The 70,056-nt window shown below is 40.2% G+C and overlaps 7 protein-coding genes and 1 long non-coding RNA gene across 13 annotated transcripts in view; 6 read left to right on the forward strand and 2 right to left on the reverse strand.

Annotated features, from left to right (window-relative positions):
- LOC145462699 (uncharacterized) overlaps positions 1-2,349 on the forward strand; it is a 15,633-nt gene extending 13,284 nt beyond the window's left edge. The window contains exon 6 of the mRNA XM_081446275.1: positions 1-2,349. This exon is cut by the window's left edge and continues 921 nt beyond it. The gene's annotated coding sequence lies outside the window, so the exon portion shown is untranslated.
- A 4,180-nt stretch (positions 2,350-6,529) lies between these two features.
- Positions 6,530-12,269, forward strand: LOC145462299 (CDP-diacylglycerol--inositol 3-phosphatidyltransferase-like; the record flags this gene model as incomplete). Its single annotated transcript, XM_081445798.1, has 6 exons — positions 6,530-6,689; positions 7,531-7,570; positions 8,537-8,650; positions 8,847-8,934; positions 9,540-9,621; positions 10,340-12,269. Coding segments are annotated over 6 exons (654 nt in total), but the record flags the coding sequence as incomplete, so codon positions are not given.
- A 909-nt stretch (positions 12,270-13,178) lies between these two features.
- On the forward strand, positions 13,179-27,661 carry LOC145462754 (CDP-diacylglycerol--inositol 3-phosphatidyltransferase-like). 4 transcript variants are annotated; one of them, XM_081446347.1, is made up of 7 exons: positions 13,179-13,539; positions 20,114-20,251; positions 21,901-21,940; positions 22,663-22,776; positions 24,109-24,202; positions 26,313-26,394; positions 26,902-27,661. In XM_081446347.1, exons 1-7 carry the CDS (start codon positions 13,503-13,505, stop codon positions 27,063-27,065), a joined length of 669 nt encoding a protein of 222 aa, XP_081302473.1. In that variant the 5' UTR covers positions 13,179-13,502; the 3' UTR covers positions 27,066-27,661. The 4 variants fall into 4 exon arrangements, 2 of the variants coding, with proteins under 2 accessions (XP_081302473.1, XP_081302472.1); XM_081446346.1 differs by lacking the exon at positions 13,179-13,539 and having other exon boundaries at positions 19,632-20,251; XR_014041252.1 differs by lacking the exons at positions 13,179-13,539; positions 24,109-24,202 and having other exon boundaries at positions 19,632-20,251; positions 26,902-26,914.
- On the reverse strand, positions 16,640-19,623 carry LOC145462763 (uncharacterized). Its single transcript, XR_014041257.1, has 2 exons — positions 18,236-19,623; positions 16,640-17,797 (listed from the first exon to the last, which is right to left on the reverse strand). It is a non-coding gene; the product is annotated as an uncharacterized LOC145462763 (long non-coding RNA).
- A 2,457-nt stretch (positions 27,662-30,118) lies between the features above and the next one.
- On the forward strand, positions 30,119-34,792 carry LOC145462300 (CDP-diacylglycerol--inositol 3-phosphatidyltransferase-like). The gene is made up of 6 exons (XM_081445799.1): positions 30,119-30,125; positions 31,014-31,151; positions 31,709-31,789; positions 32,390-32,436; positions 34,223-34,304; positions 34,608-34,792. The coding sequence occupies exons 1-6, from the start codon at positions 30,119-30,121 to the stop codon at positions 34,790-34,792; spliced, it is 540 nt and encodes a 179-aa protein (XP_081301925.1).
- Positions 34,793-35,907: 1,115 nt separating this feature from the next.
- Positions 35,908-44,129, forward strand: LOC145464486 (tRNA selenocysteine 1-associated protein 1-like). The gene is made up of 12 exons (XM_081448398.1): positions 35,908-36,966; positions 37,088-37,185; positions 38,145-38,244; positions 39,367-39,419; positions 39,515-39,578; positions 40,114-40,156; positions 40,320-40,347; positions 40,694-40,813; positions 41,142-41,361; positions 42,340-42,379; positions 43,097-43,155; positions 43,647-44,129. The coding sequence occupies exons 1-12, from the start codon at positions 36,943-36,945 to the stop codon at positions 43,725-43,727; spliced, it is 930 nt and encodes a 309-aa protein (XP_081304524.1). The 5' UTR covers positions 35,908-36,942; the 3' UTR covers positions 43,728-44,129.
- A 731-nt stretch (positions 44,130-44,860) lies between these two features.
- Positions 44,861-58,397, reverse strand: LOC145464485 (uncharacterized). Of its 2 annotated transcripts, XM_081448396.1 has the most exons (3): positions 57,833-58,397; positions 54,424-54,576; positions 44,861-53,970 (listed from the first exon to the last, which is right to left on the reverse strand). In XM_081448396.1, exons 2-3 carry the CDS (start codon positions 54,556-54,558, stop codon positions 45,616-45,618), a joined length of 8,490 nt encoding a protein of 2,829 aa, XP_081304522.1. In that variant the 5' UTR covers positions 54,559-54,576; positions 57,833-58,397; the 3' UTR covers positions 44,861-45,615. The 2 variants fall into 2 exon arrangements, with proteins under 2 accessions (XP_081304522.1, XP_081304523.1); XM_081448397.1 differs by lacking the exon at positions 57,833-58,397 and having other exon boundaries at positions 54,424-57,826.
- Positions 58,398-65,039: 6,642 nt separating this feature from the next.
- The window catches only part of LOC145462357 (GREB1-like protein), a 28,430-nt gene continuing 23,413 nt past the window's right edge, over positions 65,040-70,056 (forward strand). Inside the window, exons 1-2 of one of the 2 annotated variants that reach the window (XM_081445850.1) lie at positions 65,040-65,196; positions 66,722-67,011. In XM_081445850.1, coding sequence (XP_081301976.1) covers positions 66,777-67,011 — 235 coding nt within the window. In that variant the 5' untranslated portion in view covers positions 65,040-65,196; positions 66,722-66,776. Of the gene's footprint in view, positions 65,197-66,721; positions 67,012-69,196 lie in introns of those variants that run through there. The other variant, XM_081445851.1, reaches the window with a different exon arrangement.

Below are 70,056 nucleotides of genomic sequence, written 5' to 3' on the forward strand. Positions count from 1 at the left end.
ACGTGCAAGCTGTGCCAAACGTGCAACCCGTGCCAAACGCGGGAAAAAGGGTAACCCTTGTCAAGCGCGGGAAAAAGTGTAACCCGTGCCAAGCGCGGGAAAAGAATGACCCTTGTCAAGCGCGGGAAAAGTGTGACCCTTGTCAAGCGCGGGAAAAAGTGTAACCCGTGCCAAGCGCGGGAAAACGTGCAACTCATGTCAAGCGCGGGAAAATCAAGCGGGGAAAAACGCACGTAAGGCACGTCACCGTTGGTTTTAGTTTTCTTTCTGATTGGCTGAAAAATACAGTAGGTTTGCTCAGCAAGTTAGTGATCATTAGTATTAGGCTTAAAACTGGGGAGATGGAGAGGTAGGATCGATTTCAGCCGCTCTTTCGGGTGCACGTGCGGTCCCTGGCGGCTGGTAATCAAGCCCAACGCGGGGAGAGGATGAGCCGGGGATTGGTTTTCGCCTCCCTCGCCCCTTTCCCTTTTTAATACGCGGCCGACGCTAGCTAGTTTGGAACACTTTTTGGGATATGTTTATCAGGCAAAGCTGGCTGATAGTTTAATGTGAAAGCAAAGTAAGTTTTTCAAATTGATGTGTAAATTTTTGTGAAAAAGCGAAGTCTTTTTGGCTGATTTGATAGTTGTTTAATTTGTTGTACGGAAATTAACTGGCCCAGATCGATCTGTGCCGGTCATTAAATAGCGATTGCGGAAATGTAGACTCAAATAAGCTGAAACTGAACTATAGGAAGGGCACACATGTGACCTGGCTTTGGAGGCTATCGAGAAAACTGAGGTGTAAATCGTACCTTATATCGTCACTGAAAGTATAAACTCACGCTGAAAATGCTAAGCATTTTACTTTCTTATAGCTTTTTGTAATGTCAACCCTACGTAAATATTTTTGGTTTAAAGCATACGTATTTATAAATTGCTTGTCTACAAGAGTGTCATTTGTGTTTGATCTTGACCTCCTTCGTGTTCAAAAGAGTTGAGACGTGAGATCTCGGAAGCCAGATAAGCCCGGTTGATCGGCCTGAAAGGTTGGTCGATTACCATTAGGGTTTTCCATTTTTCCCGAGGTTTCCGGAACCTCACGGTTGCGTGGACAACGAAAAGTGATTATAGGCGTACGGGCACCTTCGGACTTGCCGGGGCGGGGTGGGGGCGATGACCTTATTGCCGGGAAAAAATTACACAACACGCGAAATTAATGTTCAAACGCACTCAAATTGCAGTAAAACCAAACGTTCACAATTCTCACGTCTAATGAACTGTTATAATTCTAAAACTAGTTATTTCGAAACCTCATATACCCTATGACCTCAATCGACACCCTCGTAAAATCAGAAATTCTTCGTACGAAAAGTTCAAGAAAATTTTAAAACGGCTCTTCAGGGAGGCCACCATAAAAAGTCTTGGTCTTCGTTTGCTTTGATTCTTTTGCCACTGTTTTGTTGATGGAAATAACATCCATATCATGGATTTCCACGATACACATTTAAACGATATATGGCTTTTTCCAAAACAGAATGCAAACGTCAGGGAACTACAATAGTGGCCTGGACTACCTTTTAGAATGTTTCCTCCCGTGTACTTTTGCCCGAATTATCAGCACTTTGCCCGAAAAATTTCAAAAATTCCTGAAACTGGGAGGGCTTCCCCCCCTCCCTCCCCGGCCCGTACTCCTATGTAAGGCCCGGGTCGCACCAGAGCCAATTTTGTTTATATAAGTAATAAATCTGTCAAGATCTGTCAACAAGTAGCGTAAAATAAGTGCGATCTCCACTTTCAAAAACTTGCCAAATTTTTGCGGATCGCCAAAATTTCGCCAATCTTCAAAGAAGCCGAAGTGCTGCCGCGCAGGCTTCCAAATTTTGGCAAAGCAAACAATTTTGTTATTTTAACCATTTAACTGTCATATTTTTTAAAACATGCCTGGATAAAATTACGGCGAGAGAATAACTTTGACGGCTAGTCCACTTTGGCGCGTGCGATGGTGGGACAAAATAATTTTTTTACCCGGTCCATCTGACGCTTTTTACAGTTATTTCAATGCAAACGAGGAATATGAGCGGCGTTTTTATTCAAATTCTTATGACTCGTACCCTGGATCTGGTTACTGGCCCGGGGGGGGGGTACTTTGGGAATTCTGGGTGGGGGTGTGCCGCTGGGACCCTGGAACCCTTACCCTATACCAGAGCTAGTTCAGCTGAATTTTGCTACCCTATACTAGAGTAAACTCTCCAAATCCCCCCATCTATCGACACTGTTGAGGCTGATTTGCGTAAATTTAAACTTGCCGATTTTATTTTTTTGTATTTTTGAGTGACAATTCCTGGTCTCCTTAGTCTAGATAAAATCCTCAACCAACTAGTCAGTTTTGTGAAAAATTATACCCTATTCTAGACCCAAACGCTCTAATTTATATAACCTAAACTGCTTGAAAACCATGCCCTTCACAGCGGCGCATACCTATATAGCCCATATATGGCAGTGCCCCCCCCCCCCGGGGGTTACTGACAGCAATTTGATGAGATGGCTTCAGCGAAGGGAGACAATCTTCTTCGATCGCAAGTGGCGCAAGCAACAACACAAACGCAAGCCGAGCAAAACTGCTCGTCCAATTATGGGCCGTAATTCTCGAGTTACTGTATAACGGAGAGTCAAGAACATACAGCGTGGATAAAAATCTGCGAAACTCTCGCATGATTACTAATTCAAAATAATACGGAAGCCCCAAAGGGACATCCACTTCTTAAAAATGGTATTTGTTTTTTGTAAATGGGAGTTTGTTTTTCGAAAATGGGAGTTTGTTTTTCGAAAATGGGAGTTTGTTTTTCGAAAATGGGAGGTAGTTTTACGAAAATGGGAGTTTGGTTTTCGAAAATGGGAGTTTGGTTTCGAAAATGGGAGTTTGTTTTTCGAAAATGGGAGTTTGCTTTTCGAAAACGGGGGTTTGTATTTCGAAAATGGGAGTTTGCTTTTCGAAAACGGGAGCCTTGTTTTACGAAAATGTGAGTTCGTTTTTCGAAAATGGGAGTTTGTTTTACGAAAATGGGAGTTTGGTTTACGAAAATGTGAGTTTGTTTTTTCGAAAATGGGAGTTTGTTTTACGAAAATGGGAGTGATGATAAAAATGATTGACAGGCCAAACACGACTCCTATTGGTCAAGATAGAGCTAGCCAATGGCGTAATGTACTTTTCGATCCTGATTTGTTTGCGCGTAAACAGCTACATTTGAATCATGTGGTGCCAGAACGACCAAAGGAGGATTAGACATATACATTGAGCTTGAGAAACATAAGGTCGATCAGATAGCTGCAAAAAACATTAAAATGTCTCAAGATAAACGTATAGCTTTCTTGAAGTAAAGCTACGGCGTCTCCGAAGAAAAACGTACGAGGGCAAATGTGATATCCGTGATAACAATCTCTACTGACTACTGTACTTGCAAACAGTTTTAATCACAGCCGGGCCAGGCGTCACAATATAGAATGCAAGTAAGCAACATGTTCACGGTAAATTTCGTATTTTGGTCCTTAAAAGCAAATACTTGGAGATTTAAAACCATAGCTTGCAATAGAAATGAGCCAAAACAATGTATAAACACATGGCAAATTACAGAGGTGTCAAACTCGACGAAGTGACATGCAGATAACAGCGGAAATCATGCAGACCTATGACCTATAAAAATTTGCCATAGTACGATCTAACGGCTCAACTCTACTTAAAATTCCTCCTTATAACACAACATGAAGTGCCCTTCATAAACACGAGGGAAGCGACCAAAACGAAGCCGGGTCGAGTGACCGAACAGAGAATGGCAAATGTCCAAATATCACGAACCGTAGAAGTCGTGAAGGCTAGTCAACCCTATTTTACACTGAAATGCCGTTAGACACAAAATAACGAGGTCGAGCTTCAAACAAATAAGGAGCGAAAACGTTACATTACGCCATTGGCTAGCTCTATCTTGACCAATAGGAGTCGTGTTTGGCCTGTCAATCATTTTCATCATCAAAAAAGCCCTCCCATTTTCGAGAAAACAAACTCCCATTTTCGAAAAACAAACTCGTATTTTCGCAAAACAAACTCCTATTTTCGAAAAACAAACTCGTATTTTCGAAAAATAAACACCCATTTCCGAAAAACAAACTCCCATTTTCGCAAAACAAACCCCCATTTTCGCAAAACATACTCCTATTTTCGTAAAACAAACTCCCATTTTTAGAAAAACTAACTCGCATTTTCGTAAAACAAACTCTCATTTCCGAAAAACAAAGTCCCATTTTTAAAAAAACAAACTCCCATTTTCCTAAAACAAACTCCCATTTTCGAAAAAACAAACTCCCATTTTCGAAAAAACAAACTCCCATTTTCGTAAAACAAACTCGCATTTTCGAAAAACAAACTCCCATTTTCGAAAAAGCAAATTCTTAATCTCGAAAAACGAACTCCCATTTCTCATAAGTGGATGTCCCTTTGGGGCTTCCGTAGAATAAAGATATTGTTACGTATATTTTAGTCACCAACGTTTTGGTTCCAGCATGTTGGCCTAATGCGACCACTGCCAAAATGTGGAACTTGCGAAATTTTTGCCAATGTTTTTTCCTCGCCAAAAATTGGAAATATTTTAAGCAAACAAAAATTGGCTCTAGTGCTACCCGGGCCTAATTACTATTCTGCACTGCCGAAAAAGTGATGAAACCTGAACACTCTAATGATTGTTACACTGCGTATCTATTGGTCCGTTAACGAAACGCAGACCAAAAGGATGAAGGGCTCTTCGGACAGTTTGGATTTTCATGAATTTTTATGCGTTTCACGCAGCTAAGGTAGTGATGACACTCATGAATATTATATGTTTAGGTAAATTAATGTGCGGTGCTCTTTCAGTTTCTCCCCTTTCTATATCGCTTTAGTTTTTCAAACCGCAGACTAAGGAGTCACGTTTACATCACAAAGTAGTGGACATTCCGGGAAACGTTGACCGTTGACTGAGTTGTCATCAGACATCTGCAGCCATGTACAAGGTTTATTTCTATGTTCCTAACGTAATAGGTGAGTGAGAAATATTCTTTGAAAAAGCTCAGGTAACACCCTATACAGAGAGGTAAATATCGTGCCGGTATCCATCATAAACTTGCAGGGGACGGTCGGTATACAGCACTTTATGACCTGGCCCCGGCTGTCAAAAAATGGCGTTTTACAATCCAAGAAAAATTCCTATTTCCCAGAAAAAAAAGAATAGTGGTTTACTGTTTTTTGTGGCCAGGTTGTTTTATGTTTTTAATTGAGCTTAACCACTTCCGCTCTTCTTTGTATACCTCTCCCCCCCAGAATTAATAGGAACCTGGTACCAGGATAAGAAGGTAATATATGAGGGCATCCTTGGGTTGGAAGGGGGCGGGGGGGGGGGGGGGGAAGGGCGGGAGAGAGGGAGGTAGCATGGTCCCTTGATCCTTTAAAAAGTTCTCTTTTTCTCCCTTGTTCCCTATTAATAAATTCTATTGTTCCCTAAAAAGTTCCCTTTAATAAATTTGTAGATATATCCCTTGTTCACTAAAATTAATCCCAAAATATCCCTTGTTCCCTAGAAAATAAATGATCAGGTTCCCTTGTTCCATAAAAGCCCAGGGAGGCCCCCTTCTATAAACAGAAGTTGCAACACACCTTTGATGCATTTGTCACAACCACCCAAGACTTGCAGGACGAAAAACAAAAGTCACCCAGAGTAAGCATATATCGGTAAAGTCTGCATACGAGTCAAGGGGCCCATCAGGCTGGAGCTTATCACAGTTTCTGTAGCATGAAGTGACTAGCTATAGGAATATTTCTACTCCCTCTAGATGGGATGTAGGCCATTGCAGGGTTATCCCCAGAATGAAATTTGCCAGTACCATTTGCATACCTGGCGGAGAGAGGCACTCTGAGATAAAGTGTCTTGCCTTAGATCTAGAACACAAATTTATATATTAGCCCTATATTACATGTATTGTATGTCTGTTGTTTCACTAAATATTATTATTATTATTAGTACCTCATAACAGCTCTACTTGTGTCATTGAACTTGTATATATTATCAGGTCCCTTTTCCTTTGCAGAAGACCCCTAGGTCTCCTGATGACCTAATACATACAGAGTACCCCTTGCAGAGGCATTTCTAATTAGTAGACACACCCCCCTCCCCCCCCCCCCCCCCCACTTATGTATGCACCTCTCTAGTACAGGGGCTTAAAGATGTGGATTTATCAGGGATAGTAGAGTGCCGTTGTTTGATGGTGAATTGAAAGATCCTGGATATGATTACAACCTGCCTGAAAGATCTTCACAAAGGTCCAGGAAGAGTTTTGAAGATTCTTTGGCAATGTTTATCAAACTCTAGCTAGATCTGTGGATGTCTTTTGGCCAGAAATTTCATTTAGATTTTCAGTCATCTTCAGTATGATGTGCATGTATCCTCGCAAAGACCTTGAAGATCCTTGAAAGATATTAGTAAACAGCTAAATGTGATAATGTACTGATAGTATAAATAAAATGTCAGTTTCATTTTTGCATAGGTTACATACGTATTGTTCTTAATTTATCTGCCTTCTACTTCATCTTGCACAAGCCATTTCTTACTGTGGCTCTTCATTTTACTGGTGGAATATTCCTAGATGTTGCTGATGGAGTGTCTGCACGGCATCTCAAACAGTGTAAGTAAAAGAAATACCGGTAAATGAGTGCCAGAAAGCAGTTTGTTAAACTATGGTTAATCTTGCTGGATTCCTTTGCGCTACCCGGTCTTATCTGGGGAAAATCAGATTCATTTTTTTTAAATTTAAGTGACTTGTCTGTCTCAATAGCAGTCTCTTGATCCTCCATTGACCAGGGGGAGAGGGTTGGGGTGGGTGATCTGTGATGTACTAGCATTCATTGAGGGAGATGCAGTTAGTACACTCATTGTAACTGAGTAGTCATTTCTTTCTGCAGAGAGCACACAATTTCTGGAGCTGAGCAATTGCAATAAGCCACTTACTATAGTGATGTGCAAGCAAGACTTAAATTTTGTTAACACTACTAAGAAAACTGTTAGCAGTTTTTTAAATGAAATACCTCAGCAAAATTCTTAGAAAACACACCACTCTGCCCCCTGTAGGCATGTAAAGAGTAGGCGATCACTGATTGCTGTCATCATGCTCAAGAACCATTTTCCGTCTAGTGGTGTTGTTCAACAACATCCTGCTCCATACAAATCTGTTAAAGTTTTGATGAAATGTAATATTTTTATCAGCGTATTACTCTTGAGTAATGTATGGCACTGTGTTATTAATGCTGCACATGCTATGTATTTCAATGACAAATAATTATTCATAAATATAAAAATAAATAGACAAGTAATTAAATATATATTTGCTATTAGATTTCAACAATTTGGCTCTTCATTTTCATTTCTAGTATATCTTCTAAGTTGTAGCCTGTAACAAAAAAATACCCCTCATCTTCTGATTTGCAATACTTGAAACTCAATGAAGAACCTTTCTTGTTTTATGCAAGGTTCCATATTTGGAGATTTACTTGATTTTCTTCTGGACAGGTACAGATATAATTTCTTTAAATAATCATTTTGAGTATGATCAGTAACTAATTTCTTATTACAATAATAATTATTATTAGATACATTTTTGTCAAGTACATTGCTTAGACACATACAGAGATCAATGCAAGGAAAATCATTATTAATAATAATTACATGAATATATGGCAGACCTGTTTGAGACCAGTTTTTGTGTATATGACAAACATGTATAAATTTATAAATTGTGCATACGTGTAGGTTAAGCTTTATCTCGACTCTCTATGAGCTAGACAGCTCTCTAAGGTAGACATTTTGGGTCGGTCCCGACATTCTGTCTAAGGGAGAGGTGACATTATAATTTTTATAACTATATGGATGAATGGTCAATGGGGCGTCCAGAAAATATCCATATCAGGGTTGGGGTTTCTAGCCTCTTCGTCAGACCCTGTTCCTGGGCTCTTCATTCAATCTTTCCTTTCACAGAGGATGATGAGCATGGTTAGCCAAAAGAATGTAAGCACAGGAGGGTACAAAAGGATTGGAGCAGAAGGGATTAGGTTTTTTCTGGCAATGGTCGGCGGGGGGGGGGGGGGGGGGTCTGCAAGACCAAAAAAATTGAAGAAATGTATGAAGCTTAATTAGAATATTTCCAGAGGGGTGGGGGTGGGGGGAGGAGGTATTGGATATTTTCTAGAACTACACAACAAAAAATTATCAAGTTGAAATAACTGGAATTCCCAGGAGGGGTGAGTCAAACCAACACAATCTGATGATTTTGTTGTCAGTGGTAATTTATTGAAATATTGATTCCAATTATTTAAAGCCACAAAATCTTTTGAATATGACTGAGTAACACTAACTCACACAAGAAGCAAAAAGGTGTGACAAAATTGTCAATTTAATAAGTGGCAATTTGCATAAAATAATTTAGTGGCAAATTCTGAGATGAGAATATAGTCCTTAGTACCTTGTTGTGATTGACAGGTGCGGAAGAGTAGGAATGATGATGGCATTGTGCGTGTGTTACCCTCAGTACTTGTTTGTTCTTCAGTTGCTTGTCTGCTTAGAGGTAGCAGGGTGTTTTTCAAATCATTACAGGTATATAGACCAGTTTGTTATTTGTTTCTAGCTTATTTCTGGAAATAACCATGTTTGAAAATATTATTTTCCAAAGGAACCTTTATACCTTTTTAAAATAACTGAGTTATTTCAGACTAATACAGGACTTAGTTTGATGATAGGGAAGGAACAATTCTTTTGTTTGATTAAAATATTTTTTTAAAACTCACAATAGGTGCACCTTGATGACACAACCAAATAGTATTTTGCAAAAGAAGATGTGCAGTTACGATCCCTGGTTGATGAGGATTTTCTTTCGGGAAGTAAGATCAACATTTACTTTCATTGATCATTTTGTATGTATTTTTTCTATCTTTTAATGAACAGAAGTACCTGTAATGTGAAGTAACAAACTATAGATTGGTCCACATTGTATTTTGTGATTTAGTAATAATGTAATTATATTATTTCAGATATGTACAATGTGAGAATCATTTAATTCCAGTTTTTGAATCCATGTATTGAACTTTTGATTGATTCCATATCAATTGATGTCTACATTGATGTTCTGTAGCAAAATTCAACAAAGATGAGTTTAATGCAAAGCTTTTTTCAAGAAAGCCCCCTCTAGTTTAACTTTTTATTCATTATTTGGGTCCCCAATCAAGTAATGATTTTTTTTTTCCATGATGGATTTTTGCTGCAAAGGAGAGCAACTCTCACAGTGTTTGATGTATTTAAGATAGGGACTTGAAAGTCACACATTTTGGTCTGTAATAAGGTAAAGGTTTCAATAAGCACGCTATGCCCCCTCCCACACGTACATGTACACACCATCACCACTACCACTATAACTATATTTTTAGGTAGTATTCCCCCAGGCATTGTATTTTCTATTTTGAAATCTTATTTCCTTTACCAATGACAGCCCTTCTTGACGCTGATCATATTTGGTCAAGACTTGTGTGTGGCCATGTTGTACCTCCTTCATTTTTCACCTGGACCAATAGGTATGCAAAAATTTTTCATCTTTGATGGTTAGTGACCTCAAGCGGTCTGGGTTCGAGCACTGGCCTGGGACATTGTAATGTGTTCTTGGGCAAGACACTGCTCACAGTGCCTCTCTCCACCCACATGTATAAATGGGTACTGTTACCTGTTACCTATCTTCTTCGTGCCATGTGGCACATAAGGCCTCAATACAATCCCGCCAACCAGCTCTGTCAGCCGCTGTGATTTGTACCTCACTCCAGTTCTTCCATCCAGCTTTTTCCCTTTCTCTCTCTGCTGTCTTCCTCCATGTTGTCTTTGGTCTACCCTGTTTTTGCCGCCCTTCTGGGGTCCAGGTTAATGCAGTTCTGCAGTCATTATTTGGTTCTTTCCTCATGATGTGACCGATGAATTTCCATCTTCTCTTTCGCACGCCCTCAGTGAGGTTTTCCATCTCAGCCATCTTCAGGACTTCTTTGTTTGTAATTCTTTCTTGCCAGCGTATCTTAAATATCCGTCTAAGATATATAAATAGGTACTGGCGAACTTAATTAATGCTGGGGGTAACCCTGTGATGGACTAGCATCCCATCCAGGGGGGAGTAGAAATACTCCTAGTCGCTTCATACTGCAGAAACCGGGATAAGCGCTGGCCTGATGGGCCACTTGGCTCGTACGCATACTTAACCAACCTACCTTGTTTGTTGTAACGTCCCTAAACCTATCTTTTTAATTTCAGTCTCAGTGGCTGGAACCTCCTGCAGTTTATGGGTAATGTTAGCCTACATTGGTGCTCCGTTCTTGATCTACAGACAAGTCGTTGTCTGTGGCCTTTTACTCGTAAACTCGTTTAGGGACATGGCTCGGTTGGATCAGAAAGACCCTAGAAGAAACACAAAAGTTGAATGATTAGAGTTCACAAAATCCACCACGATGATGGCAACAGGAACGTCCAGAGACAGAAGGTTTCAGATGAGCGGAACGATGGCCCTGCACGTGCGTTATACATCTTAGTGCGCACAGTTTTTTTAAAATCGTCCTCTGTAAAACCATTGCGTTAAATGTGCGTTTCATGGAGAACGTAAACCAGACTACGGCGAGTTTTCTACACTTGACAGTTCTAACCTCGGAAGGGGGTGGGGGGAACTCCCATTTAAAAAGGACGGGGGTGCCCGTCGTACTTCTTAGGAGTTAAAAAAGTGGTTTTGGTACCTCTAAGGGTGTTCAGCCTCAAAAGGGTCCACAGCGGGAGTTTTCGAGGTAGATTTTAATAGGATTTGAGCCAAAGAAAATTGACAGGAGATCATGTGTTTTTTTTTTAGAATTGGCACCCCTTCAGGGGTTAAAAACGTCTCAAGCCACGCCCACAAAACAGGATCTTGGTACCTCTTAGGGGGTTCTTTTCAATACCACAAGAATTGGCAAGTAGTAATAGTAGTTTTATTGGCCGTGTCACAAGTAAAAGTAGTCTAAATAGTTTCAGGGCGACAGTCGAAACACCGCCATAGGGCGCCTTCTGCAACCAAAGTAGTAACGTATCAATCAATTCGAAACTTCAACATCCCCTCCCTGGGGCACCCCCCTGGGCATCAAACATTTTCAATTGTGGTCAAATTACCATCCCCAGGGTCAGGATATTTGTTCAAATGCCCCACCCTTGGGTCCTACTAGGTGATCAAATGCCCATACCCCCGGGACCCACATGGAAAAAGTGGCAACGGAAAGTTCAAATTTGATGGGAGACGTTAGTGAGACCTGAAGAAATTAACAGGGTTGCCACAGGTCAAAATGGTCAGAGAAAAAAATTCTTCAAGGTCAGGGAAAAGTCAGGCAATTTTATTTTGAGTCAGGTAAAATTGAAATAATTTAACACGGAGCCTTATTTAATACCATTGAAGGCTGGAAGGAATATTTGGGGACATTCTTATCTGAACTATATTTTTCCTCAATGAAGAAGGAAAATTTGTTGAAAACTTATTAGTCCTAATGAACGAGCTGAAAGGACGGCTGTAAGTTGAGGCCGAAAGCCGCTTCTAGATCTGACATTTTGTGTTAGTTTGGTCAGGGAAATCTTATTTTTGTCAGGGAAAAGTCAGGGAATTTTGAAAAGTGATGCCTGTGGTAGCCACACTCGTGTGGTCTGAGGTTAAGTAACAAATATAAAATAAAAATAAAAATGTTAAAAGAGAAAGGTGTTTGCAATATGTTAAATCTTGATTTTTATTTCGTCGTGTTTCGATGTTTATTATACAGTCGAAGCTCTCGTAAGCGACCACTTCGTAAATTCGAAAAAAGTGGTCGTAACTAGAGCTGGTCGCTAAGTCACAAGAATGAGCTCTCGTAAGCGACCGCATGGTAAAACAAGAGAGGGTGGTCGCTTACGAGCGCTTCAGAAAGTCATTAATAATTCGTAAAGAAAAAAATTAAAGAAATTAAGGTTTAATTGGTGCCTTTATATCTGATATAGACACAGCTAAACTTTACGTTCAATTTTTTACACCAAAATAACCATTAGCACAGTGTGCAGTTTCATAAAAGTGTTGATTTATATGTAAAAGACCCTGAGTGGTCGCTTACACTGAGAGCTTAAAAACAAAGGAAAAGTCCAGTTGGGTAATCCCAAAAAGTGGTTGCGGTCGCTTACGAGAACTTTACATTGCAAAGTTTAAGTCACAGTTCAAACGGGGTTTGACAAAGGAAGTCGTAACTAGAGCTGGTCGCTTACGAGAGTGGTCGCAAGGACAGCTTCGACTGTTTGACTGAAAAAATTACTTCGTGATTGGTTGAGAGCAGGCCAATTTATCATTAATTGTAGTGTATTGTATCGTAATTCTTGATTTGCACTGCAGTGCAAATTAACGCGCGCGCTTTTGCAATTTTCTCAGTCATATAATAAATGAGTAATCGTATGAAAGCTCGAGCAATTAAGGATTTACACTACTCGTGATATTTGAAAATTCAATACGATTACCTACACTAATATTAATAATTAGCATAAATTGCATTATTTTGAATATTATATATTACATTATATATATATTTTTTGATCTTCACTGTCAATATTTCGCAGTTCGGAGTTACTAGTGGTTAACCAGACAAAGGATTTCAAAGCCAAAAACACCGAAGTCAGTGATAATCAGTAAGGCCGCAAGACAACTTAAATGTCTCGAACAAGCATCCGTAAACTGAACGCAACTTTGCCTTGAGTGCCGTAGCAAGACTAATTCTTGCGGGTCGAGTTAGTTTTTTGTTAACTGTATTCAGCTCATACTGCGACAATATAAGAACGAATAGTGCAACAGTACAAGAACGAAAGAACGTGAATTAGTTTTTAAGAGGTCCTTGCAACAGGGATGACGCCAATGACGTCACTGTTTTTGATCCGACAACCGTGACCAAAGAATGAATGAATATGTAAAACTTCAAGTCAAGTGTCAAAGAGCTGAGAGTTCATTGATCAGCTTGTTCATTTAAATAAGCACAAATACAAAGTTTGTGAGCAGGGTCAAGTTTATTTTCTGTAAACTATATTCGGTTGATGCTGTCAGTGATATAAAAACGAAAGAAAGTGAATTAGTTTTAAGAGGTCCTCACCATAGGGAACATTGCAATGACGTCTGTCTTCGTTATTGACAGGATATTGATCTTCCAACCAAAGAACTGTCACAAGAGGTGAATCAAAGAGTTCTTTGATCAAATTGTTGTTCATTTAAATGACAAAAACAATATATGCGAGTAGAAGCTTTTATAATTAAGTGTGTTCTATTGTCGGAGAGCGGCGCCTCCTTGTGTGACACGTAAACCTAAGCTGCATTATCTGACTACAGTTCACAATCAGCCTCTTTAATTTCCTTGCTGGCACATCACAGGGACGTGTTGGGGGTGTTGAGTTATCATCAAACATGCGGAAGGTTTATTTCTTTGTGCCTAACTTGATAGGTAAGTGTGAAATCTACAATGTACCGTTATGTAGTAAATAGGGATCTTTACTCCCTTACAAAAGAAAACCACATCGGCATTAACGTCGCTAACTGACAAGACACGACAAGAGGTTTAATGAGCAGTACAATGGCACCCTATTTGTGACCTGACCAAACATTCGATACCCTATTTATGGCCGTTGCGGCTGGCACAGTTGCTCTAAACATAATTTATGAAGGGCTTTTGTTGATGTTCTTATCGATAATGATCAGGAGGGAGGGGGTGACTCTATTGTTTTCCAGTATTAATTCGTGACAGACTCATCGCTACCAGTGTGACGTCACATAGCAACGAGCGAGCGCCTCGAGTAGCCTATTCAGATTACGCCATCGAAGAAGGACAACAGAGGTTAAGAAAGACAAAAAAAACAGGCCTAATATCGCTTTTGTTCACTAACTTAGTGTAAGTGTGGACAGTTTGTTGTTATTTTTTGTCTGTGTGCATTATCTGGTTTAGTTTTGTGCGCGCGTTATTGTGTATTCTTGTTGAATTTTGTTGCGGGTAAGTGGCGGGACCGCCATCTTGAAAACGGGACGAGAGAGGTCCACGTAAAAAGTTCGCGTTTTCTCTCTTAAATGTCTTACCAATAGTCTTGTCAATAGGAGGTTTTATGCGTCGATAGTATACGTTTAATCCGCGTGTATCTCTGTGTCGATTGAACCAGCCGTTCCTCTCATCAATCCGTTTGAGTGTTGAGATGTTGTTTATTTCTTGATTTCCACCAAAATTTCCCAGCGATGTGATCGGTTTTTGTCTGTTTTGGGAGCACTTTTGGTGGTAGTTATCAGGCCTTTAAATGCAATTCTTTTGTGTTTTAATTGTGCCTGCTGTATGATGAAATTTGTTGGCTTTAATCGTAGAGCAGCTTTGTTGGCTTTTGTTCGTATAGTGTGATCGTCCGGGTGAGTGTAGTTCTGAAAAGAACTGTTGTTGGTGACTGACGTTTCGACAACCTGAGCGGAAGTCATCTTCAGAGTCAAGTAAATAGTGTTTGTCAGTCGATGATCTTATAAGTCTGGTCCGTTGAACGTGATTGGTCAGTATAGCCATGATGGCATTGGCTGAAAGACTCGCGTAAAGTTTGTCATCAGTCATTGGTGGGTTTCGATCCGTCTATTGTTAGTCAAATAGGTCGGTTTTGGTCCGTGTATTGTTAAGTCGGTCTGTTAGAAGTCCGTTTGTCGGTTTCGTTTCTGTCGTGGATAAGTCGTTTGTAAGGCGCCGGTAGTTGTTGACATCTGTTAAGAGGCGTTTGTTCTAGGTTAGTGTACCAGCTTTCCAGAGTCAGTCGTTGAAAATAGTTTGTACTGTAGGTTAAGCACTGAGCAGAGTCCCAGTCAATGTTGTGGTTTGTCAGTTGATGATGTACAGCAATGTGATTGTTGGCATCACCATTTCTCGTGGCTCGTTTGTGTTCAGTTAGTCTCGTGTTAAGGTTTCTGCCAGTCTCACCAATGTAGGAAGCCTGGCAGTCGGAGCATTTGATCTTGTAAACTGCTCCCTGTCTGTCGTTAGGTTCGTCTCTGTCTTTCACGTTGGCCAGTAAGTGTCGTAACGTAGTTGTAGGTTTGTGGGCTACACGAATGTTGTAGGGCTGTAGGATCCGTGAGATGGTCTCAGAAGTGCCCTTAATGTAAGGTATAGTCACTGTAGTAACAGACGTAGGGTTCCTGTTCGTAGCGTCAGCTTCAGTAGGTTGGTAAATGTTTCGTCTAATAAAGTCAGCGTTGTAGTTGTTTTTGTGAAAAACACGTTCAAGGTATCTGTTTTCGTCACGTAAGCTGTCCGGTGTGTCACAAACTAGTTGCGCTCGTCTCGTCAAAGTCTTTATAGTCGTGGCTTTGTGTGAAGTCGGGTTGTAGGATGATTCGTCAAGTAATCTGTCGGTATGCGTCGGTTTTCTGTAGACTGTCGTTCGTAGTTCGTTGTTGTCGCGGCTTACCAAACAGTCTAGAAAAGGAAGTTTTCCATTTTCTTCGATCTCTTTAGTAAACTGGATGTCGGCGTTCTGTTCGTTTAGGTGGTCGTGAAAATCGTCAATTTCGTCTTTGTGAACGGCGGTAAAGGTGTCGTCAACGTAGCGTAACCAAAGCGGTATCGTTTGTCGGCAAGTTGCAAGGGCGCGTTCCTCCACGTGTTGCATCACAATTTCTGCGACAACAACAGAAACAGGCGACCCCATTGCTGTTCCATGCAACTGTTTGTAGTGTTTACCGTTGTACTGAAAGTAAGTCGATGTAAGGCAAAGGTTCAGTAAGTCCATGATGTCTTCTGTAGGTAACGGCAGTTCAACAGTAGATTGTTGTATAGCGGTCTCGGTACACTGTAATGCCAATTGAAGTGGAATACTAGTGAACAGTGATTTCACATCAAAAGACACAAGTTTGTAGTCGTCAGTTTTCTGTGTTTGTTGGCTTTTGTTGGCTTTTTTCCTGTCTCGTTGCAACTGCTGACTTATTGCTGTCCACTGCAATTGCGGTGTTCAGTGTTGTAATTTCATATTCACAACAAAGTTCAAATTAGAGTTAGCCTGAGTAAGCTGTTCTTGGTTTTCTTTTTGCCACTTACATTTTGGTGTAAACATATATAGCATTTAAATAATTGCAGTTATGGTGAAATCAATTTTGTGTATGATTTATTTATCTTTTGTCATAACCTAATAACTTGGCTTATTCCTAAACAATGTCACATCTTGAATGATGCTGTAGCCTGTTCCTGGTTCTCGGTCAGTGGGCATGATCGAAAAAAGTGGCCGAGTGGGTTCTGGTAGAGAAAGAGGCGAGACCCCGGAAAAGGCTGATGATGTTGCAACTGTCCTGCACTGTCTTGTTGTAATGGCTCCTATTTCTTAAGCCTCCAAGAATTTCAAGCCTGCTTGTAGTCTTTTCATCCCTTTAAGTTCTCATCATATTCTAACTAAAAAACAACCCTCCACTAAATGTCACCAAATAGATATATTTGCAGCATAGCACTCAAAATAAATGACAGCAAATGCTAAAAAATGTGTAAGAATGCTGAAATGCTGTACGTAAAGACAATCAGACATTTATTCTATTTAATTATTTTTTTTAATTTTAACAAGTTTTATTCCTATTAACTCTTTTTATTTATTCTGCTTTTATAATCATCTCCTGCTCTTCACAGGTCCACATCAGCCTATAGTTTCAATTATGACTCTATGTGCCATTTAATCCATCAAATATTTTCGCTTGCACATTTGTCCTTGGACATTATCTGTTGAGTTCCTATCTTCTCGGAATGGATAATGTCCATGGAGTGGACACTGAATGAAGGCTACTTTTCATAAAACCTGCATTACCAAATAAAGGAATGATTGATTAACTGAATCAATTTCTCCCTCAAACTCCGGAGGTCCATAAGCTTCATTCTCCTCCAGTGTGCTTAGCAGCAATGCTCTCATTCTGACCAATGATATATGGCCATACATGTCATGCCTGATCCATTGTTAGTGGTTTTATTTGTGGTTAGTGTGTAGCAGTCAGCACTGAAAACCTTGATGTTAGCTCCAGAGAATTTCCACTCTTTTGCTCTCTTTTGTCTTCATAGCTCAATGTTCAGTTATCCTTGTGTAAAAATGGTTGAATTTCACCACCCTAGCTTTTTCTTCATTATGATGTTTAAGTCAATAAGGTTGGTGACATCTATTTTAGTTGCTGACATAACAGAAAAGTCACATTTTTTTAACTTTACACCAATTGAAACTATCGTAAATTTGGGATCTCAAATTAATTCCAAATTGAACTTGTCAATTGATTTATACTGACAATCAAGCTGTGGTAAGCCTTTGTATGACTCTGTGCCTTTAAAGGAAATATCTTGGGCTGTCAATCAATGGGAGTTTAACTAGAGGTGTGGAAAAGTGCTTTTAAGCACTTTTTCATTTTTCACCTTCATTATTTCACCTTAAAAGGTGCAAAAATGAAGCAGGAACTTGTAAATTTGACAGCATGATTAAACATATGAAACAAATCGTAGCTCTCATATGCATGTCTTGACAGGTGATAAAGAAATTTTTAAAAATCTAATCTAAGGTAAGTCAAACACTCCATGCCAGTTTATCATCTGGGGAAGGGGGGGGGGAGGGGGGCATTAGCCTTCAAAGGGAAAATGTTCATCAGAATCCCTAAGTGCTGCCCAGTGTGGCATTCTGGAAGGAAATTTGTGCATTATGATATGTTCCTTCCAGTGACATTCCCTGCAAAAAAACAAGAAGTGTCTTTAATAACCTGTTTTCAGCGGGCTACAACTTTTAGATGAACAAATGGGGACTAATAGCTGATTTATGACCTTGCAAATCAATAGATTCTGATGGATCTTTGGATTAACAGCATTTATCAATTTTTAAAATATCGAATTCCAAACTAAAATCTGGGAAAATTTAGTCACAATTAGGCCGCCGGCAAGGAACTAAGCTGAGTTTGTCATGTAACACAACTGTATAATCAAGAGAAAATATGGTCTCTTGGTATAATATTTGCTGCAGACCTAGCATATAAAAGAAAATTAGGGCTCCTCTTTCTCAAATAAAATCAAAATAAAATAGAACCGAATCACTAAGCAAGCCCTAGCTATTAACCAAATTACGGATATTGTTCTAAATGTAAATTGTAGTACGACAAAGGTGAAAACTTACCTAATCTGGCTACCTGAAACATGGCTGTTCTTTCCACACAGCCATTATTTGCACTTTGAAGGGATTGATGAGACGAACCACGAGCACTGAAGAACTGAAATTCCACATACACAAAGCCAAGTATACCCTCTGTCGAACCTCCTATTCTTGGGTCAAAATGGCTCTGCTTCGCTATGCAGTGGCCCTCGAAAGGTCAACCAGCTTACAGTTTTGTTCGACAAATTGGCTTCAAAACAGAAAGTTCTCGATCAAATTATCTACCTTTTGAATATTTTGGCCACCAAAAAGTACCAAATAAAGATTCCTCAATGTAATATAAACCACATATTAACGAACCTACGAAAATGGGACAATATCGGAGCGAAATTCCGCATTTTTATCAACCTCTTGTACTTCCCCATTGGGCGCCATTTTGAATTTCATCCAAGCGAATCGTGATGTCACACTGGCAGTGGTGATTCTACCAATGTTTTGCTTGGAGACGCCCCCTCCCTCCTGATAATAGGCTGATTAAGCAAGAGAACGGGAACGTCACTTGGCGACTGCGCGCGAAGTACAAATACCCAAATATGGTCAGATGACGACTGCAGGGCGCGCGGAATAACCTGGATTCTGTTCTAATTTGACCATATTTGGGTGTTTGTTCTGCGCGCGCCGTCGTCAAGTGACGTTCCCGTTTCTTGCTAAATCAGCCTATTGATGAAAAAGTAGCTTCTTCTGAAAAACATACTTAATTGAAGACCAGAATGAAAAAGCCATACCCCATTTCTGACCAAAACGGCCAAAATCTATACCCTATTTATGACACAAACCGCTGAAAAACCCCTTTGGGGCCCCACATACCTATATAGCCTATATAATAAAGTACCCACGTCCCCCGGGCCACCAACGTGATATCATTTTTAACTTGGAAGAGAGCATTTTTGCTAGACTTGCCGCAAGTCGATCTTTGCGTATAAAATCCTTCGCTAAGTCGCGAGTGTGAGCGACGTAAGTCGCAAAGGTCTTTTAAAAGGGGAAACTATAAACAGCCAGGGAGGTTTGAAATTCGAACATCCGTTGACCAGTGCATAAGGCTTTGACAGTCGCCTGCCGAGTGAAGTCGTACTTAAGTCTAGTTATTCGAGAGGTAGAAGGTAAAACGGGTTCCGCACCAATTGATTTGATTTGTTCTTTTTTTATTGGCCATGTTTGTCACGGATTAGTTCTTTGCATTTCTGAGGCAAGTACCCAATATTTGACCGCAGAGATAATCCTAATGAGAAGATTTTTGCACCAACTTCTCGACCGCATCCTACCTCGATCCCAGGATCTCTCTTCTTCTTCGGCTTGGGGATGAAAAAAAAAAAAACTTGGCGAGAGAGAAATTGCAGGAGCAAAAAAAACAAAAAAAAAACAAAAAAAAACAAAACTCCATGAATCAAATATGAATATAGATAAAATTGTCTGGTGAATAGGACTCGATACAGTGACCTTTTGTGGAAACTTAAATCATCAGACATTGTTAATGACTTTAATTTCGAGGTGGTATCTCCATCCACGGGTAGTTTTAGATTTGAAAAGTTTGTGTGTACTCCCTCCCTCCCTCCCTCCCTCCCTAGGCCCTCCCTCACTCCCTCCATGCATCCATGCATCCATTCATCCCTCCCTCTCTACCCCCTATTTCCTTCCCTCCCTCCCTCACACACTCCCTCCATCCATCCATCTATCCCAAGACTTGTTCTTTTTCAGGAGCAGATCCATCAAGTATCCTTGCCTTAGTAGTGGCACAGTGTAAACCACTTTTCATGGTGCAGACTGTGATATCTAAACAGTATAAAAAACTGAATGGAAATATCTTTGCACCAGTAGTAAAAACATGCTTTTTGTTTTTCCTAGATTACGTGCGTCTTATTCTAAATTTAGCAGCCTTCTATTTTATTCTGTCCAAGCCTTTTCTCACTGTTGCCCTTCATTTTACTGGTGGAATAGTCCTAGATGTTCTTGATGGAATTCTTGCGCGGTACCTCAATCAGTGTAAGTGACAAATTTAACATGAGTGCGCAAGAAAGCAATTTGTGACTATACCATTTGTGCTCAAATTCTGGCGGTGTTATTTACATTCCTCTTTTCTTTTAGGATTCAAATATTCCTTGCTGAAAGGGAGAGGGGCTCAAAACAGTTTCCAGCGCTTTCCGAGGCTTGGAGTGGTTATAATGACGCATCACAATCTATGTCTTGGAAAGTATTGGAAATTGTGGTCCAATTGACTCCCAGCGGCAGAGGTGCAAGTCTCAAGGGGAGAAATTACAAAGCACCTCAACCTTATCTCAAATTGTTTATTAAATATGTGAATTAGCTAAAAAATATGCGATGCGATATGTATTCTCCCAAACTGCAAACGTTTCGGATGCCGAATTTTAGTGTGGCTTGTAAGCCCCACAAAATAAGCAAATGAAATGACCAATCGATAAAAGGTCACACAAATCTTCTTCATCGATAGGTCATCAATTATCAATATCAATCGAGTAATTGACATTGATTGGTGTCGATAATGATTGGTTCGCAGAACGCAGCTGATAATCTTGGGTGTCCTGTGGTTTTTAGGGTGACCTTTTTTGACATTTTTTGTCGACCGTCTGCATTTTCTGCGCCATTTTGAATGACGTCATCCCTCATACGTCATATGCGCAAAGACTATCGCACACCTCGTGGTTTTCCTAGTAGTCTAAGCAAGTCTGAGCATCGTAAAGCGGATATCTGAAGACTAGACTACGAGTAGTCCCTCTTTCGCTTAGTCCGTCGAGCGAGACCGTGAACAAGAAGCGAGGAAAAAATGGCCGCGTGAAATCCTGGGGCGAGGAAGGGACCCTCCTTTTTCGTGCTTCTCGCCTCCAGGAGTTCGCGCGGCCATTTTTTTCTCGCGCTTTTCTCTCGCGTCACGCACGACGAACTAAGCAAAAGAGAGACTACTCGTAGTCTATCTGGAGACTATCTCGTGGTTTATAATTTATTTTTATATGTTCACGAACACGACTTTGAATCCCCCTGGCTTTAGGATGTTAACCGTGGGAACAGCTATATTTCATAGGATGTAGTTTGATTGCATTTTTTAATTAGTCCCAGTGGCGATAGCTCAGTCTTTATCCGGTCGAATACTGTTTGGAATCGGTGGAAAAGTACTCTGAAGGCAACATCCAGGCTAGATTGCAGAATACCGGGCCACTCATTTGCATCTCATTGAATTGACTGGTTTCTTTTGTTTCTATATGCTTCGTTCTTAGAAGCGTTGCGGGATATGTTTATAAGTGGCCTAGTATTGTAAATCGCTTCCCAGTTAATGAGAAAATATTTTGCATGAATGTCAATTTGTTTTTGAGTCTATGGAAACGGGCGCCGTCACGCAACGTATTAACATACCGTGTTTTATGCAGTGGACCTCTTCACTGGCCTCACTGGCATGGACTTTGACACTATGATATATATCTGTCTGTTAAGACTCGGTTGTTGATGAAAAACGTTGATTTTCGCGATAGACAAAGGTTGAAAGTCAGCCAGTGAAATCATAAGGTATATATGTTTAAGTGACGGCGTCGAATGCACTCATAATCTTTGATTACTACTAGTAGTATTATCAATAATTAACCAGTGAAGTTCAATGAAGCTTTCTTCTTCCTTCATCCAAGGTTCCAGATATGGAGCTCTACTTGATGAACTTCTGGACAGGTATTTTAGCAACCTCTTTCCCAGGGTCTCTCATCTTCTTCGGTAGGGCGGGAAGATAAGAGACCCTGGGAATGAGGTTGGTAATTTAGCCCTTGTGATAGCATAACATAGGCACGCAAGGCGTGCAAGAAGTAGTGCGAATGACGTCGTTAATAAGACTGTCCGTCGTTGTAGTTTGTAGAAGCGGCCTTAAAATGGCTAAGCTACAACAACAACAACAACCATTAAATTTTGCATAATACAGAGAATATCATACAGCAAAAGAATACGTTAAACTTAAATAAGCAAAAAAGCTCATCCTTCTCATCTGTTTTGGGCTTACAACTGTAAATGTTCTGTATTTTTGGAGGTTATTGTCACTCTTTGCATTTTACACCATAGGAAGTCATTCCTAGCATTCATTACCGTATCGATCTGTCGTTTTGAAAAAATTCTTGGTTATAAGTTAAGTGCCCAATAAAAAGCAATGCACTGGAAAAGCAGCAAAGCAAGGAGAGGAATGTATTAGTCCGATTTTGTGAGACAGAGAGTGAAATAGACATCATGCTGTTTTCTAAGTGACGTCATACTAAAGTCACGCTTCAGTGCAAGTGAAAGGAACAAATTGCAGCTTTTCAAGTTAAATCGACATCTTTGATATCAAGCATCTGTGATAGGCAATAGTGACATACCGATTGGACTAAGAGGGCTATAATTCCTCATAATCTTGTTATGATTGACAGGTGTGGAAGAATAGGAATGCTGATGGCATTGTGCGTGTGTTACCCTCAGTACTTGTTTGTTCTTCAGTTGCTTGTCTGCTTAGCAATAGCAGCAGCAGTATCAGCTCAGTACAGGTATAGAGAGCAGTTCCTCCTTTGTTTCCAGTTTATCTCTGAGAACAGCAATCATCAGGAACGCTTGGGTGGTGGGACCCCCAAGGGGGTCTCATGTGAAAAGATTGGGGAGGCTTGTCGGAAAATGTGAATTAAACCCTAAAAAGAGACTTGACGTTGCTTGAGCTTTATTGACTCCTAAGAGATACCCCTTTCTATTCTTTCTTCGAGAACACCCTAAAAGATACTTTGAAGGCTAAAAATGGCGGCGTTTTGTCATGGACATCCTAAGTGAGACCAAAATCCGTGATTGGACCCCTAAGACGACGAATGAGACGAAGAATAAGATTATACTTTAATTGACTTTCTCAAACTCATTGATAATTCAACAAGTTGAAACAAAGAAAATCACAAACGTGAAGGAGGTTTGGATACCCGGTTTTAATTAGCATAGATTTTGGCGATTTTACTTCTCGGTTTACTCCTTAGTTTTTGTTTCGATTGAGAAGATATATCAAACACTCGAGACAGTGTTTGATATATTACATCCGGATCTTTTTATATGGAAATCTCCTCTCGGGGGTGGGGGTGTGGCTTAATATCAGAAGAAACTATATGCATTTTGCGAAGTAGCTGGGTTGTTGTTCCGAGCTCGGCTACAGTTGGGAGGGATGTCATGTGTTTTAAGGTAGTGATGTAATGTTATTTGTTTTGGTTGTTGTTGTTCATTGGAAAATTTCATGGTGACTGTTCACAGAAACAACTCTAAACATAAGTAGATGAAACTAATACCTAGTTCTGATCACGAGAACAGTGAGCATCAAACATACTGTGACTCATAACATACGTTATTGACTGCGAAGCTCTGCGAGCAGTCTCTCTTTTGCTCGAAGATCCGTGGTGAGGAACGCAAAATAAGTTAACGTGCAAGCGTTACTGCGAACGTGACGCCACGAGCCACGCGCAAGTAGCGTGGGCGTCGGAAGACGAGACGAAGCTCGCGCTACTTGTGGCTCACGGCTTCGCACGCTAACGACCTCTCACGTTTGTTGCGTTCTTCTTTACGTTCTTCCCAACGGATTTTCGAGCAAAAGAGAGACTGTGCTTGCAGTCTATATACGTTACAAAACAGTTACTCTGCTCACTAGCGCAGAGGGCTAATAAGCGAAAGTATGATGATCACTAGCGCAGAGGGCTAATAAGCGAAGTATGATGATCTTAAAAGCTTTAACTAAACCCGTGAAATTTTCCGTTTTTCCGACCTAAAGGGCTAACTATCGAAAAGACGGGACTCTTTATTGGAATTGTATTGCGTAATGTGTGATTTATACCTTTTTGTACAATTCACAACAGACGTTTCCTGATAGCAAATCCAGTAAATCCAGACGATATTTACATGTTGTGTCAAAGTTACGATCACTGGCTGGTGAAGATGTTTTTTGAGGACGTAAGAACAACATCAACTTTCCTTGATTGTTTTATACGCATGCGCTTTTCCCACATACTTTATTGGTCAAGTTTACCTACGTTTTCATGAAGGCGCGGTGGCCTCGTGGTTAGTGCGCTCGCTTCCGGATCGAGCAGTCTGGGTTCGAGCCCTGGCCGGTGACATTGTGTTGGGCAAGACACTGTACTCTCAGAGTGCCTCCTCTTCACCCAGTGTATAAATGGGTACCGGCGATCTCACTGCTGCGGTGTAATCCTGCAATGGACTAACATCCCATCCAGTAGGGAATAGAAATACTCCTTACGCTAGTCGCCTCCTACTACTGAATTTGTTATTCTCGCATTTTGGTTGGTTCAGTCTAAAGGGGTGGAGGTGTAATTATCACATAGGTATCAGGTGAGAAATGGGCAGGGGATACTTAACAATTAGACCCGTAGCCCGCAAGGGCTGCGGGTCGATAGCCGATGAGGCGAAACCGAATGGGCTATTGACCCGTGGCCCTTGAGGGCGAAGGGCCTAATTGTTTTAGTATCACCCAACTAGTCGGACAGAAAACACAATAATAAAGTTAGCAAATGCAAGTTGAAGAAATATTTATTTGGGAATAAAACGACAGAAAGCGTCACGCTCGATTGCGCCAATTTCGCTACTCGAGGACTATTAGTAATAGTCCTCTAATAGCGTAGCCAATTAAAATGCAGGATTTGCATTAGTCCACTAGTTGGGTGATACTTATATTAATTAGTAGAATTCTCCTGGTATACTAATGCAAATGCTGCAATCTGATTGGCTGAGCTACTCGTATACTATCAGCCATTAGAGTGCAGTGGCTGTTGGTCGTCCACGAAATGTGACGTTTTTATCGTTTTCTGAAGATTTGGAAGAAATTTTAGGTGTAAATGGATAATTAAATTCCTGAGAAGCCCAAAAGAAGGACATTAACGGGTTCTTGACTTTAAAATCTTGAAATTATTGAAAAAAACGGGTGCGAGCGCGTAAACAACTGCAAATTTACCAAGGACAATTCAATGCGTGCGATTTTGTTAAAGCGTAAAGTTCAATGGAGCGTTGAAAAATAATTGGAAACCGTTATTTGCGTTCATTTCAGTTAGAATTCTACTAAAACAATTATATTATTCGCTCTTGATTTCTATGGGGCGATAGTTGATTCGGCCTTCGGCCTCATCAACTATCACCTCATAGAAATCTCGAGCTCATAATCTAATTGTTAACTAGCTGCTTGACTCGCACCCCTAGTAGGTTTCTTTTATATAAGAACCCTCACCCCCGTGCTGACCTGCCACTATTAGCAGACCGCTATTTAACAATTATTCCATGAAACCGCGTTGGATATGAAGTGATAAATAACCAACGAGCGCGTAGCGCGAGTTGGTTATGATCACTTCATATCCAACAAGGTCGAATGGAATAATTGTTTTAGTATATTCTTAATCGGGTTTTTGCCGCCGATTTTTATTTCAACAATTTTACAGAGCGGAAAATTTTTAAACTTGGCGCACTGTTTTCCATATAAGGTAAAACTCCGACTAATGGCTCATAGTCGGAGTTTTTGAGCCAATCAGAGAGCTAGAAATGCAATAGTCGGAGCTGAGAATATACTAATTAACAAATAGATTCCATGTCGCCGTGCGTCTGTTCACTAATAGATCACGTACAGATAACGTCAAAATGTGCTAAGAACAAAACAAATTGGCACAACACATTTAATTTTGACGTATTTTGCGGTCCATTACTGATCTAAACATCAAAGAAGCAAACAAACAGACTAAGATTTTTGTTGGAAGGTCCTTGACCCTGCACATGTTTTGCTCATAGACTGTGCATGAATAAGATAATCGCAATGGTTCTATTGGTTAGTTGTATGAGCATTCATCATCATCATCATCATCATCATAATAACTTTATTTTGTATTTTGCCAGGTTTTGTGCAGGGTCTACGTATCCCCAAAATACTTTTCCAAGAACTTTTTCAGCTTTACCCATTTCCCTCTGTTAACTATGTTCAAACAGCCGGAGACGACGTGGAGAACATTGGTGTTTTCATTTCGACATTTTGATGTTGAAATCTTATCTTTTTTTCTCATGACAGCCCTTCTTAACTGTGGTCTTAATTGGTCAAGACTTGTGTGTAACCATGTTGTATCTCCTTCACTTTTCACCAGGACCATCAGGTAATGATGAAAACACGGGTTATCTTTGACTGTTAATACGCTCTTGTTTGTTCCGACGTTTGTTGGTGAAGTCCGTGCATGAACCGGAAAGTGTAAACGTTAACGAAGACTCAGCGGCGAACTCAGGGTAAAATGCAGACAGCAGACTGTAGACTTTTTAACTAAATCGTGTTACCATTTCCATTATTGAGAGCTAACCGTTAACAGGCAAGCCAGAGCGCTACTTAGGCTAACCTGAGTGATATTCAGGGTAACCAGAATGACAATCAGTCTAACCGAAGTGATATTCAGGCTAACCGTAGTGCACACTTTCACTGCGATTAGCCTGGTCAACACTTGATGATGGAAACATTATGACATACATTAAAAAGTCTGTAGTCTGAGGTAGTCTGCATTTTACCCTCAGTCTGCATTTTACCCCCGGTCTGCAGTCCGCACTCCACAGTCCGCAGTCCTCGTTTTACACACTGACCGTCCATGAACTTGTTTGGTTGTTCTTTTTTTCAGTATCATTTGCCGGAACATCTTACAGTTTGTGGGTACTGCTGGCGTGGATTGGTGCTCCGTTCTTAATCTACAGACAAGTTATTGTCCACGGGCTTTTGGTCTTTAACTCATTTAGATACCTTGCTCGGTTACACGACAAGGGGAGCTCAAAAAAAGCTGAATGATAGGGCGTTTATGCAAACAAAGACGATGGTAACAAATCGGAGAGTGGCGATACGGTGGATGTGAGGTGATAGATAACAAACGAGGCTTGTAGCGCCGATTTTGTTATCTATCATCTCGCATCCAACTATAGGGCGACTAAAACAGTAGCCTGATTCTCAGATAGTCCAGGTCCCAAGCTGCCCGCAGCAACGTGCTCTCTGCCTTCCCCGTTTGTTTTTAAGACAGAGTGTTTTCCCATGACGTCACGCCAGCCATATTGGTGTCCCAAACTCTGCTCCTGTGGGAGTTGAACTCTTTTCTTCTGTAAACACTTTCTTTAATCACCAATTAGTTTGCATGGATGGTGGCTACGAGAGTGAAAACGTCTAATAAATTCTTCACAAGTTTCATAAGAAAAGACTGGATGTTATGGACATTTCATCGGTGATCTAAACGAGACCGGGTAGTATGAAAGAGCGACTAAATTTGATGTGCGCCATTTACTTAGCGGTCATTGTAAAACGTGGTGTGTGAATTTGTAACAATAAAAATCATTAATAGTAGCTAATAGCAGGGCATTATAGCTAATTCGTGAATTTTGTTAAAATTCATGCCCCCCCCCCCCTTTGTTTTTGCTATCCTTCTGTAGAGTTCAAGTAGACATAGACATACTCTTTATTTAGACGCGGTAAAAACATCAGTTACAAGATCGATTTTTTTTTTAAATAATAATAATAATAATTTACATGCTTGCCGTGTGAGAGCACGAGGAAGACAGTTGGTGATTTATCTCATTTTTAGAGTTAATAAAAGATCTAATGGCTCTGACGTTAGATGGAAGGCTATTCCACAAATGTGCCCCACACTAGAACTTGCTCAAAAAAAGACTTGCTCTATAAATGAAGTAAGAAGAGAAATTGTTACATCGTAGGAAAGAACTAATAATAAGTATGACACAAATTTCTACAATTTTTCGTAACAGACTGCTCAAAAATTACCCATTGCAGTAAACACCCACATATAAGAACAAGTAGATTTAGAACATCAAGCCGAAAGTTGGCCAATAAAGCACCGTATATTATAAGAACAAATTCAGCCTGGTACACTCTTTTTTATATCTAAGAACGTCTAATTTTGGAGCTGGGGATGAACGTTCTTATATTTTTTGAGATTTGAGGCTAAAAACGTTCGTAAGATGTTCTTAAATTTAAGGTCAACTACCTTGATGATACTTCAGACTTTGTATCACCTGATGATTTTGATGGTGTGGAGATTAGTTTGGAAGAGTTATAAATAAGAACTGCTGATTATTACAAACCGAGATGTGAGGAATACAGTAAGAAAACCATTGCCGATGTTATACAAAACATGCCCTTTAGTATTAGGGTTAATTTACATTTTTTGTTCCCTTTATTTTATGCTTGTCATTTAATATACAGATTAGCAAAATAAAAACGTTCTTAATCGACTCTCAGCCTGAGGAATGTTCTTAATACGTTCTTAAAATTTGGTTTAATCTCAGCCTCAGCGTTTTCATAAAAAGGTTTTTATAAAGAAAAAAAAAAGAGTGTAAATAAAACATGTTCTTACATAACAAGAAAGAGGATGCCAGAAGAGACAGAATAACAAAGCACTCGTACGCGTATTAAGTACTATAGTGTGTTGGACAATACAACCTCTAAGAGCCATACAGTGTCTGACTGGAAGGACGGGACTGTGGGACTAATAATAACAGTTCACACTATTTTGCTCATAGTTACCTGGTTGTCTTGAGTATTTACTTTATTTTCATTTTTTTTTTTATTTGAAATTTTTTTATTGTAAAGTAATAAAACATTGTACGTTAATTAAACCTTTAATAATGTATAATGTATAGTATTTCTGAAACAAATTTTAAGAACATTTTTAAAGCAGTGGGGATTGAGGGCGAATCACTTTGATTAATGGGAATACGTCCTATTTTGTTTTGTTGATGGCTGACCCCGGAGTCGTTAAAAGGTTGAAATTTGCATTTTAAAATAAGGTTTTCTCATTGTGTTTTGAGGGCGTTTAAAGGTTAAAGTTTGCTGTGTTTTCATAGCTCTTCTAAGCTTTGTGAACAAGCCCTTAATAAAGCGATAACCTTCCGGAGCCTTTACGTAATAGTTGACTTCAATATGATGTGATAAAAAAAACAATTTTTCATGTTAACACTTCTGATTTCGCGGTGAAGCTGGGCGGTGTGCGCAAATGAAATATATCCTGCTTATGCATGTGTCTCACTTACCTATATCAAGTTAGGCACAAAGAAATAAACCCTCCGCATGCCTAGTGTTAACTCGACACGTATCGGTGACGGCGAAGGATAACGCTAGTACTCGAGAAGACAGACTGCCCCCTACCCCGGTTGGGTTCATCCGGTAACGTCGTCGCTGCCGAAGAATTCACAGAGTAATGCAAATGTAATTCGCCGGAAAACGTTGGTATAACTATATGCAATACAGTAAACACCAACATATAAGAACCTTTGATTTGGGGTTTAAGGCTGATGTAGTTCTTATCTACCGGGTGATTAGTGAGAAAACCGCCTGAAAATGTTCTTATTACTAAGGCACTCAGGCGCTGACCAATACGTTAAAAATTTACCGAACATAGTCCTTCCGTTTGCAAAACTTTAAGGTCTGTCCAAACGGGACATGTTTTGTGACCAAACATCATCAAACATTGTTTGGTGACCAAACACGTTGATGTTGAAGTGAGTGGCCAAACGGTTAAAACATGTTTGATCAAACACAGATCAAACAATGGATACAAGTCGCTGAGCAAGCGTGGGACGCATGCGCGCGCCAAATATGTTTGGCACGACTGTCCAAACGAACAAAACATCGCCCATCAAACACGAGAACAAAAGAAATGTTTTAAGTTGTTTGATCGAATGTTTGATGGCCTTCAAATTTTATCAAACACGACCAGACAGCACCAAACAAGGTGGCCAAACGGTAAAATGTTTGGTCACCAAACAATGTTTGATGGTGTTTGGTCGCCAAACATTTCCCGTTTGGACAGACCTTAAAGTTTTGCAAACGGAAGGACTATGTTCGGTAAATTTTTAACGTATTGGTCAGCGCCTGAGTGCCTTAGTAATAAGAACATTTTCAGGCGGTTTTCTCTAAAGTAATATTAATGTTTGTTTTTCGAATCATTAGCATATTATATCATTTATACTCTCTTGGGATATCAACAACGTTTGCTGCTTGCCCGGGCTCTTGCCTACCCAAGATATATATACATTCCGATTACCGAGATGAAACTAATTTGAGTTAAATGGGACTGCTTGAGTTTCGATTCACTGGATATCGCCAGCGTTTATTTCACATTTCGGCGTTTGTTTTACTCCTATGTGCAAATATTGACCTCTTCAACCTGCCGCTAACCCCCTTGAGTAGAGTCGCGTCGATCTTTCCTAGCCGATCGAAGCGATTCTGCTCGCAGAGTAGCTGACCCTGACGCCGATAGCCTCAGCGGGTTACGAGTCAGCAGCATGAGTTTGATAATCAAAATAAGTAATCTGTTTAAGAGGCTTTCTCGCTTAGAACGGTCCACTGGCTTTTCGGACTTCAAACATGGGCTCTTTTACTCCCCTAAAAAAGTCAGCGAACGTCGCTTAAACAATCGGAGTCACAGACTCCAACCTAGTTAAGGCCGGCCACCACTAACCTAATCACGGTCTGAATGTTTTAACCAATAGGCCCTAAATGTTTATATTTTTGCTCCTACAGTCAAACGAACCCCTATTAAGCGGCCACCTATTAGACAGACACCCCTATTAGGCGGCAAGCAATTAAAGTCCCGATGAGGGCTTTTCTATTGTTTTTAGTTAAACGGCCAGCCCCCTTTAAGCGGTCACTATCCATTTCTTCGAGGGTGGCCGTTTAATAGGGTTGAACTACATAGTAAACAAAAAGTGTCTTCTGTTTTTTTTTTCTTAGATTATGTGCGTATTGTTCTAAACATAGCAGCCTTCACTGGCATCCTGTCCAAGCCTTTTTTAACCATTGCTCTTCATTTTACTGGTGGAATTCTCCTAGATATTGTTGATGGAGTGTCAGCGCGGTACCTCAATCAATGTTAGTTTGAACATCATTTAATTTTGTATAATTTCCACCCCCTTCCTCAATCCCCTTCCATACCCAGACTCAACGAGGAGTCCCCCTTTCGCTTAGTCCAACGGGCGTGACCGTAACTAGATCTATATAATTATAAACTGGGCCGAGAAAATGGCCGCGCGACATTCTGGGATCGAGAAGCGCTCGAAATGATTTATATTACTGGTGTAACAATTTCCTAACAAGTTGAGCTCCAGGTTTCGACTTCAAGAATGTTTTTACTACTGAAAGATGCGTTTAGTAGCACTGTCAAGATTTGCTAAAATAATCTGACTTGTTATATCATTACAAATAATGTTGTTGCTACTGAAAGATGCGTTTAGTAGTACTTTCAAGATTTGTTAAAAAATCTTACTTGTTATATCATTACAAATAATGTTGTTACCACTGAAAGATGCGTTTAGAAGCACTTTCAAGATTTGCTAAAAAAAAAAGTCTTACTTTTTATATATATCATTACAAATAATACATATTTTACCAGTTAAGGTCAATGAAGTTTTATTGTTGTCTTACCCAAGGTTCCATTTATGGAGATCTGCTTGATAATCTTCTGGACAGGTGGGTTACAGTGCTGCGTACCCAGGAGGGGAAGGGACGAGGTACTCACCTATAATAGTAACGGGGAGATGCAAAGCCTGGTTTTTGGGTTTAATTTTGCCATCTGAGTGGAGGACTCTTTCAGTTAGAAAAAAATTTTTTCTTTTTTGGCGGGGGGGGGGGGTCTTGTTTAAGCTACGTTTTTCAGGCGGGAGGGGATCACTTGTAGAGCTGAACACCCCCTAGGTGAAATTGCGCCCCCTACCAAAGAGTATTAACAGACAACCTGACGCACTGCAAAACGCGCTGTTTCACCTTGGCGCGTCCATGTTTGCTCTCATACTTTCTTTCGCGTCTCGCTCGACTGCTCGACAGCTTTCGTTGCCGTGACGGTATTGTTAACCGCGAACTTCATTTTGAAGGGAAAAGCGCCCCACGGACGAAGTTGACATTTGTAACTAAGATCCGTTGAAATATATCTAAGATTTATTTTATAATAAAAAAAATAAATCTCAGTTACAAATTAGTCATTTGCTGGGAAATATTAAATATGCAAGAGTACACTCCTTTACTTGTTACATTGTTATGATTGACAGGTGTGGAAGAATAGGTTTGATGATGGTTTGTGCGTGTGTTACCCTCAGTACTTGTTTGTTCTTCAGTTGTTTGTCATCTTAGAAGTAGCAGGTTCCTGGGCAAATCATTACAGGTAATGTAACACCACTTTGTTGCCTGTTTATGTCTGGAATCAATAACCAGTTTGGGGGTGGGGTGGGGTGAGGAAGGGGCTGTTATCGGAAGAAACGAAGCAAAATATCCATAAAATCTTTATGGAGCTAATTACCTAAATGTGTGTTGAAAGTAAATGCAAATGGCGATGATGACGACTTAACTGAAGAATGATCGAATGAATAAGATGTCGTTTCAGGAGGAAACTGTACGATGGCTAGCATATTGAAAACTGTCCAAACAAATATAAAACAAACCAAGTTCTGGTCAAACTACTATCAAGCGCGCATTTCTGAACATAGGCTATAACAAAGTCTAGTTGCCCGACTTGCTTTCAAATGGGTTAGGTCAATGCTGTTTATTCTGTTTGCTATGAGTTCTAAACTTTAAAATAACTGAGCAGCAGTCTTTTAGTGGCAAAATTTCGGCCACATATCAAAGAAGAATGATTTCCAAGTATTATAAATAATGCTTCTATACATAATTGACGTAATGTACAATTTCGCCCATCCATGCTCCTTTTTGGCACTTATTTGTTTCTTCTAAGTTCCTCTACAGAACGAAGATATGACCTAACCACGAATGCCTAACAATATTAATGCTTAATGTTCCAGTGTTTTTGTTCTACTCACAACAGATGTACCCTGGTGAAGCATGCAGATAACAAAAATTCACTCTGTTATAATCATCAACATGTGACACACTTCAAAAGCGGGATTCATTAGTGGTCTACGCTTTCATTTTTGGAAGTTGGTGGTGCCGGGTTGGGACAGTGCCTTATTTCCAGGTTATTTTTCAGGGGAAGACGGACCTTGGCCCTATATAGACGAAGGGACAATGTACACGTTGTACTTAGAATTTAATTTGTATTACTGAGTTATAATTAATTTATAGTTTATTAGAAAACTATTATTAGAAAGCGAGTGCTAAAAGCAGTAATTCTGTAACTTGGTGGAAAACACATACAATATCGATAGAAATCTTGAGCTCATATTAATCTTGGTATCACGAAGTCGAAAAGACAGTGGAAGCACTCGCCTGCAGCTTTTTATAGTTCTCCCAAACTTTCACTTGTGTTTCTATTTAGCACTAAGATTTATATGAGTTCGTGCGCGTGACACAAACTTTAGGTTGTTCGTTGGTTGCACGGCAGCGTGACGCTTGACGTCCTAGAACCTTCGCCGAGTTAGTACTTATTCAAAAAGAAAGCTTTTGTTTTCCTTGGAGATCCTGGTACCTTCCGCATGCCAAGCGGGCGCTCTACCATTTAAGCTAATTTCCCGGAAGTAAGTTGAGGGGGCGCGGTGCGCGCGTTGGCCTCATGGTTAGTGCGTTCGTCTCCGGATCGAGCGGTCCGAGTTCGAACCCTGGCCTGCCGGACATTGTGTCGTGTTCTTGGGAAAGACACTTTACTCTCACAGTGCCTCTCTCCACCCAGCTGTACAAATGGGTATCAGCGAATTTAATGCTGGGGGTAACCCTGCAATGGACTAGCATCCCATCCAGGGGAGAATAGAAATACTCCTAGTCGCTTCTTGCTACAGAAACCGGGATGAGCTCCGGCCTGATGGGCCACTTGGCTAGTATGCAGACGTTACCTTATAAGTAAGTTATTCCATTAGCGTTTTTTGGATCACGGAGATGTATGTGACCTAGATGGCGCTTGAACTTGTCTTGGTGATTGCTTCCGTCTCACCTTCTATCCAACACGCTTTCACGGAGCAATTGTGAAACTTCTAAATGTGTACTTTTAATATTTTCAACAGCCCTTCTTGACCCTGATCATATTTGGTCAAGACATCTGCGTGGCCATGTTGTACCTTCTTCACTTTTCACCTAGACCAACAGGTATGCAAAAACATATCGTCTTTGATTGCGTTGCTATGTATCTTGATTTTTCCCCAACAATTTGCGCGCGCGCTCTCATTGGCTTATTGAGGTACATTAATGGAACTGTTTTTCGCCAAAAGTCTCATTGCCAAAAATTTATGACGTCATTGAGTATTAGCTGTACTGTCACCTCTGTACTGTTGACCAACGACCTCTGTTTTCACATTGGATCTTCTTGTCATCGGAAACCAAAATTAACCGCTTAAGTGTTTTATCGTTGAAGACTCTTGTTTTTTGTAACTTCCATGAACTTTTTTTCAGTATCATTTGCCGGAACCTCCTACAGTTTATGGGTACTGCTGGCGTGGATTAGTGCCTCAGTCTTGATCTACAGACAAGTCGTTGTCCATGGGCTTATGGTCATTAACTCATTTAGCGACCTTGCTCGGTTACACGACCAAGCGGAGGACTCCATAGTCGAGAAACAATATCGAAAATCTAAATAACAGAAACCTCAAACGGTCGGCTGGTCATAAGCAACTTTATTTTGGATAGTTACCACAACATTCTTGTATACTGGAGTTTCTGGGTCTTTACAAGTTAGTCTATTTATTCCATTTATTTACTTCTTATTATACTCACTTTGAAGAATCCTGAAAATTCTCAAGAAGTGCCAAAGCAAGCTTTACTGTCTGATTTTGAAATGCTTTTTAGTAGAATTTAAAGCCGGAACTCAACAAACAATTTGACTCGCTCCGCATGAAAGTATTTGTTTAGGTTTTTGGCTTCAATGCTTTTTAATTCTCTTCACCTTTTTTAATAGCTTGTAATTATAATTTTATATGTTATTTTATTTAAGGCTGAAATCATTGTTGGGATACTTTAACAAGGACGGAGTTAAAAAGTCGGCCGGTGTATAACACAGACTGTGGACTGCAAACTGCAAACTACAGACCGGGGGTTGAAATGCAGACTGCACACAGGCAGACTTTTCAAGGGTATCGTCAGTGTTACCATTTCCATTATCGAGAGTTAACCTTGGAAATAACACAATATGTACTTAAAAAGTCTGTAGTCTGCAGTCTGCATTTCGATTTTCATCATCGGTCTGCAGTCTGCATTTCACCCTCAGTCTACAATTGACCCCCGGTTTTACAATGACCGGTCGGTTAACGGTAAAGTTGTATTCAATACCCACGCAAATGCATAATCAAAACAATTCTTCTTGAGTGGTGTAAACCTTTGCATGCTCGCTTGCATTCATACGATTTTCTACTTATCTCACACACCATCAGCAAGGGTGCATTTAGGTGGAGCAATATTTTTGCTTTTGTTTTTTCACTGAACCGGTCCTGTTTCAGGCTCCATTCTCGTTCTACACCAACATGCACAAAAACAGGCACTACCGAAAATGCTTGGACTTTGAAGTCTATGAACAATTGTTAGACGGGAGAGCAAAATATGATTTCAAGGCAGTTTGTTTAAATTCCCCCCAACCCTCTTAAGATCTCTTAAATGGTGTCAAATTCCTTGCCCTAGTATATTAACACCCACTTATGTCAAATTCACCTTCCCAGCTCTGGGCACAAGAGAGAGTCAAATGCCTGGGGTTTGCCAAACGGTTGAAGTTGATGTAGCCAACTGTTTTAAGCTGATGGTTGATCATATATCGCGGGTAGTCTTTTCTTTAGTCCGGTATATAAGCTGATAAGATAGACTACGATTAGTCCCTCTTTTGCTTAGTCCGTCGTGTGTGACGCGAAAGAAAACCGTGAGAAAAAAATGGCCGCGCGAAAGAAGCGCGCTCACCATCAGGATTTCGTGCGACCTTTATTTCCTCGTGGGTTATTTACGGTCACGCTCGAAGGTCCAATTAAAAGCGGAAAACGGACGACTCGTGGTCTAGGAAAAAGACATCTTCGTGTATATGCTTTTCAGCCTGTTCATCGACCTTCTTTCCACGCTCTTCGTACTACCGCTCCCCAGCTTGAAAGAAAAGAACATTTTTCCAGTCCACTCGCTCTAAAGAAACTAAAAGACTGCTAACAATCTATCTTATGTAATTTTCAGTTTCAAGGAATTGAACCTCCTTGCTTTTCACCTCAAATGCCTCGTACTCACGTCTAGAATTCCCCCTCCTCTATCTCCCAGCTCTATCTCCCTTCCCCTCTTCATCCTTCTCTCCATCCCTCCTTTCTTCGGCCATTTTCACCTCCGTCCTAGTTTATTTTTGATGTATGCAACAGTCTTTACGCTTTTAACATGAATGGCAGAAACAAAACAACGCTGAACTAACAGAGACAGCTGAAGATCTAGCCGAGGACCCTGGGAACGAAGTTCACTTCCTTCGAAGGAAGAGCCTGCAATAATATCTCCTTGGTCAGCAGTTACCACTTACACCTCAAAGAAAGAAAGAAGAAAGGAAGAAGAAAGCGTAAATTTCACGTGTTGAACTTTTTGCCTTGGAGAAGTTTTACTGTTTCATTCGTTTACCATAAGATAAACCTCGATCTCTCAGTAATCTTAAGAGGTTTATGAATGCCGCTTTATCGATAGAGGGCGCAAAATTATTGCTAAACCTCCACTGACAAGTCACACTAGACACGTGTCACCTAGTTGTACTAATACTAGCTTTTCACAATCTTCAACCGGCAATATGACCAGTTTGTGGATGGGAGATGTAAGTCACAAATCGCATGACAAATCTTGTTAGTTTTAACAATAGAAGGTCGGGATTTTTGATTAAATGTGCACTAGACAAGGGTTTTGTGCGGTTTACTTAAAGCCTCGATCTTTGACAGCTCGACACTTACATGGATGAAGCATTCATCACCAGTGCTTTCGCAGCGATGGGAGAGGCAGTTTCATCGGTGAAGATGATCAAGAACAGGGCCACAGGGTAACGTATTGCACCTACATTTTAACGTAATCTAGTTGTAACTATCTTATGCTGATTACGTGCTATATGGCGAAGTCACGTGCTAGAAAGAAAATGCTGGTCCCAAGGGAAAACGGTGGGTGAGACCCTCAGTGTTCACCCCGCCCAGGTGGAGGGTGAGAGTCCAGGCGAAGAGACATTCACTCTTTCCTTTGCGAGCAGTCCGGATTATTTAATTCAGCATTGATGATAGCATGAAATTTTGCCACAATCACACAGCTGGGAGAACCAGTCCTGGTTTTGACAAATTTTACTTGCACCTCTCTTTGATAGTCAGGTATTCGCTATCCAGTAAACAGATAGCATCTGACTGAAACATTCAATAATTCGTTGTCATAAATTGTTATATCATCATGGCACAACCAATAAGGTTGCATAGGCTAGCATTTTCACGACAAAAACTGCTGGCTCAGTCTGATCTTGGAGACAGGAATTTTCCATTAAGGACATTCACGTGAAAATTTTCAAGTCAATAGTTTTTTTCTAAATTTTTACTGCAGTCAGATAATGAGTTACTTGTGTTAGGAATGCAAAAAATGCTGCCAACGTTTTCACAAAACTTAACCCTTCAAGAGGCATTTGAAACCACCGCACAGATAAACAGAGTTAAAATCATCAGAATTTGATGGTGCATTTTGTGAAAAAAAATGCAAACTTCTAATCAATAGATTTTCTTCATTTTTTCACGAAACATATATAATAGATGAAGGGCTAACCCAGTGTTCAAACAGTTGTTATCATAGGAAGTTAACATCTTTGTTTTCCTGCAGAGCTACACATATTTGTTTTAGTATAGTATGTTGGCATGTCACATGTACATGTTAATGTCATGAAATATGTTCTTGAAGCTGTAGTTTTCTTTTTACTCCAGGGCTCAGTACGCAACACATATCAGCTTTGTGTTTCTTTTTCTTTTTCAGGACTCCAGCTGGGTACTGTTTTGTTGACTTTGGTGACTATGCAGGATCACAGAAAGTCATGGCTAAATTAAATGGATTGCCGATTCCTGGAAGCAATCCTGTAAGTAGATCTCAAGACCTTTGATATGTATCGTGTTGCTTCAGAAAAATATGGTAGTTTTCTTCTTTAGTATTGAACCTCGTGCCTCTGAAAATACCAATTTAACTTCCTACTTTCCTTTTACGTAAATCCTTGAATTAGCACCTCACCTCAAATAAGTGCCCTCTTCGAATACATGTAAGCGCCCCTCCTGTCGGCCAAAATTTAAAATAAGTACCTCTCCTCAAATAAGCGCCCCACTCCCCTCTGCATTTTTTGTGGAAGAGTACTGAGACAACAGAAGATGTATAGTATTGGCCATGTTTAATCACAAGCAAGTGATTATCAACTCATTCAAGTACTGCACATTGACCATTGCAATGGATGTTAGTGAAGATCGGCTAATTCATCGCTTAAAGACCTTTTGCAGGAGGCAAGAGAGACAGGATCCTTCTGAGACTTCTGAGGGACTGACACATACATTTATTACAAAAAACTGATCATGTCTGACCACGATTTGGGGAAAATCAAATAAGCGGCCCCCTTGATTAAGCGCCTCCCTCAAATAAGCGCCCCTGTCTTCTCCTAGATTTGAAATAAGCACCCTGGGTGCTAATTCAAGGAATTACAGTATTTCAGTTTTGACTTTTCAAATTCTCCTTTTCCTCAGAAATTTCAATGACCTTGGGGTGGATGTGAATATTTTTTGTAACTGCATATGTTGCAGTTTTCTCTTATTAATGGTGTGGAGAGGTCTTGAAAAACAACAAAAAAATATCACTACATAGACAAGAAATAGACAAAATTCAGATAATTATTAAAAAACTTAACACGAGATCCAGTCTTTCCCAGAAAATTTTTTATTCAATTTACCTCTAAAACTTTCAGTTATATTTATCTATAATAATGTTCTCAGAAATGTGAACAATGCAAATCAAATCATGTAAGTTGTTAAATTCAACGATAGGATACGGTTCCTGTCTTGCAATAAAAAAATGAATATTCTCTACTAATCTTGTGTCACTGCTATCTAAAACATTGTTCAAGAGGGACTTGTCAATAGTTTTATAGTCATTATGATTAAATTATAATAGTGGTTACAACATAATTGTGAGGCAAATAATAATTTTTCTTTTTTTGTAGATAAAACGATTCAAGTTGAATTGGGCTACTTATGGCAAGGACTCATTTTCCCAGTGAGTAACAGATATATAGCTCTGTTAAGTGTCTTATTTTAGTCTGCTTTCTTGCAACATACCATAGTGTAAACCAAGGAAATTTGTTCTTTCAGGGGACCAGAGTATTCAATATTTGTTGGTGACTTGTCTCCTGATGTTACTGACTATGCTCTTCAGGTAATTAAACATTGTAGAATTGATAAGAAATGGTATTACAAGTGGTACAAGGACCAAGCTTTTTTTAAGGCCAGTTTTGGCCGGTTGAGGAGTCAGTGGACTAAAAACAGTCATGTCACATATATGTAACCCTTATCTACCCTAAGGTCCTGGGAACCTGAGCACCTAGTCACTAGTAAGAGTATTTTGCATTTGACCAAAACTTTGGTGAATTTGAGACAGAAGCAATTGATAGGGAAACCTCATGGCAGAGTTTATGAAAATCTGACGACTGTCTAATTTCCAAAATGTGAACCATTCAACAGAGAATGCTCGCAGTTGGAGGGGCAAAATGGATTGGAAAGAAATTTCGCGGATGAAAGATCAGAATTTTTGATCAAATCAGAAGTGCCTCTGGATGTAGAGTCCACTACTCCAGCTATCAGGCCCCTGGACCTTCTATTGTTTGTGTTCAAAAAATGTGTTTTTAAATTCAATTTTGTGAAAAATGTTTAGAATCTTACAATATTGTTGTTTTTTTCTTTTCAATTTTCAGGAGTTTTTCCAGAGACATTTCCCCAGTTGCAAAGCTGCTAAAGGTACTTTTTTGTGTTAAAAATGAATCCAGAATAATAATGATCTGTGATTGGGCAACCTGAACATGATCGGACTTCTTGACATACAGTACATGTATACACACAGAATGCTTAGAGGTGAGAAAGCACATAGGCCATAACCAATGTATTGCTTTTTGCATTGCAGTTGTTTTGGATGCAGCAGGGAACTCAAGGTAAGTTTTAAATGGTATTATAATATATAATTATGTTGTATGAGAAGTAGGCGGTGTCCGTTTTATCGAGAGTCAAAACAATAAAATTGCCATTTTGGTACCATGAGAGTGTCTGTAATTCCATAATAGGGAGAGTCCATAATAGCAGGAGTTATTTCCAGTCAGACCATTATACTGAAGCTTTCACCGGGGACCTGGATTTTGTCTGTAATATTGAGCGTCCGTAATAGCGGGATGTCCACAAGGCGAGAGTTGACTGTAAATGGTTTCAACCCTGGAGTATCCCAATCAGTCACTTGCAGTAACTACATTCAGTTGAATTTAACACACTATTTATGTTTTGCAGAGGATATGGTTTTGTGAGGTTTAGCGATGAAGTGGAACACAGGAAAGCCATGATAGACATGCAAGGAGCTGTAGGGTGTGGTTCAAAACCTTTGCGAGTCAGTGCTGCAACCCCCAAAAGGTACCACATGACATTATCGCTCTGTTTTTTTACTCAACCCTTGTAGTACCAAACCTTACTGATATCAATAAATTCATTTGTGGTTCACTGAGGGTCAGAATTACAGTGGTCAATTTAAGACACTCTACTCTAACAGTGCCTCATTCATTAAAGTTCAAATGACAACTGTCAAACGTTGAGTTTCGTAACAACAGCACAAACAACTACAATGTAATTATAATTTGCTACATTACTAGTTTACTGGTGGGGTCAGTGGGGGTAGGCGAGTGCGGTAGTTGTAGTTTCCCTAGTGGCTTTGTTCTCACACAAAATGTTGTATTTATTGTAGCAGACCTCAGAGCAACGCAGGTAATGCAGCCACGTCATACAGCACTGCTAGTGCTGCAAACCAGCAATACATGCAGCAGTACCAGCAATACCAGCAATACCTGGCGGCATGGCAGGGATACCAGCATCAGCAACAGCAACAACAGCTACAACAGCAGCAGTACTATCAACACTATCAACATTATCAACCGTACGGACAGACCGCTTACCAGCAACCAACAGTAAGTAAATAAATTTACAATATTTGGAGAGGAACACACATCAGCCTCAGCTGGTTTTCATGCATGTGGGTTCTCTGACCTGGTCAAATTGGGATTTGGCAATGTTGGTTTTTGTGGAGGAAAGAAAAGGGTAGAACCTGTAGAAAAACCCGTGGAGCAAGGCAAGAACCCAACCCACATATGGAACTGGGCCAGAATCAATCCCGGGCCACATTGGTGGGAGGTATCTCACCACTGCACCATCCGCTCTCTCAAGTGTGTAGGGAGTAGGTCAAACACAAATTTCATTTGTTTTTCAGGTTTATCTGCTCCCAACCTAGGTTAATCTGTTTCAACCAGAAGATAACCCTCTAACTTATATTCATGTGAAATCAATTTGAATTCATTACCTTCATCAGGATTGCTAGTGAATGAATTCAAGTTGTTTTCTGTGATTTTGACAGGTTTACCTCAAAACAAGTTGACAGTATACTTTAGAGTGCTAAACCTGTCTTTGTCTTGGCCAGCTCAAACAATACTGATAAGCAAGAGGAGTTAAGGATTAGAATGGGGCAGAAACATTTTCAGAATTACAGTGTATTACTACCAGTCAAACATGAGAGTGTTACCTTGTCTGCCTGCATACCTGCCTGCCTGCCTGCCTGTCTGCCTGCCTGCCTGTATACCTGCCTGTATACCTGCCTGCTGGCTCAGTGGGAAGTCAACTCTCATAAGGTTTCATTCATGTTTGGTCTGGCATGGTCATTTGGCAAGAATAGTCAATTAACAATTGTGGACTGTGACACATTATATTGGAACCTGTTTTAAGAAGACACCTTGTATTATGCACACACATATGGGAGTGCCAAGGGTGTCTGCTTAATACAAGTTTGACTGTGTTAGAAACTTAAATGAAGCCATGATAATGAAGAAAACTGAAAGCAACTAATATCTCGTTGACCCAGACCCGTTGATTTCTTGTTTACTTTCTGCATGCAGAGTTACGAAGAAACAGTTACAGTGGATAACACAGCAGAGGGTAAGTACAAGTCATAGTGGCTGATAAAATATTGATTCAGAAGTAAATCTACAATTAATTAGTATTGCACGGTAGTTGCTAAAACGGCAACCTTTTACAACGATAGGGTTGTAAATGCTTGAATTCATTCAGACTGTTAACAGACCATAAGCTTGTGTTGTTCGTGGGGCATTTCTTTTCTTTAATTTCAAAAATGGTACGTGGTGGAACCACGCCTTGCAGCCACCCAACATCACTTTATAACCCAAAGGTGGTCGTATTAAAGGATTTCCTTGCTTGGTGAAGAGGGTTGGGTGGTTTTTGAAATCATTCCAGAGTTACAGTATTTGGCTACAGTGATTCTGTTAATTGTTGTCGTTGATCAATTTTAGATTTTAATGTATTTTAAAGGTTTAACATTTATTTTCTCAGGGGACCCTCCTGAAAACCACCTTATGGTGATTGGAGGCGTCCTCTTAAAATATTATGTATTATTATTATTATTATTATTATTATTATTATTATTATTATTATTATTATTATTTTAAGTCCTTAAAGTTGGGGCTGGGGCTACATGACGCTTTAATCAGGGCTAATTTTAGTTTCAAAACCACTCATTTGATTTGTCTAGAACAGCAAACGACAAAGGAGTCACGGAAATCTGTTAGAGAGTAAACAGGACTTCAGGACAAACTTTAGAAGTGTTGATCAGTGGAAACGTTTCCTTTCTCCTTTCAGATCCCAATCCACCTCTCGATATTACAACAGAAAACAAAAACATTATTTCAAATGAAGCAGTAAGTTTTACAAAGCTTTCTTTTGATTACTCCTTACCTAGAGAGAAAGCACCCACCAAAACCCATCACTGAATCTATCTTTTGCCCAAACTATATGTTTCACCATACAGAGAGACATGCATACCAGTTTAGGACTTCCTCCAGAGCTAACTAACAATTATCAAATGGCTTTAAGAAGATAGAGCAACACCAGGCTTTGCGCGACCCAGTCACATGGTATAAAATCAGTCTTCTGGGAAGTGCGTTACTCAGTGGGAATTCTGACTACATTTTTGTACACTAACACGAGACACCCAGTGTGAATAGTTTATTGAGGACGCGTCAGTAAGTTATATGTTAGTCAGTCAGCTTTTAAAACAAAAGCTTAATGTAGCAGGGCTGATTCTGTACCAAGTGACTAGGTCGTGTAAAGGACCTATTGTGTGCATGAAATGAAACCTTAGTCCTTAGTCTGTTTATATTCAGCCTTGCTTCTTTTTGTCTTCCAACAGGAACTATATTATGAGCTGGAGCAGTCAAGATGGCAGCCGGTAGAGACACTCAACTCGGGACCTAAGCCTCTTGTTGCATAAGTTGCAGTTCACTAGTATTTTATTCTTGGAGTCCTCATTCATAACCAGTACTTTGATATTTTAACTTATTGTCGAGCAGTTACGGACCTTTTAACTAAGCCACGCGTCGTGATACCGTTCCCAGTCAAACAACGTTTTCATTTGAATATTAGCAACATGTGGTCGACTTAGACATCGTTATGCTTTTGTACCAAAGATGGAACACGTGAAACTTTCAGGGAAGGGGCTCAACTGGCATCTACACTTCTACACATGTACTAACAAGCTGTTAAGAAAACTAAAACTTTTCTTAACAATCCGTCTTTTGAGCGGGAGGTGAATTGCACGCCACAAGAGAAACGCCTGTCAAGGAATTCTTTCTCGTCAGAACTTTGTGGTTGTGTAAAAGAAAAAAAAACGAAAGCATGCAGGAATTCCTTTTAATAATAATCCAGGTCCTTCAAGTTGTCTTGAATTTCACGGAAAAACCATGTGTTCTTAGTTATCTAAAAAAAAAAAAAAAAAAAAAAAAAATATATATATATATATATATATATATATATATATATATATATATATATATATATATATATATATATATATATATATATATATTTACATTCAATTTCTAGTTCACAATTTTGTGTTCATGGTTTCTCTGTAGTGTCGATTAATTGTACGGAATCTACATGTTGATATATAGATTAATCTCGTTTGGATTATGGGGTGCGCTTATTAAGTCTTGGGAGGACTCAAAAAAGAGTTGTGTTCAGACCTCGCGTGCTTTCACTCTTCGTTTCTTTTTCACTAGCGGGGGAATGGGACCGAGGTTGGCCTGCTTCTGTGAACCGAAACGCTGAAGATGTAGCCGCGTTCAGTCGGGGAAACAAGTAATATTTTTGGCTTATTTACCAAACCAGCGGTTTCAATACGGGGTATTTTTCTAAGCAACATGACATGTCCTGATAAACGTCGTACAATAATTGGAACTCTTCGGGCGTTTCACGAGGATTTGCCAAAAGATTTACTTGCTCCGCCGACTTAATTGAAGCATTCACCTTACTTTGTGTCACAAGTTTCAAGTCTCTAGGCGTTCCCTCTGGCAGAGAACGCCTGGGAACTTGCCTGCTTTAGGTCTATATAAACCAGTTCGCTTTAACAAAATAACAACGTATTTATTTATGCGTATAACTTCTAGAATATATGCTCTTAAGAATAAAGCTGTTAAATCCTATGAACGTCATTTACTCTTCTTTAAAATTGACTTCAATTCTTTTAAAAATTCTCTAAGCCAACGAAAATCCGTTTCAAATTGAAAACAACTTGGCTTAATGATTTACGGAAGCGTACTAGAGTAGCCTTTTTTTGAGTCTGGAGATGTTGCTGCAATGAACGATCTCCTTGTAAAAAACAGTTTCTGTTCTGTTGTGATATAAGGTTCCTTGACCGAGAAAATGATAGATGAATTTCACGTAACTGAGGGTATTCCTTTGATACAGATGTGTTTAATAGAAAATGCTCCAGGTAGTTCGTGGCCGACCTCTACAGTTATAGTTATTCTTACTGGGTAATAAATAACGTTTTATCAGCTTCATAATTATCGCAGTTTGCGAGATAAATATGTACTTTCATAAATCAAAACGTTTCTCGGAGGACGGTAGACTGCGTATTTTGGGCTCCTTGTGAGATGATTTCCACGGTCAATCTCCTGCTCATCGACGTGTTGTAGAAACCGTGTTGTCCAAATCATGCGAGACCAATATGGAGTTTCATAAATGGAAACGCTTCTCTGAGGGAGAGAAGTCCCGTATTTTGGCCACCTTGTTGGATGATTTCGACGGTCAATCTCTTGCTCATCGACGTGAGTAGATACCGTCTTGTCCAAATCATGCCAGACCAGTATGGAGTTTCATAAATCGAAACGCTTCTCTGAGGGAGATAAGTCCCGTATTTTGGCCACCTCCTCTGATGATCTCACCATATGACGGTCAACGTATTCATCAACGTTCAGTAGATACACTCCCGAGACGCGTTCATTCCGAAGCAGGCGACGCCGCGCACTGGCGACCGCTGCTCCTGAGATCACCGGTTCTGAACGCGCTGAGGACGGCGAATCGATACCGCTCTCCTTGGATGGGTTTCTATGCAGAGGAAACAAGGTTTCCGCTATGTATTGAGCGGTACCTGAACCTCTTGCCATATTGTCTTGTGCGCGTGTTTTTAAGATTTCTTGCCCTCGTATAACGTGACGCGGGGGTGCATCGGGTAGAGAAGCGATTTCAGACGTTATACGAGAGATGTCTGCAAGATTGAACGGTTCTGAGCGTTCGCCTGTGCCATTGGCTGTTGAAGTCCGCGGATGATTGGCACGCGGGTGGGTGTATTCGTAGCTTAATTTCCGAAGCCAGCTCGCATCGTAGTCGACGCTTGACACGTATTGGGATGACGGCGCTTTATCCAGTGTGGTAAGTGTACTTTTCTTGAATTCTTCCACGTGAGGTCCACCTCCAGAATGCCTTTGCTGGAAAGTACGCTTTTGCGCATCCGTGAAGTCATTTCCTGGCAGTAGCGCTCCAGTCGCCGATATCTGTTTTAATTCTTCTTCCAGTCTACGCTCCCAATCCTCCTCTAAGTTTTCCAAGCCATCTATGGACTGCGTACTGTAGAGTTCGAGGTCAGAATCGTCGTCCAAGTCTATGTCCCAGGAGTTCGAGTCGTTTGCCATACCAAGGTCGACGTCCGAATCAGAACTAAGGTCTAACCTGGGTACGTGGACTTCCGACCGGTTTGCTCCAGTTTGCTCCTTTTTCTTGGTTGACGAACGCTTGGACTTCTTCTGTCGCCACAACCCTCGCGACTCGGAGGTCACAGTTCGATCGCTTGTTGGTTTACCACCACGCAAAGAATAATCACTATGCTGCTTCAAAGTTGCGGAATCGTTAATCGCCGTATTGGTGCTTCGACCGTAGGATTCTGGTGCGTAGGCTCTTTCGACGGTTTTGTCTCTTTCTCTCTTTAAAGTTTCCTGTAAACTTGCTTCGCTTGTTAGAGGAAACAGCAGATTTTGTCTTGAATCTCCAAATGCCTTTCGATCGGTTGGTCTGGGAGAAGGGTCCCGGAGTAGAATGTTATCAACGTCATCTCGCCTTTTGGTTTCGTCTAAGATCTCTTTCTCCCTCTTCAGCTGGATCTCCCTCTCTTTCAACCGTCCGATCCATTTTCTCTCCAGATCTCGTCTTTGGGAAGACAACTCGCTTTCCAACTTGTCCTTCTCCTTCATCTCCTTGTCGAGGATCTGCTTTTCTTTGGAATGCCTTTCCAAAGCGATTTTCTCGCGCGTGATCCTTGCATTCAGGTCTTCCACTTGTTGTCGCTTGAGGGCCAATAGCTCTTTTTCTCGCCTTAGATTCTCCTCGATGATGCTCTCGTAACACTTGGATCTTGCACTGTCTGAGTTACTGCTGTTTTGAGGGCTGCTGATGCCCGCTAATTGTCTGGAGAGCTTTTCTTCCACAGCTTTGTGCTTTTCTCTAAGTTGCCAGAGTCTTTGTACCAACACTCTCCTTTGCTGTTCCAGATGGTCCAGTTGGCTACGTAGCATCTCTTGGAGCCTGCGATCCGTGAACTCAGCAGAGTCCATCATTCTTTTGATTTCACTGATCATGTTCTCGGTCTCTTGAGCATGGCTTTTGATATCCTCTTCCTGTTTGACCTTGTTCTCTCTTAGTTCTTGAAGCATCTCCACCAGGCCGTCCCTGCTGAAGTGTTTTTCAGGCGACAACGACACCGACATGACACTAATTTGGTGTATCGACGTCCTGCTCGTGTCGCCGAGTACTCCAAACTTGGTCTTTAAGTCCAGGATTTCTTGTCTCAATTTTAGTTCCAGAGTGTTCTTTTCTTTCATTAACTGTTCCATCAATTTGATGAGTTGTAACACGTGAGAACCTTCGCTAAATGTTTCCGACTCGCCAATGCCGTTTGCAACAAAAGGTGACCTCTTCATAAGGTTCTTCAAGTTTTCATTTTCCCGCTTGAGTCTTTCATTTTCCAGTTGTAGCTGCTCGATTGTCTTTTGCCCAGCACCGAACGAAGTTCCTCGAGATTTCTCGATGTGTTCACGAAGTTTTCGATAGAGTTCCGAATTTTCCCGACGGACTTTTGACAGTTCTTCAGTTGCCTTATTCAAACCTTTCTGGTGACTGAGGGCTTCACCCTTACATGCATCGATGCGGTCAAGAAGAGTTTTAATATCCCTCTGAAGCTCTTTTATCTCACGATCTTTCTTTTTGATGAGTTCTTCGCTTTCAAGAAGTTTTGACTTATATTGCTGCTCAAGTGATCTTCTGTGTTCGTCCATCTCATCTTGCTTTTCTCGCAAGAGACGCTGAAACTTGTGATCGAATTCTGCACGTAACGTTCCGATGTCTTGCATGTGTTCTTTAGTGCGTGACTTGGACGCGTTCTGTTCCTGCACCAAGTCTTCAAGTTTCTCCATGAGCTTACTAAATTCTTCAGAGTGTTTCTTGTTGATAAGGTCCTCCCGTTGCCTAAATTGCCGCTCAAGCTCGCTCTTCGTGAAGTCCATTTCCTGTTGGTGCGCATTGACGGTACGTCCCATCTCTTCCTTTAGACTTTGCACCTGGTCGTTAAGCTCGGTGTTCTCCACCCTTAAAGACGCCAACATAACTTCATATCTAAGCTTAATACTTTCTGTGTCGTCACTCTCCTGGAAAGGTTTGTTCTCGGCAGCAGACAACTCTTCAACTCGAGATGACAGCTGCACAACTTCCACACTCATCTGTTCTTTCAAATTTTCGCACTCTTGAATTTTGTCCTGCAGTTGTGCTTGAAGAATTTTTAACTCAGCTTCGTGTTGGCTAGTGACGGTCTCTTTGAGCATGCCCAGCTCAATCTGCGACTCTTCCAGTCTAAATTTCAGTTCCCCGATCTGGTTTTCGTTTTCACTTCTCGTCGTTTCCAGTTGTGCGATTTGTTCCTGAAGAGTCTGATTGATATGCTCAATTTGCTTCTTGTGCTCACTCTCCAAGGATTCCTTCTGGGACAGTAGCTCCTTATCATGCTGGGTCTGGAGATCGGCTTGGAAAGCACTCTCGAAGATGAGCTGGTCTTTCAACGTTTCGATTTCCTTTTCGTACTCCTCTTTGAGCTGTTCCTTCTCTTTTTTGACCTCGTCAACTTCTTGCGCAGCATGTTTTAGTTGTGTTTGACTCTGTTTTAACAACTTGGTTTCTAATTGGGTCAAATCGACCTTGTGCTTCTCCACAAGAGAGTGTCTTTCGGTCTTGATTAAGTCAAGCTCTTTATTCGTGGTATCCACTTTCATTTCTAAATCAAGTTTCTTTTTCTCGAAACTCGTTTCCAAAACTTCTAACTGTGCTTCATGCTTGCTCGCTTGTTCCGTCATTTGCACTTCGTGTTCTTCGTCTTTCAGTTGATTCAACTGCTCGAGATTTTCCACCATACCTTTCAAGGATTCCACCTCAGCTTCGATCTCTTCTCGGCTAATCCGGTGCTCGTCCTCCATTTTGGCAAAGATGTTCTCGTAATTTTTCTTCAGCTGCTCAGTTGTTTCTTCATACTCCTGCTTCAACTCACTCCGTATGCGTTCTAGATTGTGAACGTATTCCGAACTCTGGTTTTGCATGAGTGCTCGCATTTCTTTCTCTAATCTAGATACCTTGTCTTTTTCCACGTCGAGCTCACTGCTAACCTCTTTGATGGTCTCCTCGTGTGCCGTTATAGTATTGTTCTTCTCTAGTACAATGCTGTCCAGTTCTTGTAGTTTTGTTACGTGGTTATTTACTTCTTCTTTGGTTTCCTCCAGCGTCTGCTTTATAGTTGCGCTTTCATTTTTCATAGAAACCAGTTCATCTTGCAGCACTTTTTTCTTCTCTTCAAAAGCATCAACCAGCCTTTGTCTATCGGTGTATGCTTCTTCAAGCTTTCCTTCCAGTTTCACTCTCTCGCTACTTAGCTGCTCTAACAGGTCAGCGACTCTCTGTTGCAAGGCTTCCTTTGATTCGACCTCGGTATTAAGCGTTCTCTCGAGGCTGTGAAAAGACGAATCACGGTCCTCGACCAGTCGTTTGTTTTCATCTCGAAGCTCTGTCACCTCATTCTCTAATTTCTCTACCTGGGCGGCAAATTTTTGACCAGAACCTTTTAAGTTTTCCTCGGCGCTGCTCGCTCTCTCCGACGCCTCCTCTAATTCATTGACCAGAACTTCTATCTTCTCGTCGTACATATGAACAACTGCTTGCTTTGCGGCATCGAGATTTTTTACCATGGTTTGTAACTTCTCCTTCTCATCGGTAGTATTGTCTAGTTGTTGTTTCAGGGCTTCCTTTTCACCTTCCATCGATTGAACGCTTTGTTGGCGCTCTTTTTCACTCTCATCGAGTCGAGTAGATAAATGTCGGACTTCTTCGTCTGACTTCTTCAACTTTTCCTCATAAGTCTCCACTAGTTTATTGATGTCAAGTTCGCTCTTCTCCTCCACCTTCTTCAGCTCCTCTTGCAACCTCGAGGCCTCTTGTTTTATCGTAGTGAGCTCAATTTCTAAAGACTCGACCTTCTCTCTGTATTCTTGCAAAGACTGTTCCCGTTCTTTCTCACTTTCGCCATCAGTTTTATTCTTTTCCTCTTCTGTAATTTCTAAATTGGAGATCTTTTCTTCAAGACTGCGCACTTTCTCTTCGTATTCCGCCACAATCTGTTCTAGTTTGGCTGCATTTTCCTCGGTCAATTTTTCTTCCACTCCAGTCAAATGCTCTTCAATTTCTTTCAAGCGTTCAATTTCCTCTGTGAGCACGTTACTTTCCTCTTGTGATGAGCTTAATTTTCTGCTGAGATCATCATTTAACTTCATCAAGTCTTTTATTCTGGTTTTCTCGGCAACAAGTTCCTCGTATAGTACTCTAAGTTTCCCTTCGTATTCATCTTTGAGTTTTTGTCTCTTCGCTGACGACTCCTTTGATAGTTGCTCTCTTTTCTTGGCAATCTGTTCCTCGAGTTCCTCTTTCAAACTTTCGAGCTCTTTCTCGTGCTGACTCAAAAGTACACCAAATTTGTTCTGCCCTTCGTCTTCTAGTTCGTTTATCGTAATTCTCTGTTTTTCTGTAAGTGTTCTAAGAGTCCCCAATTCTTCCTCGTACCTTTGTCTTTCTTCTTCAAAGTGAGCACCACGAACCATTTCAACTTCTTTTTGGAGCGCTGCAATCTCTTGAAAAGAACTAGAGTTGACCGCTTCAAGTCCTCTCATTTTAACCGTGAGGGAGTCTATCTCTTCTTTCAATTTTGAAACCTCTAGCTCGTAGTTTTCTTTTTCTTTTTCCAGTTTTCGGAGTTGCTCTACTTCAGCGCTGAGATTTCGCAAGATGTTTAATTCCGACATGAGGCCCTCCACGTCTGTTGCATGTTGCTCATCGGAAATTTTCTTCGCTTCTTCAAGGCGTTCAAAGCTTTCTGCTGAAGTCTTAAGCTCTTGCTCGAGCTCTTGCAAGCGTTCTTCTAAATTCTGTTTTTCTTTACCAAGACTCTCTCGAGTTTCAGACCATTCTGTCTGTAACGTAAATATTTCCAGTGCGTGTTCGTCTCTAGCTTTCCTAGAAGCACATTCTAGATCTAAATGTTTAGTCTGAAGCTGATCAAACTCATTCTGTATCTTTTTCACATCTTCTTCAAGCCTTTCTTTCTCGTATGAAAGACTAAGCAATTGTTTTTCGCGACCTTGGTTTACATTACTCTCTGCCTCCAGTTTGGACCTCAGGGATTCCATTTCTTCGCTTTGCTTGTTGTCTGACGCCCTCTTGGCCTCCTGCAGCTCGAAACAATTGTGTCGAGAATCCTCCAAGTCTTTCTCTAAATCTGAGATTTTGCCACGCAGCTCTTCGATCAACTTATTGTCTATCTCTTCCTTTTTCTGCTCCAACTCCGCGTATGCACTCTTCGCCGATTCTAAACCTTGGGTAAGTTCCAAGATAGTCGAAGACAGCTTGTTTTTCTCGCTTTCCAGATTCTCAGCCTCGGCCTTCTTTGACTCTAACTCGCCTGTCAGCGTACCTATAGCAGTCTTCAAGTCGTTCATTTCAGTTTCATACTTCTCCAACAACGCTCTTTTCTCCTCCTCTAGGCTTGCAGCTTTTTTGATGTAGACATTAACTTCTTCTTGGAGAGTTTTTATCTCTCCTTCTTCGATCTCGTCATACTTTTTCTTCAAGTTAGCAAGTTGCGCTTCGTAGTTTTCCATCAACGACTTCTTCCCTTCCTGCAACTCCTGGAGTTTGTTCTTGTAGAGTTCCAGCTCACCTTTAAGAGTAGTCAAGTACTGCTCCTCGATTCCTTTATCTTCCTTGTAACGTCCTTCAACCTCGTTCATCTTGCTCTTTAACTCCGACAGATCGCGTTCGTACTTTTCGGACAGCGATTGGTTTTCTTTTTCTAGTTCAAAACACTTATCTTTGTAAGGTTCCAGTGCCTCTTTCACTTCCGAAAGCTGTCTCTCGAACTGTTCTTTCTGCTGTGCTTCAAATTGCATCTTCTCTTGCATGAGAACTTCTCTGCTCCGTTGCTGAACTTCGTCCATTTGAACCATAATGTCAGATACTTGTCGTTCGTATTTGTCTTTCAGTGTTTTGTTGCTTTCTTCCAATTCAGACCTCGTCTTTCCAATGTCTTCCTCGTATAACTTTCTCCAGTGCTGTTCAGTCTTGTTCAGCTTCTCGTTCAGTTCGCTTTGGTACCTTTCCTTCAGCTCGTTAGCCTTCTTTTCTACTAAGGCTTTACATTGTCGCCGCATCTCCTCTTCGATCATTTTCAATTCCTGTTGCTTTTCAGCTTTGAATGCTTGCACCTGCGCCTCCACCGTATCCATTTGTCGCTGATATTCAACAACTTTATCTTTCTCGATGCGCAGCTCTTGCTCCAAGGTCTCGACTTTTGAACGGTACTCCTCCTTAATTATGACTACCTGCTGCTCTGTGGTGTCTTGTTGGATGACAGATCTTCGGCGTTCTTCGGAAAGCTCTCGTAATTTCCCCAACAGCTCGGCCACCTCTTGAGCGTGGCTGTCCCTGAGGGCTTGAATCTGGTCCTCCATGTCCGCTGTCACTTGGTCCAGGTCGTTTTGATACTGGCTCTTCAACTGGCGCTGCAGAGACGCAATCTTTTCTTCGTTCTCGTTCTTCTGACGCTCTAGTTGTTGCTCCCACTCTTCCTCCATCTTGCTGAGACTTTCATCCAGTTCGCCTTGATACTCCTCGCTCAGTCTCTTGGCGACTTGTTCGATCTGTTGCTGGTAGTGAGCATGAAGCTCCGCTCGAAGAGCCTCCATCCCAGCGGTATCGCTTTGTCCGTCATGACTTAGGACAATGACTGACTTCACATTCATAGAACCTTCTTCTCGGTCGGCAGCTCCATTTTCCACTTCACCGTTATGCACGCCAGAGTTTGAACTTGCGGTGTTGTAACCTTTATTACTTGTGTCCTCTTTCAACTTCTCCTGCCTCAACTTCTCTTTAAGTTCTTCAACTTCAGCGTTGGACTTTTCCAATTGCGATATAATGTCGTCTATTTCCACCTGGTGCTGATGCGTGAGGCGATCTTTCACCGCCATAATTTCAACCCGATACTTGGTCCGCTCCTCTTCCAGGAGATTTTCTACGTCGCTATCACGATTTTGCAGCTTCGTCTTCAAGTCCGCATTCTCTTTGATATATTTGCGGCGCGATTCTCCGCTACTCGAGTCGTCGCTGTACTCCGCTCCTGTGCTTTCCTCGTTCTTGTCAATCCGCGCTCGTAACTCCTCTAGCTCCGTCTCATACTGGCTTCTTACCTCGTCCAGGCGCTCTTCAACCAATTTCTCAAAATCCAGTTCTCCATTTCCCAAACGAGCACGAAGACTTTCTACCTCCGCTTCGTGTTTGTCGAGCTCGTTTTCCAACTCCAGCTGCGCTTCAAGTAGCTTCTTCTGCAGGTTGCCAATGTGATAGTTTTTGTCCTCAATTGTGGTCCGTAACTTTTGAATCTCTTTCTCAAATTCCGCTTTCAACTTCGAACACGAAGGATCATTGGAGTCTTGGGAAACTGGTGCTTGATTTAAGTGCTCAGAAAAACTGGTGGACAACACCACGAGTTCCTGTGCGTGTTCTGCGTTCAGTTGCTCCTTCTCTTTAATCAGCTCCTCAATTTGACCTTCTAGGTTTTGAACATCTTGTCTTAAAGTGTCTCTCTCTTCAACTACCTATAAGATCAAAGACGACAGGTATTAAGTTAGAGTCAGAAAATGTTTCAAGAGTACTGGCCTACGTGTAACCGTTCCCACTTCCCAGTTTCCACGGGGAGTGGGTACGGCTACACGAAGGCTACCTGAATATTCAATGTATCTTGACATTGGACGTGCGCCATAGGAAATGCAGGAAAGTGAACACACTGAACCTATATTTGACGTGATTTCAGATGGGGAAGGTGGACGGGGATTACAATAGAGTGTAATGTCAAACACAAGCTATAAATTTCACAAGCAAATGACTTCAATGGAACGTTTTCAGGTTTCTATGGTGAACAAAGAAATAATCAAATGGTTGCCTAACATGGACATGACCTCCATGAGGATGGCCCAAGTTTCTTTATATGCTTCCAAACGTTACACCCTTACCCCGTCTACAAGGAAGATTCATAAGCTATTTTGCCTTACCTGTTGAAATCCTTTGAGCTTCATTTTAAGTTTTGAAATCTTTTTCTCCATGTGCAAATGCCCAGTAGACCCAGAGGACTCTCCAGACTGCTCCTCCTCAGTTGACATCAATCCTCCACTGTCGCTGTCATCCATTTCGTAAGACAGTTGTTACTAATAGGCAAAAGAAGAAAACAAACATTTGTTGAAAGTAAATAAGCCTGTTAAAGGATTAAAATTGTTAACTCCTGCCCAATTCCTGTAAACCTACAGTTTTGTACCACAGGACTTGAAAGTCACAGGACACCCAAGCAGGGGATGGTGACCCTGTGTGTATTTTTAAATACTTTTTGGCAAGCTCAGAATTTCCATATTAAAGAAACATCCAAGTGTAAAACAGATAAGAAGTGTACTCAGCACCCAGAACTTTTCAAGTTGTCAAAGAAATGTTATAAATCATGTCAGCAGGTGAGGAAATTAACTTTGCCAGCACAAGAGGGCAAAGTGGGACGAAATGGAAGGTGAGTAACTTTGGAACACAGATATCACAAGTGACACACTTATTAAGTCCCCTCCCATCCCATTTCTGTGTAAGGCGAGCATAACAAATGCCCCTCCTCCCCATGGGTGTTGAGTAGAAGAATTCCATTCTGGCAATGTAGTGATAACCCTATCGAGGCAGGGTTTGTGACTACTCGTAATAAAATTCCAGTGAGAACGATTCTGAGACTAATTAGTCATTATCAAGAAGAATGTTTCAAAGGGAGGGGGCTCTCTTTGTGAGAATGTAAAATCCCCCAAAAATCTCCTCCACTAGTTATTTTGAAATCTTCATTCCAGTCCCTGAGTCCCTAGTTTGAGTCCCCTAGAACCATAGCTGGGTTGATGCAAAATTCTAGTACATTTGTTCTACATTTCAACCTCAAATGAAACTGTACAAGGGTGTCACAGAAGTGGTTATTGACACATTATAAAACTAAATAGCAGACTTGCACTTCTCTGTCTTACTTATATGGATATTATTATTAATAGCTTAGTTCTGTTATGAACATTTACCTATTGTAGTTCTGGATTGAGGCCATACAGATGTTGTGTCTGACTCATTATATATGTCATTTAAAACAAAAGGATAGTAACATGAATCGATTATCAGGATACCAATCTTATGACCATGGGAGAGCTCTCCTGCTTTTTGCATTTTGCACAACAAACTTTTGAAAAGAATATTCACAGAAAATGAGGTAGTCCAATATATTGTTTTGGAGTCCAGAGAGCAGCTGATCAATCACATGAGTGCAGCCTGAATTGGACACTGTCTCATTTACATCACTTCACTTTAAAAAATATTTTACTGGCTGCAATAACAAAATATAATTATACAGTACTTTATCACAACAAATTTCCAACATCCCTAGACTGTGCCACTTTAGTGTAGATAGTAATATACAGGTAGAAAAACTTCTAACTGTAAAACAGATGAGAAGTATTTTTCAAACAAATAATTAATTAGAAATCCTGTCAATTAGTAGGGAAATTAAATTTGTTCACAAAAAAGGCAGGTTGGGACAGAGTGGAAGAAGAGTACAACTCGTGAAATTAGATACCTCATGTAACACATTCATTCTGTTCCTTTAAATCATCTCTCTCTGGAAAGATATTTTTAAATTACCCAACACAGGACTAGATAATGAGTACTACATGTAAAAATTATGAGAAAATTGGATACGTTTTGAAACAAAAACTGGCATTCACGATGTTACTATACGTCCTTCTTTGAATTCAATTTGTAAGTACAATGAATTTGTTTTGGTTTTTGTGTTTCAACTAATTAACCCTTGAATGCCTCATATGGCTATGTTTACCAACAATTTGATCTCAGTTTCATGTTGAAAAACTGAAAGATGTATATAGAACAACAATTTTCGATCTACATGTAGTTTATAGCTGTGTTCCCCAGCGTAAATGCATTCAAACAACATTTTTTTTAACGTTTGTAATTAATTGTTATGCAAAACTCGAGTGGCCTGTGCATACAAACACGACCGAGCGACTAATATACAAATGGTAATGAATATCTTTCACGAAATATATAGATGACTCATGACTTTGAAACGTGACTTGGACAGAGTAAATAGATTGAAAATCTAGCCGGGGTTGTATTATGGTCATCAAATTTTAATTGTGTGTCGAAATCGTAAAATGACTTCTCGTCGAATTTGACTTGTTCAATACAAACGGTGGTCACACTTTGACAACAATTTCCAAAATGTTTTCAGTATAAACAAATTGCATGGCAATCTCACGAGGCGCCTCTATACTCAAATACTGGGGTAGAAAAATTAAAAATAATGTCTTCAAGTTGGCAAATGTCACTTTTAATAGTTAACCACGTATATTTCACCTGCTGCAGCGCGCTTAAAAATAAATTAGAATCTTTCATGTTCCGCAAAAATATATTGTCAGCGACGAGTTCCGACACTTGAATATATTCAAACCCTACTCTAAAACCGCATTTCCACTCTGAGTTCAATTCTTGTGGACTTGTGAAATGTGACATTGAATTTGACTTTTAAGAAACTGAAATGTTGTCACATTCGCAGAGCACTGTCGATGAATTGTCTATATTTTTGCTTTAATGGCTCCGATCTTGGCCTAAAAAGGGCCAAACATTGCCCACGGCTATAATGATAGGTCGTTAAATATTCCGAGTGATCTGACGTTGACAAAAATGTCTCTGATGGGGCTAAAAAAGAGAAAGACTTCTCGATCCCCATGGGATTTCATTAGAAATTGTAATGACAGTGTAGTGATAATACACATGTAGAAGCCAAAACGTAATTCGTTGAATCAAAGCAGTACATCGTGATTAAAACATTTTCAACATGTGTAGTATTCATCTTGTCGCTCGACAAGTCATGCAGTTTATCAAATATTGTCCACCAATACAGATAAATATTTGATAAACTCCGTATGTCGTTTCCCTGAAATTTAACATGGCCAAGTTTGACGTCTAACGGAAGTAGATGTGCTGGCTTCAAGACGAAATCGGCCATTATGTTCAGGTGCCGATGTCTTCATTGTGAAAGAATACATGGCTCGAGTTTGACAGGAAGACACTTTGTTCAATTTCCATATAATACTTTTATAAAGACTCGATCAGTATAAAACCGTGAGTTTGCACTTTTTTGTGGTAACGCTGGAGATCACAAGGGGACAATTTTCTCATGACGACAGCTTCGAACGTACAAATCGATCGAGGCCTTCCATGAATCAGTTCGCGATATTGGAATGGGCAGAAGTCTTAGGGTATCTACGTGTTTCTTTCAGACTGCTTCTAAATCAAATAAAAGTTCTCAAACGTTCCAAAATACAACACCTTGTTAGTTTCACAGATGAAATGTAAACATTACAACCGTAAGCTCGTTCGTACCTTTGGTCCGCGGCTTTACTCGTCTTTGTCTTGGTTCTCTAATCCTAATTTGAGTTCAATCGCAGACACATCTCGACTCGCCGGCTTTCGCTTCCCTGGAGACCGTATGGAGATAAGAGTTCGACGATCTGGCGCGCGATTTTCGAAACTCAACAAGTTTACTTTTCCAAGGTCGAATTACAGTTGAGAGGGTAGAGTCGTTGTGGACATGCCGGGTTTTGATTTCCAACACCGGAGCGCAAGAAGTCCTTGAAATCTGCTTGAACTCGAACGCCAAGAGTCCTCCTTCCGAATATCAAGTGAGTGATGTAACGCTGTAGCTGCTGAGGTGGAAAAATAGAACCACTTAATGCCTCCGCGCTGATATACACAACTGACAGTCACGAATGGATATGCACGCTGTACGTCCACCGCCGGTGTTGTGTTCATGTATTCACGAGTCAATTAAAATTGACCAATCAAAACGCCGTATTCGGACACCCTGCCAACAGCCCTCTATTGTCTGTGTTGTGGAAGCCGCTCGATCATTTGCATTCTGTCGTTTTACTGAAAAGAGCCTCTCGATAGAGTCTCAGTGAATGTCAAACAGTCTTGACAGGAACGCTCTTTAGGTCGATTTGAGATTGCTCTGGATAGAAATAATGTCAACATTTCAAATTCTTGAAAAGCACAGGAGACAATAAAGGCAATGCTGTAACTTGTTTCGTTTATAAAACGATTCAGCAAGGCAATACCATGCAATACGACTCTTTTTGGCGATTGCGAGATCCACTGAATTCTAAGACAATATTTATAGCATAACGATTTAGCTTTAACTGGGAGTGTTGTAAGTTATTTGGTGCCAAACAATTACATTAGCTGTATTGGAAAGTCAAGGACGCAATGAAACCAGGGAAATTCATCGTTGGTCCGTCAGTTTGGTGCTGAGAAAAGTTCATTGTCTGAAAGTTGTTTCAGAAAAGCACCATTATTCCTTGCGTACAATGGGCACCTGCATTGAAAAACAAAGAAAAGGGAATAATAACAGAACAAATGTGGCTTTTAATTTCCAGAGGCAAATAGTGTTAGCCCAACGTCACGGACAAGTTAAGGTGCTCATTGAAAGAACGCGCGGCGCTTGAGAAGAAAGAATAGAGCGTGGACAGCCTGAACAGGCAAAGTGTACTCAAGAATATTTCAGAAATAGAAAACATTTCGCGTATTTCTATCGAGTTTGAGTAGAATTCGTCTTGCACACTAATGCAAACTCTGGAATCCTGATTGGCTGAGAAACACGGAGATAGTGTTTTCTAGATAAAAGAACTTTGTTTCGATTGTCAAAATTCAAACTCTCTCTGTTCACACCACCATTTATACGTCCTATGAAAGTGTTTCCGCGCGCATCGGGGGTTTTCTAAATACATTTGCAATGGTCTAACATCCTATCAAAATGAGGTATAAATATATACACACTTTTTTATATAAAAATATTGTTTTCCCGACCCAGGCTGAATATTCTTATTTTTCTACCGATTTTAGGCTGAAAATACTCCTTGTGAATACAGTATTCTTAGATTAGTTTAAGGAATACAAACTGAACTATGCCGATTGCATCGAAGTAATCTTGGCCGGCCAAACTGCAGGCAGTAAAGCCTGATAACTTCCAGCAGAGATGTTTAATTAGTATCGAACATACAGCTAGTGCTGGTTTTTCTTCTTCTTCTTCTTCTTCTTCTTCTTCTTCTTCTTCTTCTTCTTCTTCTTCTTCTTCTCTTTTTTTCTTTTTTTGGCTAGTTTTGTCTTTTATACGAAGAAAGGAAGAATTATTTTCATACGGTTTAGTTTAAAACATACATTGTATTTACAAATTTTCAGCACACAAAATCGAATGTTCTTTTCAAAATCGCAGCCTCCGCCTTAGTCTTAGACCTTCTTAAAATACTCTTAAAATTCGCAAATTCAGTTAGTCTCGATATTTTTATGAAAACATATTATCTTATATAAATAAAGCACAGTGTAGCCTATTAATTTTAATAAACCTTTGGTGGCGGCGTATGGTGAAATTTCGTATTCCGGGCGATAGAAGTTTTTCAAGTTTATGTTGTAAGAAGAAAGAAAAACTCTTTCGACCGCTGACAAAAAAAATTGCACAATTTATCAAAATACAAATGCAAGTTTTCTGCAGATGGTGTTTATTTACGGTCAATACCATCTTTATAATTAAAATCATACGACTTTTTGTTAAAACACAAGACAATTCAGAACAACATGTAGAAATTACAAAAAAAAATTGCTTTCATTGATTCAAACCACATCTGCAAACAAAAGAAACAAATGTATTACTTCGTACTAATTACATAATGGGATATTAATGACTTTCTTTCAGTAATTTTTTTCATAAGCCTGTACATGCAGACTGATCGAGTCAATTCAACTACTGAAGAAATAAATGTAACACGACAACTTATTGAAACGATGCGGTAAAAATCGATCAACCGGCTAAAGTAAGTTGGTTGTCGCAAGAACTCTAGTCTGTCCATGGACGCTTTTTTTTTTTTTTGCTACGAGTTATTGTTTTTCCCCAGGTCCTCCCCCCCCTCCCCCCTTGCGTTCAGGCTTTTTTCAAACCCTCTGCGGATACTTTGACTCGTTGCGGTCTCGACAACTTGTCACGACAAAGTATAGGGTCTGTGGACTGACTACAAGAACTTGGTGATTCAGAAATGAGCTGTGTTTATTTTGTAGTTTGGACAACAGAACCAGAGCTACTGAAATGATAATATAAATTGTTCCCTTGAAATTGAGAAAAACAACACCACTGTCTAGTTCCCTGGGGCTGTCTCTCTTTGGGCCGGTAGTGAGGTGCCCGTAGTGTTGTGGGCCTGTTGAGCCAGAAACGCTCCGCCAAAACGCGACCTAACCATCAAGCACTGCGGTCCATGTTTCCCGCTCTTTGTCGTCGAAACGCAACGGCGCCAGGGGACGAGGCAGTACATAGCGAGTAGAACGATTGTTTCCTAACCGCGTTGTCTAAGATCGCGGGGGACCTGGTTACCACGCTCGTTGGACTCTTTGTGAAAAGGTTTGAGCAGTAACTCGGGATCTCTTCTTTTCTTTGACTATCCTTGTTGGTATACATATATTTTTCTTTTTTTTTTACTTTGTCCCGCTCCCCGAGGACTGAACTGAAAGCCTTGAACAGCCAAGCGACTGTCACTCGCAGTCATATCTCTCCAATTACTTACCAATTAGACTACTCAGCCAATCTCAAACCATAGTAAAACCAAAACCAAAGTAATTGCCTGATTACTTTCGACACTCAACTGAAAACCGCTGTAGCCTCAAGGTTAAAAAGAAAAAATAATAATTTACCTCGCTACTGCTCTTCCTTTTTTTCTCGTGACATATCTGTAAGGTAGCTGGTGCAGTTTTTTTAAGCTAAACCAAATAGCTAAGCGTATGTTCCACGTTAAATAAAGTATTGTTTTTTTTTTATTGCCACAACCACTATGCATACAGACTTTTCTGGTGCAGGTGCGGTCCAGCTCCTGTTATCAGTTTTCCTATTAGTATGATTTTTCCTGCCTGCCTGTCGTTGTCAACCAGTTTCAGTGTTGGCAGAGAGAGCTGGTGAGTAGAGGCAGAGACATAAACAATAGGTTCCATTTGACACGAAAGTACACTCGAATGTTTTTCCGCGGAGATCATGATCTGTTCCTCAAAACTCACAGTTTTCCGAGAGCGATTCGCTCTCGGAAAACTGTTCGCATCTCGGAACAGATAATGTCCGCGGACAAGAGATTATCAACCTTGATAATCTCTTGCGATAATGTCTTTCCGCGGACAAATATCTGAACATATTTTAAAAGTCAAATCGGGAATATTGTATTTTTTATCTTTTATTCGTGTCGCCTGGTTTTCGCAACACGCGAATTTTATAATTGGGGAATATCACTCGGATTTTCCCGAGTTTTAGCTAGGGCATATTCAGTCAGGTGGCGCATGTAGGCCAATCACGTGTGAGCGAAAACATTTGATGAATTATAAATGTCGATATACATAAAAATAACTATCCAGCATATCCTTATAACACTTAGAACAATGCAGGAGAGAGCATACACTTTAAATCGAGGATAATTTAGTTGTTTATTGCTTAATTTCCTGATTGTCTTCAATTCGAAACATATGAAAAACTGTATTAATAAACCTCGTTGGAGTCCCGCAAGCGCGAGAACCCTGCGCGAGCTCCACTCTTAATCCCACACATGTAAAAACTTCAACGTTGCTTCCTCGTTTGAAACAAGGATGGCGGAAAGAAATCGTGACAGCTTTGTTGGGTAAAAAATTCAGTTCGAAAGCGCTTGGGGTTTGTTTTATTTATGCAATTAGAATGTCCAACTAGAATGTTCAATTGAAAGCGTCGTCGTACGGAATATTAATTGTTCGAGTATTTTAGCCTCACCATGAGGGGGTCGTACAGGGGTATTCTCCTGATGCGTGATTAGCAGATTTTATTTCCCGTGAAACGTGAATATTTAAGAAATTATTCTTCGTGATCCGTGACCTGAAGGTTTGCGTGACCCGCGAAGAACTTGAATTATTCACCGATATATATGATTTCACCACTCAATTCTGCATGATTTTGAGACGCAGGTCCTCCGAATGTTTAGAGTACTCTATCGAGAGTGACTTAGACATGCGATTTGCAATATGGAGCTTTAAGGGGGTATGGTACCCTAAAATATGGCGATGTTCATGAAAAATTCAATTTCTTGGAAATACAAGACTTAAGACCCTTGAGGACTTCACAAAAACATTTTGAAACGATCTTACCGAATTTCCTTCCAGATGAGTGTGAAATTTAAGGAAAGTACACAATGGTATAAGTTTTTTCACGTACTGATAAGAACGTGACCAAAAATATAGATTATTTTTAACTTATATGAACGAAACTATTTAGAAAAAACTTTTAAGACATGCACAACTCGATTGGTATAATTATTTGTGAAAAGCTTTGCCTCAAATTGCCATCACAGGCTCATTCATTTCCCTTATGACAAGGAATATTTCCCACAACTGCGGTAACTTTTTACAAAATAGAACAACCATTGCACCCCCTCCCCCTAGATCCAATCTGCACCCCCCCACTATTTGTGGCTCGTTAAATGCTTAATACTTCATGTAAGAAACTTAAAGTGCATTTTTCTCAAAAGTTTACTTTTGCACCGACTGACTTCGCGCCAACATTTTTACTTTGCAAGGTTTTTAAGTAGAATTTCTGAAACTTGGGCTCATCAAAGACCAATAGTGTCGTGATGATATAAACCAAAACAATCGTAACATTTTAAGGTCTGTCACGTGACATGAGATGATTTGTCCACTGGGTGTGGTAAAAAATAAGGTTATTTCCAAATAAAGCTGTAAAAAGCACTGAAAATAAGACTTAACTGTCAAAACTTAGGTTCATATCACAGAACAAAACAGAAACTTACATGATATGCTTATTTGACAGTCAATTCTTGTTTTGTAAAAGAGCAGGAAGTGTTGGCGTCAATACTATAAAACACAACTTCAAAAGGCTGTGGCTGGTTTCCATAGCAACCATTTTGAGTAAAACTCTAGAAATTTAATTTCTCTACTTGAGTGCAATAGCACACAATTGATCTTTCTTCACCATATTTAAACAAACTTTTTGGTCCATATTGAGTGTACCATCCCACCTTAACTTAGCATTTCACGATTTTCCTTTCTTCAAACACTCAGTCTGGTGTAAGAACAGGTTATTAAAAAGAGTATCTTACCTGCTTAATTTCGTCATTCGGGAAAACGAAATTTTTATATTCGTGATCCGTGATCCGTGATCTTCAAATTTTTCCGTTCGTGAACCGTGCGTGCCATAGACACCCCCGTCCCCGCCCCCCCCCCCCCCCAGCCCCAATGTGCGACCCTCATGAGTCATTTACAATTGAACATTTTGTCAAAAAAATTACAAATGCCAAGCAAATGCCCGGTGAGAGATGGGGGATGAAGGGGCTTGGTAATGTCATCATACACTGTAGGAGACCTGTCGATACAGCTGATGGTATTGCAAGCTCAGTCGGCCTTTTTTTTCTGATTCGTCAGGTGAATGGACAGTCATTAATTGGGCCAGCACAGAAACCATCTGAAAGAGATTGTTTGGTTCTGATTCGCAGATACGGGAACAACTTCTCCCTGACATATCAAACGGGTATGAACGACATAAATTGATAACTTGTCAATCACAAATTGTCTCTAGGCCTTTCTGTTACTGAGCAACGGATATTTCTAGACTGCGAGCCCCTACCTGGTATAAATTCGCGTGGAGGAGTTCAGGAGCGGGAACAAAAACCGACTACTTGTAGTGTGAGATAGTTTGCACCTTTGCGCTTTACCACGAATCACCAGCGTGTCGATTTAAAATTTTAGACTTAATAAAATTTTCTCCTGGTTGATCGCGGGGGACCCTGACGTCTGTACTTGACCATGCTATAATTTTTAATTATCGGCGGATGACTCCATCAGTCGTTACCAGGGGCCCGTTTCTCGAAGGTCCCGAAAAGTTTTCGCAAACGGAAAGCCGTTGCAAAATCTCAAACCTTTTGATTACAGAGCTGTTTTATTTACATATTCTTAATATAAACAGAGGTTCCATTCCGTACAAGAGGTTTCAGGCGTATACACCTCTCTGTCTTTAAATACCGATGAACTAAAAATGGCTTTTCGGGCCGGAAAAGTTTCCATGGCTCTCGAGAAACGGGCCCAAGGACAGAACTTTTCTTTTAAGAGTTTGAAGACGAGATATAAATTCATACTGATTTGGTCCGAAGAAACGGTTCGAAGCGGTTGAGATAAGGGTTTTTCCAGGATGAGCAACCCAACCAGAGATGGCACTTTAGTTACCATTTATGACTGGTTTACATATACTGTCATTGTTTTCCCCTGATGCATGCATATAAAGTTGCATCAAAAACTGGAAACTGGAACACAGCCAGAGAAATTAGCAAATGAAAGGAAATTCCCACGTTCAGTTCCGTATGTGGGAAGAAGGCCTCCTCTAGAGGTCGTCCATAATTTTCGAATGGAACGGATCTTCTGGGAATCTTCTGAACCATTGGGCTTTCAAAATGAAATTTTCGATTGTTTGGCAACACGAAACTTGGTCTAGAAAGACCTCTTTATGATTACATAAATTGTCCATCCGGGTCACATGGCTAACTTGTGAACCGGCAAACAGGTCACGTGACAACAGTTGCTCCGACAGACGTGAGCCTGGCTATCATCTATGATGCCTTTGCGGTGTATTTTCGCGGAGAAAATTACATTTACCCTTCCCACTGGTGCAAGATTTAGCCTTCGAAGCTAAGGTGAGTATATTAACAACATTTAACGTGTAGTTCGTCTGAAAGTTGAGTGTACAGTCTGGTAGATGGTCTTCGATCGGACGTAACGTCCGCTGGGACTGGCTGGCTGTCAGATCGATAGACCGCACGCGATGGCGCATTTGAAACCGATAGCCGAGCAACGCGCTATTATCCCCAAACTAACCAAATCTGCGAAAGGAGAAGGCATTCCTGAACATTTCTTGCCACAAAATTAAACTTCTACCTTAGTTTTCCAGAAATTTTCGGTTCACTTTGGGGAACCGACAGACAAATTCGTCTAGCGCGCACAGGCAGACTATATTCTCAAGACAGTCAAAGAGCACGATCGCTTTCGTTCTTATTTACCCTAACACTCTGGATTCTTTGATGTGTCCATGCTATGAATAAAACTAGAAGGAACTATTTTAAAAGCTACGGGATGTTTCTACTCTCTTCCTGCGTGTTTACAGTCCGTCTGAACGACCAGTTTCAATGCATCATAACCATCGTGATATAGTATCGAACGATATTGTTTTAAACAAAGTCGAGGGAAATATACGAGTTAAACTTAAATGAGATGTGCCTAAGGATGGAAATTCTGGAGAAAATGGCTTTTTTTTAACAAAGGAAGATTAATAGAGATAGCTAATTAGACAAGTTATTTGTCCAAGATGGGCAACTTGTACATGTAGTAGGGCAAGAGGCCATTTTCAAATTGGACAATTTCAGATAGCTTGTCTTTTACACGAGTCTATCTCAAAATGACATCGATACAAAAAAATTATGATTGGTGATTGATCCTGTCAGGTAATCGGTGGGCGATCACTTGATGTTCAAAGACAGGAAATATCCAATTTCAAATTTATGTCATTCCATACAATGTACCTGTAATTGGATACCTATGTCATTATGTGAGCTCTAATTGCTTCCTTCTTAATGATCCCAACAGTTTTCATGACTTACAGAAAATAGTACTGACTTTTTCACTCAAAAGTAGTTCTTAACAGACTTAACCCTCTAAATTTGTTATTTATGCGATTGTTTAGTAATATTGGACCTCATGCCCTACAATTTGGGGAGTAATAGTGGTCATAGTTTCAAATTGACCTCGTGCTGCGCTCTCGTCTGATTTTGAAATTACTCACCTGATTGCTTCCTGAATTGTACGCCACTCAATCCAATTACTATTACAAATGTGAAAACTGAATGTCATGTCCAAACATGCTGTTTAGTTATATATCCATTCACTCATGGGAAGAAATAAAGTTGAGCTCATCATGGGGACTTTGATTGTTCTTGTGGCTGGGTTGGTACCCAGGAAGGTTGGGGGGGGGGGGGGGGAAGTGACAGAGATGATTGAAAGATTTTTTTGGGTTTGAATATAAAGCACAGGCAACCAAATCAAGTGTGTCTGGACTATCTCATCCATGTGCGGCATCCCGTTTTCATCCTTAAATCTGCCTATGGACCACCATGCACGTTCTTATGATCACATTGGTAATCTTTGTTTATTATGAATCTATGCTAGGAACTGAGCAAAGTCAGTGAATGTTTACACTTTTGGATCGGCATGGGCGGTAAACATGTCAGACCATCGATATCGCAACAAACATCGGTCACTTTGGCCTCCCAGAAGAGTAAGCACCAGGTTATCTGCATCACAAGCTACAATACATTATGATGCGTCACATCACTATGACAACACATCAACAGTTGCGTCCCCCGCTGGAGTCGACATTCCTGCAGAAACAGTAATTGTGCATGTGCCAGGTTTGACGTCTTCGAGAAGTCCTGCTAATGACAGCCACAGTTCTGAAGGTAATGAAATTAATTAAATTGTTTATTCCAGAGTAAATTTAGTACCTGATTGAAAAGTACAGTGTTACTGTGATATTGAAATGAGGGGACCTGGAACAAGATTGACCAATCAAAACGTTCAATCAATTAATGTAGAAGGATTTAAACAATAGCTCTAAAAGAGAATTTGAAACTCAACAAAGTTGCAGAAAGTTGCAGACCTGTTAGGAAATATTGTCAATTTTTAATTGGCTTGTTTTTATCCCCGTTAAATTTCAAGTGGTTTTCAATGATTTTGATTTGGGAGTCACTGTCACAAATGAGTTTTGAAGCTTATTTTTTTCAGCAAAATTAACATTGTTATATCCTTCATAAAAATTGTCGTAGTCAAATTTAACACTGGCATTTTTTTTAATCATTTCTTCATTTTCATAATGCAATTCATTGCCTACACTGCATGTAAGATTGGCAGTGTTATACATGCATGCATGCAAATTTTGAATTTTACCTTTTTGGTGTGAGAGTGGTAACATTATGCTATTTTTAGCATGTAAAATTCTGCTCTTAAGCATACTGTATCCTAGCTCTAGTATTTCTCTATTAAATATGGGACCAATATTACTTGAAAGTTTGTTTTCTGTAATATGGGAATGACAAAAATGTACTAAAATAGAACAGGTCAGTTACACTCTTGTCATTTTGCTGACCTTTGATCACACCAGTTTTTCCTTGTTCTTTATATACACATAAGAGCATGGAAAATGAGCCCGACAGTAGGGTAATGGCCAGTAAAATAAAAACAAATATGTCAGTGTTAAATTTGGCTAAAAATGTGCACAATAAATATATTTGTGATTCTTTTTGTGATTAATATGATTCTATATTGTTCCTGACCCTGTTACGTTTCAATATTCAAATGAACCTATAAAAGGTAACTGTAACTTTATTATTAATAAAAGAAGTGGATGATAATTAACCATTGCAGTCAAATATAATTTCAGATATATGCCAAAGGTTGCAATATGTAACTGTATAATTACATGTACATTTGCTTGGGTGTTTCATCTTTTATTACTCAAGACTGTTGTCAAAATATTCCTCAGCTGCAACAGTATTTTGTCACGACTTTTATACCAAACTAAATAGCAAGTCCAATTTTGTTTCCATTCATGTCGCAAACAATGTAGTTACAGCTGTACTAGGTAGTTTAAATTATAAATGAAAACCCATCATTGTACATGTAGCTAAATATTGTGAATAAGGTTCATTAAGCACTCTTAGTACATGTATTTTTAATTTCAACTTCTTGTCACTACAGTTGAATCACGGTAATTTGAACTTGGTTATTTCAAATTCCTCGTTATTTGGAATTCAAAACTACATGTATTCCCCTTGGAATTACTCTTTATCAGTCATTTACTATTGGCCATTTCAAACTCTCGCTATTTTGAACTATATTTTTTCGTTTGGGCCCTGAAATGGTGGGGTTCAACGGTATAAATTATGTTTTTAAGTAATGGGTCATGAAAGTATGAAAATTCTAACAGGGCACTGCTGAGGCTTTGGGGACAAGAACAAGAGAAATCATTTTTAAATTCATCACTCTTGAAACCTCTTATTTCTAATTTGTTTCACTTTCCTAGGCCTCCGCCTCACATTGCAATTTTTAATTAGTATTTTCAAAATGGCTTGTGACAATTTGACAAACTTCCATTCAATATCTCTGTCACTACATTGTCATTACGACTTGGATAGTTAATAATAATGTGTTTCCCTTTGATGCCGCATGTATTGTACTACTGGCTTTTGGAATTCTCACTGTCTTCAGTTATATTTTATTTTTACTTTGCTCATGCATGTATGCACTCAAAATATGTAGGGTAAACTGTAACCAACTGGTTAGCGTTCAGCCAGTTGAAGTTCCTAACTGTGGGTTTAGCTGCATTACTTGCAAATAATTTTGGACGTTAAAATTTTAGATGTTTAAATTTGGACATTTAATCTTTGGACACTTTTTATTGCATTTCCAACAAATTTCAGGCAAACGTTTCGGACACTTTTTTTGTTCTGAAATTAAAATTCTTACCACTGTTCCCCTTTCCAGGCAGAGAGATTGAACAAGCAGGTGAGTGAAGGAGTGTGCACCTGGGGTGAGCAACAAATGGGGAGAATTGGGGAGGGTGTGAGTGAGAAGGGGGAGGGGGTGTGGAGAAAAGGAATTGCCTACAGTCAAACCCAAACATTTTACCAAACTCCGTTCGCCCACAAACGGGGAACAATAGTGCAATTTGATTGGTCAGTAGCCCATCAATCAAAAAGTGACATCAGAAATTTGACCGTTCATGCATAATCTGACATCTGGAACACGACAATATCAAAATACAGTGGAACCCTGCTCATCCAGTCACCAACAGCCCAAAAGAATCTGGCTGATTAATGGGTGGCTTTATTAAAGGGGTCTTTAAATAAGAAAATGACTGACTGGGCTTTTGTTCAGGTGAGAATAAAGTGGCCATACATGTAATAACAAGGTGGCTGTATCAACTGGATGGCCTTAAGGTGAGGTTCCACTGTATAGCTGAGTCTGAGGAAGCATTCAAAATTCTTCTGTTCAGGAAACGGTGAAAGATCTATAGCAAAATGGCAAACACATTGATCTAAAACTGGAGCAAGAAGATGCCATTAAGAGTTAAGTCTGTGGACAAGATGTCCTTGCAATCTTACCAACTGGTTTTTGTAGAAGTGCCATCTATCAAATACTCTAACTGGGTTAAACTGGACCGTTAACGCCTTGTCGATAAATCAATAATGATGTATAAGATTGAAAATAATATGGTTCCAGACTATCTGAGTTTGCACTTTGTCTTCTGTTCTGATACCTTATCCTAATTTAAGAGATAGTGACTGTTTGCTTGCCATTCCACAGCCCCACACTAATTATTGTAAAAGAAGTCTGTCCTACAGCAGAGCTGTACTGTGGAATAGTTTACCCTAACTTGGATATTCATCAGTCACCCTCTCTTGATGAATTTAAATCTAAGTTGAAGAATTATGATTTTGCTGGTA

Source organism: Orbicella franksi, chromosome 12, assembly GCF_964199315.1.
Source record: "Orbicella franksi chromosome 12, jaOrbFran1.1, whole genome shotgun sequence".
Taxonomy (NCBI): domain Eukaryota; kingdom Metazoa; phylum Cnidaria; class Anthozoa; order Scleractinia; family Merulinidae; genus Orbicella; species Orbicella franksi.

What these genes read in the sequence shown, in the direction of transcription:
- LOC145462754 (XM_081446346.1), top strand. Translation starts at nt 19,864, where the DNA reads ATGCATCCATTCATCCCTCCCTCTCTACCCCCTATTTCCTTCCCTCCC. An exon ending in GCAGTATCAGCTCAGTACAG is followed by an intron (nt 22,777 to 24,108) that starts GTATAGAGAGCA and finishes AATTCACAACAG; the next exon opens with ACGTTTCCTGATAGCAAATC. An exon ending in CTTTTCACCAGGACCATCAG is followed by an intron (nt 26,395 to 26,901) that starts GTAATGATGAAA and finishes TCTTTTTTTCAG; the next exon opens with TATCATTTGCCGGAACATCT.
- LOC145462300 (XM_081445799.1), top strand. An exon ending in AGCGCGGTACCTCAATCAAT is followed by an intron (nt 31,152 to 31,708) that starts GTTAGTTTGAAC and finishes GTCTTACCCAAG; the next exon opens with GTTCCATTTATGGAGATCTG. An exon ending in TCCTGGGCAAATCATTACAG is followed by an intron (nt 32,437 to 34,222) that starts GTAATGTAACAC and finishes TATTTTCAACAG; the next exon opens with CCCTTCTTGACCCTGATCAT.
- LOC145464486 (XM_081448398.1), top strand. Translation starts at nt 36,943, where the DNA reads ATGACCAGTTTGTGGATGGGAGAT. An exon ending in GGCAAGGACTCATTTTCCCA is followed by an intron (nt 39,420 to 39,514) that starts GTGAGTAACAGA and finishes TTGTTCTTTCAG; the next exon opens with GGGACCAGAGTATTCAATAT. An exon ending in CAGTTGCAAAGCTGCTAAAG is followed by an intron (nt 40,157 to 40,319) that starts GTACTTTTTTGT and finishes TTTGCATTGCAG; the next exon opens with TTGTTTTGGATGCAGCAGGG.
- LOC145464485 (XM_081448396.1), bottom strand. Translation starts at nt 54,558, where the DNA reads ATGGATGACAGCGACAGTGGAGGATTGATGTCAACTGAGGAGGAGCAG. An exon ending in AGCTCAAAGGATTTCAACAG is followed by an intron (nt 53,971 to 54,423) that starts GTAAGGCAAAAT and finishes TTGATCTTATAG; the next exon opens with GTAGTTGAAGAGAGAGACAC.